The sequence below is a fragment of the Phocoena sinus genome, chromosome X (assembly GCF_008692025.1).
Source record: "Phocoena sinus isolate mPhoSin1 chromosome X, mPhoSin1.pri, whole genome shotgun sequence".
NCBI lineage: Eukaryota > Metazoa > Chordata > Mammalia > Artiodactyla > Phocoenidae > Phocoena > Phocoena sinus.
The window spans coordinates 107,802,355-107,874,443 of NC_045784.1; the positions used below are offsets into that span (position 1 = coordinate 107,802,355).

At 38.6% G+C, this 72,089-nt stretch overlaps 1 long non-coding RNA gene across 1 annotated transcript; it reads right to left on the reverse strand.

Annotated features, from left to right (window-relative positions):
* Positions 1-31,254: 31,254 nt before the first annotated feature.
* LOC116747894 lies at positions 31,255-49,588 on the reverse strand. The gene is made up of 2 exons (XR_004348133.1): positions 49,553-49,588; positions 31,255-31,371 (listed from the first exon to the last, which is right to left on the reverse strand). It is a non-coding gene; the product is annotated as an uncharacterized LOC116747894 (long non-coding RNA).
* Between the last annotated feature and the right edge of the window lie 22,501 nt (positions 49,589-72,089).

Genomic DNA, 72,089 nt, shown 5'->3' on the forward strand with positions numbered 1-72,089 from the left:
GGATTATAGCAATGCCTTACTGAAAAAGAAACCTCATTTCCTGTAAGATTACTTCTAAATTCCATAGCTTGGCATCTAAGGCCACTCGAAATCAAGTTTGAATATATCCTTGGAGCCATATCATCTACCAGAGGTCCCCAGACCACATGTATATTATACCACACTGGACTTCTCCTTGTTACTTGAACTCATATACAGTTTATACATGTGACTTCCTTTGTGTGAAATGACCATTTTCTGCTTCGTTACCTAGAAAAATCTTATATAACTTAAAAGAAAATTCAAGGATTAATTAATTGTTTGCATGTTAATTCCTTTGAATTCCAGAATTTTTCAATTCCAGTGCTCTCAAGTAGCTGCTTCAGTAACTGTTTCTAATGGCACTTCGTTGTGAAAATTGCCACACTGTATTGCAGTGATCTGTTTACATATCTGTCTCCTCTTCACTTAACCATGAGCTATAACAAACAAGTGAGGACCATGTTTTATTCATCTCTGCCTCCCTAATACCTATCAGAGTGCCTGACATACATTAGGTACTCAACAAATGTTTGATGAACCCACAAATACCTCCTATATCTGAATTCTTTTATGTCTGAAGTAGAAACCCACTTTCTACTTTCCTTCCTCTTGTATTCCTAAGTGGTGTACATGAGTCCTTTTTGAAATTCTGGTTTTATGTACCACAATCATACCATGTAACATCTACTAAAGGCTTCAACTCCCAAGTGTGTTCAACATTGAATTTTGCATATGCAATGATAAGTAGAAATCCACTGAAATGTCTAATTAAAAGCAAAGGTCTTGGGCTTCCCTGGTGGCGCAGTGGTTGAGAGTCCGCCTGCTGATGCAGAGGTCACGGGTTCGTGCCCCGGTCCAGGAAAATCCCACATGCCGCGGAGTGGCTGGGCCCGTGAGCCATGGCCGCTGAGCCTGCGCTTCCAGAGCCTGTGCTCCACAACGGGAGAGGCCACAGCAGTGAGAGGCCCGCGTACCGCAAAAAAAAAAAACCAACAAAAAACCCAAAGGTCTTTTCTGCAGATTCTTTGCAAATGATTTGCCTCCATAAGCATCTATCTAAAAATTGAGTTAAATGTAATATGTTCATGTCATTTTTTTTTAAGTGTGGAGAAATTCAGAGGTCTAGGGAAATTGTTTGCCAGGTTCTGGCACTTTTCGTAGCACTTCTCAAGAAGTGAGAATGTTCGGTTGGTCATTAAGATCTTATTTTCCCTCCTCAGATAATATTGAAGGGGGGAAACTAGGAGTTAGGAGCAATAGTGTCAAAGCATAGAAGTTCTACCAGACCAGATCTGAGTGTTTCTTTTGTCCCCAACCTTCTGCCAAGACTGCCAGCCTCAGGTAAGTAGATGCAACAAGACACCCAGACAAGGATAGGTACCGTGGAACAGCCTGAAAGCAACACATGTAGTAAAATTCTAGCCACATTTGGAAGCTATAAAGCACCATCTTAGACCTAGAAGTAAAACACAGAGTGAAGACCTCTGATGAGGCCCCAGGAAAATGAAACGGCCTACTTACTTGTTAATGGCCATGGGAGAAGCAACTAGTCATTTAGAGACTGAACAGCCCAGAAATTGTCAGCCTCCATAAAAGTCTATTAATTTGATAATTGATATATGTATCTATATACATTTTCTATTAATTAAAAATATTTCTATAACTTTATATTTTACCACTTATATTGGGGAAATGAAAAGTGTCACAGCCTTGCTTGTTTCAGGTAACCCATTACCTGTTCTCATGGGCAGGCATGAGGAAAAGCCAACAGAAAATAATATCGCATGAATCTAGTCGCCTAGGGAATTAATGGAAGAGTGTGCTGATGTGGCTGTTACCTGTCTCTTGTAACTTTTTGATGGATATTGAGTCAGCTATCTTCAGTGTCTCAATTTACCAGCCTTTTGGCAGTGGGATCAAGCACATTAAATTATCAACACTTTTCTCCTGATTGATTTAGTAATCGTTGAACGTTATGAAAGATTTACACAATGGTTGCCATCAGGTCTTACATCTTGCGATACACATGAAGGTCGATTATATAAAATCTCAAGAGGTCTCAAAAGACAGATTCAATATATTTTATGTAAAGAATTTTAAAGTATGCAGTAAAATAGAAGAAGAAAGGGAATATACACATGAAATAGACCTATGGTCTTTGCTAAATGATCTACAGGATTTGGAGTGGCCCTAAGTCTGCATTTTATTTTTTTAAACCAATTGCATCCACTTGATTACTTCTTCTGGGGTATACTAATGGCACAGGTTTTTCAGGGGAATCAGAGAGACACATCATGCAAAGCAACACATCATGAATATATGTGCTGAGACTGGTGGAAATGCATTAATATACAGCATCCATTGCAATTTGCACAACACATTGACCTAGGCATTGCTAATGAGAGACATCACATTGAATATACTATTTAATGTCATTTAATTTATCATATATTGTAATGTATTATCTATAAACTCTTTCTGTATTTCACTTATGTATCCAGACTTTATGGTGACTCTGTATACTTACGTATATAATGTTCATTACAAAAAATAAAAATTCAGGAACACAAGGCAAAATATGTTTCCTGAGGCTCCCAAATTTTTTCAACTGTAGTTTCAATAAACTGTATGCTTTTTAGTAGAATTTGTTTACATAAAGAGGTTTGTGACATCCATTTTGGTATGTGTTAAGTCTTTAAAAATTGTATCATAGTATTTCTTTTCAATTCATTTCATTTTTCTTACTACTCAAAAGTTTTAAAATAAAACAGAATATACTGAAATGTGTTAGAGAGATATATTTTATTGATACAGGCCAACATTGTAATAAATTGTTTACCTGGTATACATTTTCTCTCTCTCTGACTCTCTGTCTATACACACATACACACACACAGAGTTTCCTCCAGACATAATTATCCACCCCTAAGTTGTACCATTAATTAAACTTTCATGAATTAAATAAAATGAGAAGAATGCCTAGAATAATGCCTTTCACACAGTGCACATATAATACATGGGACTCCTTGCCTTAACTGAATGTGACTTCTTAGTGTGAGGGAGGAACCATTACTAAGAATAAAGAGCTGACTTCATTTCATCTTGAACCATACCTGGCAAATTGCCTCCCTCTGTTGAGTGGTAAGAGGATACCGACAATCTCCAAAGCATCTGTCCTCACTTTGACACAGCACGATACATATGCCTTGGTATGAACTGGGTGAAATATCTGAATTCATATGCAGTAAAGTTTTTAATCTCACTTATAAGACCTTCTCAATCAAAATGTATTTATTGGGTCCTAGGAAATTCCATAGCTACAAAGAATTTTAAGACATAACCCTTATCTTTTAGGAGCTTCTACTCTGTTTTTAAATAGAGATGCCAAATTGTTCAGTTTCATTTGAAATGCAGGTCTTTACTCTTTTATTCTCCCAAGATCCATGTTAAAATTCCTTTTAATACACCAAATATGTTTCAATTTCATATTTTTGAGAAGACAAAAGGATATGTGGATATCATTATCCATCATTATACATTCACAGAATTCGAACATGGGTAGCAGCATGATCTGAAAGTATGGACTAGCGGTAATAAAGTGCAATTACTGCTTATTGAACATTCACTAGTTTAATATTATACTAAATCAAGCTTACGATGGCCAGCTTACTTGGCCTTCATTGATTGACTCTGTGTTGCTAAAATTTCATTTTGAATGTACATGGAAACACACTTGCCTATAATAAGCCAAACTCTTCAGAGATATGTGCAATGATCTTCTTCTGGAATATCTTTGAAACATGATCAAACCTAAATCTATGCCAGATTATTTTCCAGTCAAAGGTAGAAAGAGCAGACACATGTTTAAATAAGATGGAATGAAATATTTATTTCTTGGAGAAAAACCAAAATAATGTCTTTGTTCAAGCTGTGAGCAGGTGTATGCCTTGTACAGAGTCCTTATAAAAAAATTACATAAAAATTGAGACCTGTAAACAGCTAAACCCTGCATCATCAACAAATGCAGAGTATAGCAATCAAATATAGTAGTAGTGATAGTTTCTGATGCAGTTTCTAAGTTATGGTTACATAGTTATCCAAAGAGTAACTGAGTCTATTTCCAGTGAATGCTTTGCATGTTTTCTAGGACACAAAAGGGACAATGGTATTTGTTCATGAAAAAAAATTATCCATGAGTAAGGAGTTTTCAATCTGTAATTTATCATAACAAAACCTTAAATGTTGACTTTTTTTCTAATTTTATCTGATGTAGCCTGTATTTGAATCAATCAGGGAGGAAAAAACATCCAACTTCCAATTTCCTGGCTTGTTTTTCACTTTCTAATGGCAGGTATAATTATAAAATAGAATGGCACAACTCATTGTTGGTACAGTTTAGACAAAAACAAAAATTAAAAAGAAGGAATAAGAAGCTCTGTTATGGGTATTATAATTCTCCAAATCAAAACAAAGTCTGTAAACAAATACCAGTAGGGAAATGATCTTAACTAGCAGATGTATGAAGAGTCTCAACCTTCAGTTCTTAAATTATAGCTGCTTCCAGATTAAAGTAACACCCCTGATGGAGCAGTGTGCTTTATATCCTCTGGCAACATCCTTTTTTATTGCACTAGAAACCAATGTTGAATTTCCTGAATAATTACATAAATAAACTATGCACTTTACTTATTTGTGTGCCCATATTTAATGATATATTGTGCATGTAACTTTCAAAAGTATGATTTATGACAGTTTATATTGCCACAGAGGGGTGTTTACTTGAAATATGTACTTGAAAAATATCATATAAAATGATGCTATTTGATATGAAATGATCTGATTTTTCAAGAAAATGCAAACTGAAAAACCTAGTCCCAATTAAATCATTCTGAGTGTTCTTAATTGAATTCTTAAGTTTAAATGATGTAAGAGACTAATGAACATAAACATATAAATTATATTTCTTTTATTCCATGTTAACAGTGCTAGGGATCAAAATTGTGCTATGGGTTGGCTGGTGCTACCTTCAAAAAGTATAAAGCAAATCCGTATCCCTGAAGTACAAAACTTTTAACATACGTGAAAGAAATTTTCAAGCAAATTTTGAAGGGCATCAACCATACATCTAACTCTATGCTTCTTCTTTTATAATTTATTTTAGTTTGATCTAAACTTAAAGAATTTCTTAAAGTCACATTCTCATGACCTCTCCTTAATTATACAAATGACAACTTCAGAAATACTATAAATCTTCCTGGACTATCAGGGACTAATTCAGAAAGGTACTACCTCATGTTTCTAAACGTAATTCAACTTAATCCTTAGCATATTACATAGAGAGAAAATTCAGTGTGATATGGAACTATCTTGAATCCTATGCACCAAATTAAATTATTGAAACACTAAAAAATCTGGTTATTGAATGGTGTAACCTAAGGTAGCTAGTAGCCATTTTAATTCACCTCAATACTACATTTTAGTTTCACTTGCCCCCCTGACTCTTTTATTTAGCACCTTATTCTGTGGTCCTCAAAGTCCCCATTTTGTTGCTGACAACCTTATTAAATATTTAGTGTCTTTCTTCAACCTTTTAAAACTCCCTTGACTTAATTAAAATCTGGCTCTACTGACAATGCCATTTTTTGGGCTACATATTCCAAAGAAGACTACTGCTTGTCCTAGGACAAACAGAAAGAAGTGGTGTTCTCCTTATTTCCATTGATACTTCTACACCATACCCCTGGACACTTCAAGCTCTCAAAATATGACTCCTGCCCTATTCTTCTGAAAGTTCTCCATGAAATGAGGGAGATGATGTTATTTAATGGATGCATCCTTGTCCATATCTTATTGATCTCTTCGCAGTACTTGGTACCATTAACTTCTCTCCCCTTGGACTATTTTTATTCCTTGGTTTCCATGAGAGTGCACCCATATGTATGCTTTGCCCTCCTTTGATTCTTCTTTGTCTCAGTCATGGATTTGTCCACACTCCTTCTCCCTAAAAATATCGTGATCTCCAAGATTCTGCCCTCCCTTTCTTTCTTAATGAGTTGACTCACTCCCAGCGCTATCACACAAATGAGTCATAAATGTACTCTAGATCTATATTTCAAACTGCCTGCTAAACCTTCCGTCTGGATATTCCAGAGAACCTCAAATTAAACCCACTTCAACCTAAGCTAAGTTATTTAAACCCTGTTTTGAATCTTACTCCTGATATGCATTTCTCAGTTGACAGCTTCTCCATCCTCCCAATAACTGGTTCAATATTAAGAATGCAACAAACCTCTCTGAAAGTACCTCAAGGATGAGCAACAAGAAAAGCATGAAGGAAAACAAACTTATCCTCTGTTATTAAAAATAATAATAATACATATTATGCTTCGCTCATTATGTCTGTGATCAGAGCTCTTATCAAAGTTTCTGCACTTATTTATTTAGATATCTTTCCCCACATCTTACCCTCAGTTCTTCAAGGCAGCAACTGAACCTTATTTCTTTCTGTAATCCAACAACCAGGTTCTCAGCTTTCTCATCTATTAAATGCAAATTAAATGCACCTCCCCTGCATAGCTACAGATGCCCATAAACAAAACACCCCAAACGATGTAAGTGATAGGAAGTCACCTTGAAAACTATAATGTATTTCACATATTAGATTCTAATTTTCACATATTAGATTCATTTGTCAACATATATGTTGTGACTACTGTGTAAAAGTTAGTAGGCCAGGAGATAAAGTAGCATGATAATTAGACATACAGTCTCTATGGCTAGAGTGCCTCAGTTCAAATCCTGCTTCTATTACTCAATGGCTGGGTTACATTGAGCAAGTTACTTAACCTCTCTCTTCTTCACCTTGTAAAATGGGCCTGGTAACTGCTTATTTCATAGGATCATTATGCAGATTAAGTAAGTCAGTATGTATATTAATAATTGTTATTATTGCCTGATGTTTTGTACTCCTCACTCTTAAAACTGAATTCTTACCTGAAGACAACAAGCCCATCAAATTCTTTCTTTTTTTTTGGCCATGGTGTGTAGCTTGTGGGATCTTAGTTTCCCGACCAGGGATTGAACCCAGGCCCTCGGCAGTGAAACCTCAGAGTCCTAAGCACTGGACCACCAGGGAATTCCCAACAAGCCCATCAAACTTAAGGCTCTTTACCATTATTCAGTCCAAGTGTGGCAAAAAAAAAGAGATTGACTTTCAGTGCAATAATTCTATTGATGCAGAAGTATGTACCTGTTTATTTCTGTTTTATTTGAGGAAAGACTGTACTGAATGTGTCCTTCTGATTAGACCAGACCAGGTATTGTCAATGCCCGATGAATGACTATTTCGTACTAATTGAACTGAATATAAGAATAGGGAAATAAACAAATCACTAATTTGTTCATTTATTTTTAGAACATTACAAAACCTGATCTTAAAGGCCTGACAGCCAATTTCTTTTTCCTTTAGGTGACTTTGCTTATCTCTGTCTGATCCATTAGGTGCTGATTTTGCAGTTTGCCTTTCCAAGGAAACTCTATCTACCTTATCTCCAAGTTTTTGAATGGCATCACATTGTAACCCCTAAATATAGAAACACCACCCAATTAGACTCCTTTTCAAAAGCATGGATTTATCCAGCAAATGAGGTAGGAGTCATTTTAATGCAATGGCTACGCAGTTTGGGACAGCTTTAATCCTGTTTTTCATAGAGATTCAAATAGTTTACACTTATTTTTCCTTACTTCTTTCCCCCCTGCCTCCACTGGAGTCTAAGGTCATGATAACATTGGAAGCACCAAGTTAAACTATGATGGGATCAGAGTGCAGGAACTGATCAAGTGTGTTTTGAAAAATTTTCTAAATGAATATTTGGCTCAAAACATATTAATCTGGATTCTATTACCTGTCTTCAAATGACTCCTATCAGGGAAACACAAGAAAAACAAATTCAAAACATTACACTTGTTCTCAAGTTGCTTATGACAATTTCTTTTATAGTGAAATAAAAATCATTTCCTATCTTTTAAAAGAAATCTCTCTTAATATTTAGGTTTGAACATCCCAAGTAGGTTCCCACAACACTTTAGTACCAGATACAACTGGTTTTAATTACTAACCTCACTTACTGTAAATTAGAATCGCAATAATCTGCAAATGCTAATTTAAACCTGGACTTGCTTCTGAGCAAGCTGCATGTAGTAATGAACAAGCAGCAGATTATCCTCAGAAGGGCAATATACAGTACTACAAATCACAAGTTGCATTTCCTCCTCTTTTTTTTTTTTGAGTGCAAAATGTGATTCCGAAAAGATGTTATTAAGCTATAACACCTTAGTCATTTTCAAGCTCTCGGCAACCTAAAGTGCTGAATTTTAGATTACTTTTTTATATTCTGCCTGTGCCTAGTTTCCTTACTGCGTGTAAAGTTATTAAAGCTGTCTGCTCCAATTTCTTCTCTACTTAGGAAGATATGACAAAAAGATGAAAGAGACTACCTTTAACCTCAAAAGTCTAAACTCAACACGGCAATGAAACAGTAGAATACATAAAGACAATAAGAGTACTTTTCCAAAGGTAGTTTAAGTTCATTGAGTGGTCAGTAAAAAAGCACTAAACTGGAAGTATGTGACGACATAATAGTCCTGAGGCTCAATTTCCTCTCTAGATAGTTGATATTGTTTTTTATTATGCTATGTAATTGAAATGCCACTTGCCATGTAACGATTTGCTTTACTTGGGGTGGGGAGTGAAGATATTTGTTCTGTAAATTGCATTAAGGAAAAAAACACATATTAAGGCATGAGTGGCAATTAGATTCAGCAATACATTTTCAAAAAGTACCCTCAATTCTTTCTCAAAACCAAAAGAGAATGTTGTGGTATTATTTTTTTCCATTATAAAAGTTAAAATAGAAATGGGCTCAGGGATCTAATGGAATGACCACCTTTCTAGGTTCCTTGACATTCTGATAGGGGGCATAGATTTTTGTTGATTTATGTTTTGTTGCATTTATAATTCTCAGGGTTTATATCTATTTATTAGATTTTATTAAAATCCTTTCTGAGATTTCTATAGCTAAAAGCATTCGAAGTCACATGGATCTGAGATCACAAGTTCTTACCCTGCGTTGAGGTTTTCATTATGTAATTCTGCTTTCTCTCAAGTTGAGAATTCTATTAATCTCTTCCCATTCCTCTCTAACTCATACTCTGCCCATTCACCCAAACTGGAAAAGTAGAATCAGCTTTGACTCTAAAATTCCTTTTTCCTGCATCTAATCAGTTATGAAGTCCTGTCAAAAATAATTGCTCTATTTGTCTCCTTTGCCACTGTGCAGGTGTTGGCTTTCATTATATTCCACCTGGATTATTGCAAATCCTTCTCACTGGTATCCTTGGCTCTCCATCTCCCTTTTCCAGTTATCACTGCAATCATCAGAGTCCTTTTTCAAAAATATGGATTCGATAATCTTATTCTATGGCCAGGGTAACCAAATCAGAGCTTGCAAGACAAATCCGACATAAACTCTTTTAAGGGCTGCCTATAACCTATTTTCTTAGCATAAAATACAAAATACTTTGTGATCAAACTCTTACGTACATTAACAGATTATGACCATCTAGTGTCCTGAACATCCTTGTATCTCAACATACAAACCATATGTTTCAACCATATTAAACTTCTATTTATGGTACACACACATACACACACACACACACACACATACACACACACGCACACACACACACACACAATGTTCTTTCATACTCCCTTGCTGTTCCTATTTGCCTGGAAAAATTCTCTATATTGTATAAGACTTGGTTAAAAAGTCATCTCCTCTGAGAAGATTTTTTTTGATTAACCTATGCTTTCCAACCTTTTCTTTAAGTGTATCCCTATGGCACTTTACAGATGCTTTTAGTAGTATTTATGGCATTATATTATTATTACTTAGATTGAGATGATTATTTTTTGTCTTCTGTCCTAACCTTTCTCCCAACTGTGAACTTCACAAAGATGGGAATTATACTTTATTCATTCTGTAGTCTCAGGATTTATCATAGGTTCTGGCATAATGCTGGCACATACTAGAATGCCAATAAGGGGACTTCCCTGGTGGCGCAGTGTTTAAGAATCTGCCTGCCAATGCAGGGGACACGGGTTCTATCCCTTGTCCAGGAAGATCCCACGTGCCACAGAGCAACTAAGCCCGTGTGCCACAACTACTGAGCCTGTGCTATAGAACCCACGAGCCACAACTACTGAGCTCGCACACCTAGAGCCCATGCTCCGCAACGAGAGAAGCCACCGCAATGAGAAGCCCAGGCACCGCAAGGAAGAGTAGCCCCCGCTCACCGCAACTAGAGAAAGCCTGCACGCAGCAATGAAGACTCAACGCAGCCGAAAATACAATAAATAAATTTAAAAAGAAGAATGCCAATAAATATTTGATAGACAAAAATCGAAGAAAGGAAAGAAGAAAGGAAGGAAGGAATGAATAATGAATCCAGAATGAAAATTAAAAAGAAGAGTAAATCTGACCAAATATAGTACAATATTCAATGTAATCACAAATCATACACATAATCAGAAGACATCTAAAATTGTTTCTTGTCACTAAATATTGTAAACTGCAAATTAATAAGCTATCTCTTAATATGGAAAAGAAGTTCTTGCCATCCTCATCACATTGAATGTTCCCACCATATTTCACAAATAGTAATGATTATGGTGTCATCATCATCATCATCATCAAGTGATTTCACTGTGCCAGGCACTTCTTAATGCATATTCTACATATTTTCTCATTTAATTCTCACAATAGCTCTATCATCTATCTAGTTCACGTTCATGGATTGAAAGACTCAATACTGTGTCAATTTTTCCCAACTCAATCTATACATTTAACAATATTTCAATCAAGATGCCACCAAACTGTTTTGTAGATATTGACAAACTGATTCTGCTTGTATGAAAAGGCAAAAGATCTAGAATAGCCAATGCAATACTGAAGCAAAACAAAATGGGAGGATTTACTACTTGATTTCAAGCCTGCATATAAAGCTATGGTCTTCCAGACACTGTAGTATTGGCCAAAGGGTAGAAGCATAGATCAATGGAACAGAATATATATCTCAGAAATAGATCCAAACAGATATAGTCAACTGATCTCTGATAAAGTAGCAAAGAAAATTCAATGAAGAAATTAGTCTTTTCAGCAAATGGTGCTGGAACAATTGGAGGTCCATATACAAAAATAAGAACCTATAAATAGACCTTACAGCTTTCACAAATATTAAACCAAAATGGATCTTAGACATAATGTAGACTGTAAAACTGTAAAACTTCTTAACCAAAGCATAGAGGAAAATTGATATGATCTTGGGTTCAGTGATGAGTCTTTACATAAAATGCACTATACATGAAAAAAATGATGTTGAATTTTATTAAAATTTAAAACTTCTGCTTTGTAGAAAATGGTGCCTTAAAAATGAAAAGATAAGGCACAGACTGGGAGAAAATATTTGAAAATACATGTCTGATAAAGGACTTGTATCCAAAATACACACAGAACCCTTAGGACTCAACAATAAGAAAACAAACAATCTGAACAGACACATTACCAAAGAAGATATACAGATGGCAAATAAGCATTGGGAAATATGCTCAGTATCATTCGTTATTAGGAAATTACAAATTAAAACAATAATGAGATACCACTAAAAACATATTAAATCCGCTAAAATCCAAGCCACTGATAATGCAATCTGCTGGCAAGGATGTGGAGCAAGAAATCTCATTCATTGCTGATGGTAATGTAAAATGGTACAGCCACCTTGGAAGACTGGCAATTCTTAGATCATTAAGCACAGTCTTACCACGCATTCCAACAATCACACTCCTGGGTATTTACCCAACTGATTTAAAAACTCATGTCCACAAAAAACCTTGCATGCAAATGTTTACAGCAGCTTTATTCATAATTGACAAAAACTGTTAAGAGGGCTTTCCTGGTGGCGCAGTGGTTGAGAGTCTGCCTCCCGATGCAAGGGACACAGGTTTGTGCCCTGGTCCGGGAAGATCCCACATGCCGTGGAGCGGCTGGGCCCGTGAGCCATGGCTACTGAGCCTGTGCGTCCGGAGCCTGTGCTCGGCAACAGGAGAGGCCATAACAGTGGGAGGCCCACGTACCGCAAAAAAACCCAAAAAACAAACAAACAAAAAACTGTTAACAACCCAGATATCCTTCAATAGCTGAGTGGATAAACAAACTGTATTCATCCATACATTGGAATATTATTCAGTGATAAAAAGAAATGAGCTACCAAGCCATGGAAAAATCAAATGCATATTGCTAAGTAAAAAAACCATTCTTAAAAAGCGACGTACTATATGATTCCAATGATATGACATTCTGGAAAGGCAAAACTACAGAGATGGTAAAAATATAAGTGATTTCTAAAGTTTTTTTGGGGGGGATGTTATTGAATAGGTAAAGCATAGGGTGTTTTTTTTTTAATGTGATGAAACTATTCTTTCTGTTGCTGTAACTGTGGATATTGTGGATATTCACATTACATAATCCTTGCATTCACAATTCCTTTGTTAAAACTCATTGAACTTTTTACAGCCCAAGGAGTTAAACTGAATATATGGTAAATTTTAAAATATCCATTTAGGAAGTTGGAGCAAATCCCAGGATGGAGTGCAGCATATGACAAAACAATCTAACTGTATGACAAATGTATGAAACAATCTCACTGAAAGGTGTGGGCAAATAAGGTCCTAACCTAAATAACTGTTGAAATGAGTAGAGTCTATAAAAATAAATACAAAATAAACTGTATATAAAAGCAATGTATTCTAGTTGATAACATTTTCCCCCACATGGTACAAGTCAATAATTCTAAAACCAATATATACTGGAATTTAACAATTAAGTAAATGGGTAATGGATGGAAAGAGCCATGTTGCTCACTGTTGGAGTGTGGGATTACAGATAAGCAAGGGGAGGGAGGCTAGTATGATCCATGTGGTAGTGATTTTGAGTAGGAGACATTAGTATGAATAGATAGTCAACTCAACTTACTAGAGATACAGATGATTACATACAGAAATATTTATATATATAGATCTTCCTTGACTTGTGATGGGATTATGTCCTGACGAACCCACCATTAATTGAAAATAAGTCAAAAATGCTTTTAATGCACCTAACCTATCAAACATAATAGCTTAGCCTAGCCTACCTTAAACGTGCTCAGAACACTTACATTAGCCTACAGTTGAGCAAAATCATCTAACAAAATTTTATTTTATAATAAAATGTTGAATATCTCATGTAATTGATTGAATACTGTACTGAAAGTGAAAAACAGAATGGTTGTGTGGGTACAGAGGGTTATAAGTGCATCGGTTGTTTACTCTTGTGATCACATGGCTGACAGGGAGCTGCAGCTCCCTAACTGCCCAGTATCAAAAGAGAGTATTGTACCACATATCATTAGCCCAGAAAAAGATCAAAATTCAAAGTACGGTTTCTACTGAATGTGTAACTCTTTCACGCCATCGTAAAGTTAAAAAATCATAAATTGAAAAGTTGTAAGTCAAACCATGTTAAGTGGGAGACTGTCAGTACATGTGTGCATATATGCATAGGTTTCTGTTGCTATTCTCCAGAGTTTCTTGGAAAAATGCCTGTTTTTAGGACTGGGGCAGAAAATACACATGGAGCATCTTTTAGTGCCAGAAAGTAAAAAAGTTCTAAAAAAAAAAAAAAAGGGAGTATATCAAAGGGGTCACAATGGCCAATTGAAAGCTCCCAATGTCCAAAGGTGGAATAATTTGAGCAACAAAATAGATAAATGGTACTGGATTTTAACCCAATGTATTTTTAAAAAGGCCATGAGTCCACAATGATATGAATAAATAATTGAATAAATAAACGAATGAAGGAAAATTGTCAAATCTCCCACATAGAAGAATTTCAAATACTTTACGTAGATAGTCTCCACTTAGGGAGGTTAAATACATCTTTCCCCTTCTTAATTGTTGGCTGTGCATAATGATTTCCTTCTAAAGATTACAAAATGGAAAAGGTACAAAAAAGAGTTAATGTACTGTGGAAAACCTGAAACACTACTTCAGTCAGGCAATCAAGATCAGTGTCAACAGCGATAAGTCGTATTGATAGTATGTCTTTTGATAAAATGTGATGAGAGTGACACTGTACCTCAGCAGTCTTTCTCCCCAAACCCATAACTTCAGTCTAATCATGAGAAAAACATCAGAGAAATTGAAATTGTGGGACATTCTATAAAGTACCTGACCAGTAATCCTCAAAACCATTAAGGTCATAAAAACACAGAATGTCTGAGAAACTGTACAGAGAATAGGAGCCTATTCTCTCCTAAATGTGTTAACGTGGTATACTGGATGGAACCCAGGAACAGAAAAAGACCACAGAGAAAAATTAAGGCAATCTGAAATATGAGCTTTATTTAACAATAATGTATCAATATTGTTTCATTAATTGTGAAAAATGTACCTTAATAATGTAAGCTTAATACTACTAATAAAGGAAACTTGATGTGGGATATATGGCATTCTCTATACTACTTCATAATAATTCTGTAAAGCTAAAATGGTTTTAAATATTTTTTAAGATATAATTTAAAATAAAAACTTAAAAAAACCCCGAGACACAGAGAGGTTAAGTAACTTTCCAAATACATCTGTTCAGGGCTATCTCTGGCCAAATTACTAAAAGATACCTTTTCTTTAGTGATGTCCTACTTTCCCCCCTTTCTCCCTGTTTTCCTCCACTCTGTTCCTCAGATCCCCATACCTATGTCTGTCTCTTTTTTTTCAGAAAATTAAAAGATCTGAAACGAATCTGCAGTATTTCAGAGATTTATGTATTATTGCCATTAACACCACCAATCTCAAAGTAGAAAACATCTTATGAAAGAAGAAGGGAAGGGGCTTCCCTGGTGGCACAGTGGTTAAGAATCCGCCTGCCAATGCAGAGGATGCAGGTTTGAGCCCTGGTCCGGGAAGATCTCACATGCCACAGAGCAACTAAGCCTGTGCACCACAGCTACTAAGCCTGTGCTCTAGAGCCTGCAAGCCACAACTACTGAAGCCTGCGCCCCTAGAGCCTATGTTCTGCAACAAGAGAAGCCTGCGCACCACAACAAAGAGTAGCCCCTGCTCTCCGCAACTGGAGAAAAACCCACGAAGCAAGGAAGACTCAACACAGCTAAAAATAAATAAATAAAAGAAATAAATTTATTAAAAAAAAAAGAAGAGGGGAAAAGTACAGGTGATTATTAAATGATAATTTAACATATGTAAAACAAGATTTAAGTTTACAAAAATATATTATACATATACATATCACAACATTTTTAACATTCTTTTAAGCTTTTTAAAAAATGTAGCACCAGATGTCTGACAAGTTAAATAACAACATATGCTGTGTTAACAATTAATTTTGTGGATAACATTTCTATACTTTACTATAAATCATTCACTAAAAAGAAAAAACAAGGTATTATGAGTTCACAATGTGTCATGTCTGTGTGATGTAAGGAGACACAAAAACAAAAGTCCCAGAGTCCACCCAGCAACAGCTCTCTTGGACGATTAGGAAGTGAACTTGCGTTTAAAAGTGAACTTGTATTTCCAACACATTGGGGAAACACTACTGTTTTGTAACTATTGAGAGTTCAAGTACTACACTTCTGATCAATGTTTTATCAACATATGTAGAGGATAGGTTCATTTTAATATTTTAAGAAATAAACAATGAGCATATTAGAAAACAATTTCTCATTTGGGCAGCTTTCTCAAATACCCTTTGAATCGGAGATAATGCTCAACTGTAGTGTAGTACTTCTTACAAAACCATAGAGTAAAATGTGAACTTTTCCTTATGTGCAGAATGGTAGCAAGGAGCAATGCTGGAAAAAAAATGAGAAATTAAGCTTCTAAATTCAAATATAGTTCTTAACAAGTAAGATTAAATTCCCAATTCTCCTAACATTTACATATTAAAAGAGCAATATACATTAAATATTTTTAAATAATATGAGGAGTATAATTAGACTTATTTTTCATTGACAAGGATTTTGGACTTTAAAAAAATTCCAAGGAAAGTATTGTTTTGGCAAATTCTATAAAAAATAAATGCTAATAAATTCAAATATTTTTATTTCATGCAAATATTTCCACAGTCCACGTACTTTATTTTTTCAAACATTGTAATTTACATGGAACATATATTGTATACCCTATTATGTCTTAATGAGCCATATTTGCTATACTATCGATATATTTGGAAAGGGGTTGAATTTATATAGTGACTCCAGAAGCATACATTATTCTACAGCAGCAGGAAGATCCTCAAAAAGATAGCACTTCCAGTTTGTTCAATCTCTTTTGCCACTCTTTTATTTATTTATTTATTTGTTTGTTTGTTTATTTATGGCTGTGTTGGGTCTTCATTTCTGTTTTTGTCACTCTTTTGAGAGAAGACATAATGGCATTATTTTGCCTTTGAATGTCACAGTTGGCAGTGTGCAAAAAGTATCTCATTATTTCAAGTGAGGAAAGAAGTAATGCTTCAACAAGCAAAATGACATAAGTATATCTACATTTATTACTCTTGAAGGAAATTAAAGAGATTGCATTTTTACATCAAAAGGTAGTTTAAACTGCATGATAGTCTGTGGCAAAGAAATCAAGTTATAAGTACCCTATGCAAATCTTACCTTCACAAGAAATAACTGAAGCCACATATACACAGACCATTCATCACCACATCAGCTCAAGAGAAAACCAAAACCTAATCTAATACCGTGGAAAAATGAAGTGCTCTAGAATCGAGATAAATCTAAATTAATCTAATATTCCTATTTATCTGTGAAGTAGTCGTTGCAAGTAATTGACATAAACCAAACAACTCAGACCAATTTTAATGTTTAAAGTGATACCGACATAGAAAATTCAATGTGGAACATATTGTCAGAACTATTTCTCGATTTATTATCCCCATCATCAATGTGATTCACAAAGTTTGGTATAACTGGTACTATAACAGTTTGCTTACTATTAGGGCTGCTTTTCTATTAAATCACTGCTCTAAAAAAACACCTAAATGTTTAAAAAAATAGTAGTTTCAAGCATGTTTTAAATATTTGAATGAAAGTCCATAATAGTATATTAATGAGAAGAACAGGAAGTTTCAAAAACACCTTTAAAATTAATGCACAGAAATCTCTTGCATTCCTATACACTAATGATGAAAAAACTGAAAGTGAAATTAAGAAAACACTCCCATTTACCATTGCAAAAAAAAGGATAAAATATCTAGGAAAAAACCTACCTAAGGAGACAAATGACCTGTATGCAGAAAATTATAAGACACTGATGAAAGAAATTAAAGATGATACAAATAGATGGAGAGGTGTACCATGTCCTTGGATTGGAAGAATCAACATTGTGAAAATGACTCTACTACCCAACGTAATCTACAGAGTCAATGCAATCCGTATCAAAGTACCACTGGTATTTTTCACAGAACTAGAACAAAAAAATTTCACAATTTGTATGGAAACACAAAAGACCCCAAATAGCCAAAGCAATTTTGAGAAAGAAAAACGGAGCTGGAGGAATCAAGCTCCCTGACTTCAGACTATACTACAAAGCTACAGTAATCAAGACAGTATGGTACAGGCACAAAAATGGAAATATAGATCAATGGAACAGGATAGAAAGCCCAGAGATAAACCCACGCACATATGGTCACCTCATCTTTGATAAAGGCAGCAGAAATGTACAGTGGAGAAAGGACAGCCTCTTTAATAAGTGGTGCTGGGAAAACTGGACAGCTACATTTAAAAGAATGAAATTAGAGCACTCTCTAACACCGTAGGAAAAATAAACTCAAAATGGATTAAAGACCTAAATGTAAGACCAGACACTATCAAACTCTTAGAGGAAAACATAGGCAGAACACTCTGTGACATAAATCACAGCAAGATCCTTTTTGACACACCTCCTAGAGAAATAAAAACAAAAATAAACAAATGGGACCTAATGAAACTTCAAAGCTTTTGCACAGCAAAGGAAACCATAAACAAGACGAAAAGACAACCTCAGAATGGGAGAAAATATCTGCAAATGAAGCAACTCACAAAGGATTAATCTCCACAATTTACAAGTAGCTCATGCAGCTCAATATCAAAAAAACAAACAACCCAATCCACAAATGGGCAGAAGACCTAAGTAGACATTTCTCCAAAGAAGATATACAGATTGCCAACAAACACATGAAAGAATGCTCAACATCATTAATCATTAGAGAAATGCAAATCAAAACTACAATGAGATATCATCTCACACCAGTCCGAATGGCTATCATCAAAAAATCTACAAACAATAAATGCTGGAGAGGGTGTGGAGAAAAGGGAACCCTCTTGCACTGTTGGTGGGAATTTAAATTGATACAGCCACCATGGAGAACAGTATGGAGGTTCCTTAAAAAGCTAAAAGAACTACCATATGACCCAGCAATCCCACTACTGGGCATATGCCCTGAGAAAACCGTAATTCAAAAAGAATCATGTACCACAATGTTCATTGCAGCTTTATTTACAATAGCCAGGACATGGAAGCAACCTAAGTGTCCATCGACAGAGGAATGGATAAAGAAGATGTGGCATATATGTACAGTGGATATTACTCAGCCATAAAAAGAAATGAAATTGAGCTATTTGTAGTGAGGTGGATGCACCTAGAGCCTGTCATACAGAGTGAAGTAAGTCAGAAAAATGAAAACAAATACAGTATGCTAACACATATATATGGAATCTAAAAAAAAAAAAAATTGTCATGAAGAACCTAGGGGCAAGACGGGAATAAAGATGCAGACCTACTAGAGAATCGACTTGAGGATATGGGGTGGGGGAAGGGTAAGCTGCGACAAAGTGAGAGAGTGGCATGGACATATATACACTGCCAAATGTAAAATAGATAGCTAGTGGGAAACAACCGCATAGCACAGGGAGATCAGCTCAGTACTTTGTGACCACCTAGAGGGGTGGAATAGGGAGGTTGGGAGGGAGGGAGATGCAAGAGGGAAGAAATATGGGGATATATGTATATGTATAACTGATTCACTTTGTTAGAAAGCAGAAACTAACACACCATTGTAAAACAATTATACTCCAATAAAGATGTTAAAAAAAAAAACACACATACCTTTGACTTTTCGAGCTTGACATTGTCTGCAGTAATTATGTTCTGTAAAAGAAAAAAGAAATAAAGCAAAACAAAAAAAAGCCCCTCCTGGAGGCCATTGTCCAGAGATGGAACACTGAACTAGGGAGATCACTGTCCTGGATCGTACATTTCTTTTAACAATATATACTTATTAAATACGAATTTAAAAATTAGGAAGGTCTTTGACTATGAACAAATCTGGGTATATGCCCTAAGGCTTTTACATATGGGGGGCGGACAATACAGTTTTCTACATGTTGATTAATCATCTATAAGAAGAAGACTCTCAGATCTTTAGCAAGGGTTTCACTTGCTAAATTCCCTAATAATGAAGCAATTTTCTAGGTCAATATAGCATTAAAAATGTCTTCACGAACTATGTCAAGTGTCATAGCTTTCCCCCACCAAGTAGTGGCTGACTCACTGCAGCAGGTGCTGTGGAATTCATGATTTCAACATATAAACATGAAGACATTTGCTGAGAATTTATGGAAATCAATCAGATCCATTATTATGTTTCTGTTCCAAAACAAGTGCCCACCTTAGGTATTAATTTCCTTTTAACCTGTACTTGAGTTAAAAATTACACTGCTGAAATCTGGTTTCTTTTTTCATTAACCTATCTGTCTTCAAGGTGACATAATTTATACCTCTCTGCTACTAATCTTCATATACCTCAAGTAATTAGAGAAAACCAGGTTTTGAAATCCCTTATCTGCCAAGGTTCCTCAATAAAGGAAAATTTGACTAATATGGTACCTGAAAAAATGCAGCAAATGTGTTCCCAGCACCACTGAAATTGTTCCAAGTGTCATGATTGTTCACTGCCATTGCTGAAAGTATTGTCATATTATCAGTACCTAGCCCAGACAACCTAAGTGGAAAAATAAATTAGATGGACTATATAGCATGGAAGAGCATTAAGGAAAAGGAAATAATCTAGCATTGGGAACTGAAAGGCACTTTCCTTTTTCCCCTCTTAATCTTGTAGTCCCTTCCTATTCTTGTAAATGGTTCTGAGACATTTATAATTATGTCATAGTTCAGAAAAGCATCTCTTCTTACATTGTACATAGACAGCCGATGAAATAGATACCAATATCTGGAACCTGGGTAGAGAATTGATAGAGAATGTAAATGTTTCCTGTGTAGACAATTGGAACTATTTTACTGTACATAAATATTGCTCACACATCTTTCTTCGGCTGATTCCCTTCCCTGGGAGATGTCATGAAAGTCATTGAAATCTCAGAATATTTTCTAGACATATAAAAAATTCAATATGAGATAATAATCATTCAGACTCTTTTTGAGTAATAACATCAGTATTTTTTTTTTTTTACCATTCTGGCTTTTCATCCACAGTAGTTTTCATCGGTATGCCTGGCTCTGCTACTCTCTATCACTCAGATGTGCCCCTTCTACTATGTGCATTTACTCTCTATTTCTATTGAACTTTTTCTCATGGGTTTCTGTTCTAATTGCTATTAATTGTTCTTATATATGATCTTACTAATACATAATGTATTCTTTGATATTACTAACATCAGCATTCAAAATTAATTCACCTTTTGCAGAATTTAAATAATTTGCCTTCCTGCTACTCCTTCTTATATTATCTTAATCTCTTTTCACTACTGTGATATGCAGGGAATAATGATGTGTACTCTTTTCTCACCTTTATTTTTATATTCAATTTTAAAAGATTCTCTTAAAATTAATCAGCTGAGATCCAGTTGTAGTAAATTTGGTGGCAAAATTACAAGTTCACATTTTTACTGTGGGAATACATTTTTATTCTGCTCACTCTCAACCTTTGCCAGGACTTCTTCTAAAAAAGAGAACTGGAAGTGAGCATTCTTTGCTATGTATTTCTCTTCACACACATTGCAAAGACAGTATGTGGTTAAGTTCTTTGATATATGTTTTCTGGGTTTCACGGAGGTCAGGTTGCCTAATTACTGGAGCATATTTTGGTGGTACCTGAAGGTGAACAAGCAGGAAAATTATTTTTGTTCCCACTCAATCCACTAATCTATATTTTTCCTGTCATATAAGTTCCAGCTCCCTTCAAGGCATAATTGCAAGTAGTACAAGGGACAGAAAGTTAGGTATATGAGTCAGGCTGCATAAACAAACACAATGCCTACCAGCCTATGAGAGATTGAAGGAAGAAATCACAAATTATCGGCAAGAGGCAGTTGGAACTAGGCTTGAGGTAAACAGACACACAAACAACATGTCAGCCATGATAAAGAGTGTAAATTTGAACAGATGTCACTTCTAGAGCAGCAGCAGGCAGATTAAACAAAATTGGCTTTGGATGAAATCCAAGGGAGAGGAAGAATATATGAAGCCTGTAGGAGCACAGTGTCCAGCAGCTCTTTCACAGTAATCGTACCTCAGCTGGGTAGAAAGAAACAAACACCTGTTGGTTAAAAAGAAAAAAAAAAATCAACAAAACCAATGCTGATCAAATGAACTAAAAGTGTGGCTTTTGAAAGAAGATCAGCTAGAGTCTGAAATCAATAGTCTAAATAAATAGAAAGATGTAGGTGAGATGCTTATTTATCAATCTTCTCCATATATCATTACACTGATTCTATTGTGTCACTAACCAGATGATGTTATGGGAAAGTCTTATAAATATTTATGCATCTCAGAAGAAAACTTAGAGATTTAGATTAGCTTAATAACCATTTATGTTATTTTGTCCAGTCTGGTTTTAGTTCTGGAGGCAACTCTGAAACAAAATGATTGTGTATGTATATATTAACCTGAAGCATGGTTATAAATCACAATATGATTTATAGGTTCAAGTATAGTACTTTTCAAGCTTCATCTTTTTGTACTCTTCCTTCTCAATCTATGGAAGTTCCCTGAACACACTATGTTCTCTCATATTCAGGTTTCCTATGTAAGCTGGATTGCCAATTTTTGGCTAAATTTTCTAATTTGTAAAATATGTATAATATGCCTAACTTAAGGAGCTTTGCAAGGATAGATTGTAATAGCACAAGCTAAAACACTTAGTAAGCTGTAAAGTATTACACAAATGGTAGTAATTTTGTTTCTAAGTGCAAACACGAGAAACATCAGGAATTCAAGTGCCTAGTATGTGTACTATGAGCAAGACCATAGCAGTTACTTTTGGGTTTTTTTTGAGCAATTAAAATGTGCCAGGGGTTTTGCTAAATTCTTTGCATACATTATCTCATTTAATTTTTACAACTGTTCAATGAGGTAGGTATTCTTACTATCTCATTTTACAAATGAGAAAACTGAGGCTCAGAATGGTTAAGTAACTTTTTCAAAGGCAAATAGCTAGAGTAGGATGTGTTCAAGGCCTGTATGAATCCAAAGCCCATGCCACCCACCCTTGTCTCCAAGCAAATGGTTGATACCAAGGTAGAATGTAAGGAGCTCTTTTCAGGAAACCGCTCTCAGGAGGAAAACCTTTTTCTCTTGTCTCTGTAGAAAAGCTATACTGTAACTAACCTTAAACCAGGCACCCCTGTGCTCTATTCATCTCTGGCCCTAGAATACCTTTCAAGACTTTTGATCACACAATACCTTGCCTTACCTGTTGGTTCTTTCCGTAGATCAAAGAAATGAAGAATAAGTAATTAACAGATGACCAGATCTCCTCCCTAGTTTCCCCTTCAGTAATCTTAAGAACAAACTGTGTGAACAAGGTAACATCTAAAGAAAGATCACAAGATGTCAAGAAGTCAACAAGCCTGCGTGCAGTGGGGGAAGGTGAAGACTCTGACCCCCTATCTCAATGATTAACTGAGATTACTTCCCTTTAAAAACTTTCATGGCAGAGCAGAATCTTCAAAGCTGGTTTTGTGGGGGGACATGAGTAGTCTGTCTTCTCCCCAGATTGCCGGTGTTCTGATTAAAAGCAACTTTTCTTTCTACCAACAACTGCCTCTTGGGTATTGATTTTCAAGCAGCAAGCACAGTCCCTATTCCTCAGATACTTCCAGTGCTGTTAAGGAAACTACAGACAACCATAACTGAAATTCTTTACTCTTTCCCTTGTGTGAACTATCAAAATAAAAAGTTATTTAATTTTGTCTTCTTATAAAATGGTTAGTAAGTTTTGAAGCTTTTTACTATTTATATTTAGAGTATCTAAACAGTTGCTCTTTCTTAACCAGGGGTGCATATCAGTATTGCCTGGGTTACATTTTAAAAACACTTGGGACTTCCCTGGCAGTCCAGAGGTTAAGACTCCATGCTCCTAATGCAGGGGGCATGGGTTCAATCTTTGGTCGGGGAACTAAGATCCTGCATGCTGCATGGCGTGGCCAAGTAAATCAAATTAATAACTTTAAAAAAAAAATAAATAAAAACACTCACATTTGGAAATCACCACCAGAAGTTCTGATTTAGTATTCTTGGCTGAGAACCAGTGTCCTATAAGTAATCAGTACCATATACACTAAGCAAATTAAGACAAAAAATCAGGGATGGGGGCTTCCCTGGTGGCTCAGTGGTTGAGAGTCCGCCTGCCGATGCAGGGGACACCGGTTTGTGCCCCGGTCCGGGAGGATCCCACGTGCCACAGAGCGGCTGGGCCCGTGAGCCATGGCTGTTGAGCCTGCACGTCCGGAGCCTGTGCTCCGCAACGAGAGAGGCCACAGTAGTTAGAGGCCAGCGTACCACAAAAAAAAAAAAAAAAAAAAAAAAAAAATCAGGGATGGTGAAATGGTTTTAACTGACATCTGAAAGTAAACCAATAAGTGAACAGAATAAGTATGATCTCCTATAACTGAAGGATGTTACATCAGAATGTTAGGCTTTTTGAGCAAGAGTATGTGATAACCGTTTTTATTTGGAGAAAGAAGAGCATAAGACAATCAGGTGAGCTTATGGGAGTGGAGAAGAGAGAGATGATTTTTAGCTAGAAGTAAATGAAAGATAAATATACAGAGGGTCTCTTTGTAATGGGAGAGACAAGCATGTTTATAGGCTAAAGATAAGGGGATAGAGTGAAAGGTTGAAGAAAAGGTCAAGAATAGTTCAAGGAAAAGTACAGTGATAAAAATAAGGATAAAGGAGAGATTGAATGCCATCAACTCATTATGGTACTAATCCACAGAGATTCCTTTCAACTTTCAACTATTCAGGTGTAACAATGACTATGGCAGAAGTTTCGATTAATCCAGGGTTGGAGATTTTGAGGGACAGATGCAAAATCAGGACAGGTGGTCAAGAGAATTAAGGGTGATAGTAAGAAAATGAAATGGTAAGTCATGGAGGAACACATTGGCTGGAAAAGGAAATAAATTCATGAGGGTCTAATAAAGTGAGAAAATGAAGTACTAAGGGACTGGCATATTCAATGAGATCAGGCCATATGTAGTTGGGAGGAGAGAGAGAGAGAATGGGAATCAAAAGAAGTCATTATAAAGTAGGTTATTTGAATTAATTATTTCACAAATAGAAGAATTGTGAGTGATGGCAAGATTCATGATGTGGGAGTAAGTGACTGAAGTGGCATGAAAAAAAATTGTAGCTACTTACTGTACATATAAACAGAATTCACCATGCATTGATGGCAGGGATTGGGATACAGAAGAAAATTGTGAGTAGGCACCAATACCTTTAATGGATATTAAATAATCACCAAAAGTTTTTTTAAAAGTCACAGACAAGGAGGAATAAGATAGATACACAAACTTGGGGTACATATACCAAACAGGTTTTACAGGTGCGTTTTTTTTTTTTTTTTTTTTTTGCTGTACGCGGGCCTCTCACTGTTGTGGCCTCTTCCGTTGCGGAGCACAGGCTCCGGACGCGCAGGCTCAGCGGCCATGGCTCACGGGCCCGGCCGCTCCGCGGCATGTGGGATTTTCCCTGACCAGGGCACAAACCCGTGTCCCCTGCATCGGCAGGCGGACTCTCAACCACTGCGCCACCAGGGAAGTCCATACAGGTGCATTTTAAAAACTTCTTGACTGCAGCATAAACTTGGAAAGTAAAAGAACTGAGGCAACTTTGGAGATTTAGGGAGTAGGATATAATGAGCAGCCTCATCAAGAAATCATTGTTGAGATGAATGAACACCAACCACGTTTGGCCTTTGTGTTACTCCACTCTCAATATTCAAATCCAGGAAGAAAGGATCTGATTGGCCTAATCTGTGTCATATATACGAGTTTGTCAGTTTAGGATGACCCTGTTCATTTGTGATGCACCTATATTTGCTTGAAACCCTATCCCACAGAGAGTGAAGAAATTTTCATCCTTCCAAATATCTTTGTCGTGATGTACTCTTGGTCATTTTTCCCTTATTTTTCTGTTTTTGTAGAATGTTTAAATTCTACCTAAATGGGTTCTTGCGGCTGTTTCCATTTTGCCACTTTGCTTAAACCCAAATGTGAAACATAGTCTCCCTTCCTTGATTTTATGTATTTACCCATAGCCATTGTATGTAATAGTATTATAGAATGGAAGATTTAAGGATAACGGAACAGCAGAGGGGAGTGTAGGAGGCTTTTACATATCAGCAACAAGCAGAAGAAAATCTGAAAATGAATAATATATGTCTTTTCTTAAAATTCTCTCTCTCTCCCCCCTCCCTCTTTCTTCCTCTCTCCCTCTCTTTGTTCTCATTTCCTCCTTCCATCTAACCACTAGCTCCTTCACCTCTGACTCTAGCATTCAACTTCAGTTTTTATGCAGAACAGCTGAACTATCTTCCACTCAATCCAAGCCTAATTAGGGGTGCAACTGAGAGCAGTTTAGCTAAAGAGTGAAAATGACCGAATCAGGCTCCTTTGCTAAACTAAGGAAGTTGGAGTCTATACATAATTTCTATTCACATTTTTTAATATATAATCATATCTTTTGTTTGTTTGTTTAATGGTATATTCTTTTTGCCATTGCTTGAGAGCTGTTTCCCTACTATGAGATTAAAAAGTTAGTCTCCCTCTTTTCATCTTTTAGTTTAGGTCTTTAATCTACTTATGCTTATGTTTGGATATGTATAAATAGCTTTATTTTTCTTCATATAGCAAGCTAATTTTTCTAAAACCATTTATGAAACAATGTATTTACTACAAATTTGTAGTACCACATCAAATGCATTTTTCTGACCTTTCTTTTTTCATTGTATTTTATTTTACAGTAGTTTTTTCTGTATACTTGTAATTAATTTCTAATCCTCAGAGACCAGCACCATGGGGAAACGTTTTGCCTCTTAGATTTGTATCTGAATCCTAAGATAGTTTCAAAAATTTAGGGTGACTTGCTCCCATTTTTCGAGGAGCCTTAGAGCTGAATGAAGGAGGTAATTTTGTTGTCATTGAAATGCTGACATATAATGAGGGCTGATAATCAGGCTACTTGGTGAATGTACTCTTACTCTCATTCGGTGTTTGGGTTACATGTTGTGCTTTTATTAAGGCATGGCTTGATCAAAAGGTGGAGAAGAAGAGGCCAAGATCTATTTCTACCTCCATTCCAGGAACTTGGCTTCAAAATAAGTGTTCTTTTGGAGTCAAGTTTTGATAACATGTCAGCTAATGGTGGATTATGAAAGATATATGTATAAGAATGTACAGTAGATTTGATTTTGGACATTTATTTTAGCTCTGTTATTGATTTTTTTACAGACAATTTCTGGGAAACAATAAGATGACATCTCTGATATTTCTGCTTTTCTATTTTTCTCAGAAGCTGAAATTCACATTGAAGATCATATATAAAGTCTTTAGAATAAAAACACTCATTAATTGTTCATTATAATGATATTCTTCAAATACCTGGTGACCTGCTAATTGCAGTAGAACCACTAGTGAAGAAAAAATATATATATATATAGGTTGTTGAACCTCAGCCCTGAAAACTGAGATTTAATAGATTTAGTATGTAGCCTCTAAAATCACTCATTTAAAAAAATCTCTGAGAAAATTTTCATATGTGCACAGATTTAGGAAAACCTGCATTACAGTAAACAAATCTGTAACATGAAAGATATGAAAATCTTGAATAAAAGCAAATATTACCATCTAACTAATGCTGTAACAGGGGAGAGCCAAATCTGACTACATGTTGGATCTGTTTCTTTTACTTTAACCTTTGCTTCCCGTTGCTTTTGCTCACTAAAAGGACACTGTCTATACATAATGGCCTGCCTCGAGGAACACTGCCCCTCTGCCTGAATGTTAAACCAAAGTGCCTTTGTTCAGCGAAACATTCGGACCCTGTCCACCTGTGGATGACTGCAAGAAAGAAGAAATTAACACATCCCCTCCCCAAGGTTGGCCGTTCCAGGGGATGTTTGCAAAACCTATGGCCTTTTTACTTTACTTCCTCATCTCCTCCCGCCTCTCTGTGCTATAAAAGAAGCTGGCATCTAAACCCCGATAAGATGGTTATTTAGAGACACTAGTCTGCCATCTTCTCGGTCTGCCGGCTTTCCGAATAAAGTCGTACTCGTGCCTCCACACCTCGTCTCCGATTTTTTGGCCTGTAGTGGGGCGAGCAGAGCGAGCTTGGACTCGGTAACAATATTAGTTTTTGCTATGTTTAGTTACCCTTTTTTTGGTTGTAATTAATGAATTTTATTCATGCCTAATACACATATTAAGAAAATCTAGGCTTTAGAAGCTGGAAAAAATACTGTGTGAGGGCAACAGATATCTCTAATTTTTATTTACCAACTTTGAAATTTATCTTATCATTTAACCGATCCATATGCATTCTTTTGTGTGGTCTTCATCAAATAATTCTGAGTATATTTCATGGAGCGTTGACTCAATTTCATGGAGAGTTTTCATGGAGAGTACAAAATTGAATGACAAGTTTTAATTTTTCAGTGGTAATTAATACTAACTTTCCTAGTTAATCTAAAGCTCCATGTGGAAGCTGCAAAAATAGCTTGCTTCATTTAATATGCATAACAGATGCCATTATATTTCTACACATCAAGTAGTGTTTTCATATTGTTAAGAACTGAGTGTGGTATTTCAATGTGAATTGTTGCAGGTTTTTTTCAAGTCAATAATACAAGCCTACAAAATTAAAATGCACTACTTGTGTCAAACATAACAAAATCATTGTTTGTTTATTTTTTAAGGTGCTAATAAAAAAGATTAATGATACTGCTGGATAATGAAACAATCTGCCAGGAGGCGAGCCCCAGAATATAGAGTGGCACAGTAGCAAGGAGAGCTCAGGAAAAAAATTACTTTCCCCCTTGAATACATTCAACAAAATTCTTTTTACCACCCAGCTGACATTTGGGGTTTAAAAGAGTTGGCTTTCTTTTTATGTGTTGCTCAACTGTCTGAGATTATTTACCTCCAGACAGGAAGCATTTGCATTTGAAGAGACTTTTGTCAAACAATCAATAAGGGTATTTGACCTCCATAAAAACTCTATTTCCTAAACAAAGACACCCACACTTAAACATATTACACACAGTAACACCTCATTAATGCAGACCTCAGTAACTCAAATTGATGACAGTTTAAACCAGTTACCTTCTGAAGATAAAGAAAGGTTCTACCAAACAAATTGATAGTTTATTAAACTTAATGGGGGAAAGAGGGCTGGCTAAACTTTTTACTTTAACTAGGAAACCATTTCAAGTACTTTCAGTGGCACAGAATTACAAGTACTTTTATGCCGACAGAATCATTCTTTCCATGTATTAAATAGAGTCCCAAAGGAACCCTACTAGGATATACTTGATTTGTTAGACCCAAGCGGTCTACGAGGGATTCCAACTCGCCCAAGAACCGCCAAGAGTCGAGAGCCGTTGCAACACGCAAGAGGTTTATTAGGAGCCGATGCACCGGGGTTCCCTGAACCTCACGCAGGAGGCCGATGGGGAACCCCTAAAAGCGGAATCACATACTTTTTATAGGTTTATTTACTCATAGGGCGGGTATATTCTCACAATGATTGGGTAAATGTGGTGACTTTTGAATTCATTGGCTTAGGAACTTTTGTCCCACCTTCTGGCCGTTATAGTTGTCTGTTCATTGTGGCGGTTAGGGCGTATACCTGTTACGGGCAACTGGAAAATTACCCGCTGTCTGGCAAGTCCCCGTCAACTGAAAAACTCCAAGAATTGGTTTCGATAGGGAGAAGGAGTGGCGCACGATAGGGAGAAGAATTGGTTTCGATAGGGAGAAGGAGTGGCGCACGATAGGGAGAAGAATTGGTTTACGGGAACAAGTGAGGGGGTGGAAAGTCCCTAAAGGCCCCACATTCCCCCCCCTTTTTTTTTTGTAACTAATTTCAATCATGGAATTTCAATTTCTTTTTGCGAGTTTTGGTATTGTTGCCTTAGCATTAAAACTTGTACCGTACTAATGCGTTCTCTAATAAAGGCTATCAGGCGATTCAGAATGCATGGTCCAAAAGTTAAAAGCAACAATAAAATAATGAGGGGCCCTAACAAGGTGGAAACTAAAGTAGTAAGCCAGGGAGATTTATCAAACCATGATTGAAACCATCCTTTTTGATTTTCCCTTTCCTGTTGTCTTTTGTCCAGGCGCTCCCTAAGTTTGTCCATAGTTTTGGTAATAGCCCCAGAATGATCAATATAAAAACAGCATTCTTCTTTTAGTGCAGCACATAGTCCGCCCTCCTTAAGGAACAGCAGATCTAATCCCCTCCTGTTTTGCATTACCACCTCTGAAAGCGAGGTGAGGGATTCTTTTAACTGAGTTATGGAACTTTCTAACGCCCGGAGGTCAACATCTACAGCTTGTCTTAAGGCATCATAATAGTGGGGTTGTTGGATGAGGGCTGTTGTACCCGTTCCTACCCCGGCTGCCATTCCTAGTCCTAGGAGTACAGCCAGGGTGAGTGTTATGGGTTCCCTCTTAAACCTTCCTCTGCCCTCATATTCATCTAGAAAGGATGAATCTGAATGATAAATGAGTCTGGGGACCAGCTGAACTAACACACAAAAATCGGTTGAAGCTTTAAGGACCTCTAAAGAAATGCAGGGGGTCAATCCTGTGTTACATGCCCACCATCCATCCGGAGGAGGGAGGAGATACCCTGAGCCCTGTGGGAGGCTTAAATTGGCACAAAGATGTCGGTGGGACGAGGGGGGCGTTCCTACACATGTACCGTTTCCTAATACTGAGGCCAGGGTCAGTTTACTATTTCCTTCTTGTTTCCATCGACATTGATCTGGAGTGTTAACATTATTATAATTAGAATTATATCCTATAGCATCATAATAAGGGGGAGGAGCAGCATAGCAAAGCCAACATGATTTGGTAGCCTCCGGGTTTGTGGCATTTAAAACCTCAAAAGCCGCCTGGACCAATGAAAGCATTCGGTCCCGGGGGGTCTTGGGCTTGATTGTCATTCCTTTTGGCTCAAAAGTTTGGTTTCTTATCTCTGGTAACGCTGTGGGAGGGGCCAAAGGTAGCAAAGAGTGCCCTATCTCAGGGTTGGGGCCTATAGGAACTGGAGTAGGGGTTTCAATTTTTAGTTTGATGGTCATTAGTAATCCATCATCATATCCTTCTTTATAAAACCTGATTCCCCATGAATGGCCATTTATCCAATTTTTATCTTTTTTTCCTGGTTCACTAAAAGAAATTCTAAGGGGATGGCACCATTTAGTACATTCAGGCCTATAAGTTAAGGGGTTGGTTGGGTGTGTATAATTGGCTGTCACCTTAATAAAGTCCCAGCCAGAGGTGGGCTTCCAATAGGTGTCTCCTGTGGTTTCATATCCCCAGCTTTTGCAATAAAAGTTTTCAGTTCCTCCACATTTATAATTAAGGGACCTGTGGCGATGGAACCCGGGGCATATGTAGAAAGCAGGAGCTCTGAGCCCAGTCCTCCGAATCCCGTTTTTGCAACCCTTTCCGGAGGAATCAGCTCTAGTTGTTAAAGTTTTTGGAACATTATGTTGATCATAATAGTCTTCTAAATCCCAACCGGGAGCCCTAGGCACTAGGCACTCTCAACTTTTTATTATTACAGTACTGAGCCTAACCACTGCCTACGTCGTGATCTAATATTTTCATATGACTAGCTTGCATAATGGCTTTTCTAGTAAAAATACCTCTCTATGGCCAGTTTACAAACATCAGGAAAAAGGTTTGGCCACCAGGTCCATGGGGGAGCGATATTGCTAACAGACCATATTACATCTCCAGTCTGGGAAATTACCTGCCAGGTTAAACGCTGGGGCAGGTGAGGACTAAAATTACTCACAGTCAGTAGGGGTAACAAAGTTAAAGTTATAAATCTGATGATCGCAGAAGCTTGAGCTTGAGCGGGTTGCTGGTCTTTTGGGTTCGCCATTCCGATGTTGCAGATGCTGGTGCGGCCTTCACGTGTGAAGCGTGGATCCACGCAGCGATGCCGTCTACCTTTATAGCCGTGGGGGTGGTGAGCAGGACGATGTATGGTCCTTTCCACCGAGGCTCTAGAGTCTGGGTTCGGTGCCGACGGACGTACACGGAATCTCCGACTTGGAAGGGATGAGCCTCTGCTGGTGTTCCTGGTCAGTAAGCCTCTGCCAGCTGGGACCACACCTCCTTTTGGACCAACTGGAGTCCCAACAGCCTTCCTCTAGGAAACTGCTTCCGTCAGTAAACCAGGTAACGTCGGCGTTGGGGAGGGGCTGATCCATCAAGTCTGGTCTGCTACGGTGTGCTGCAGCCAGTACTTCCTGACAATCATGGATGACGGTAGTGCTTTCCAGGTCAGGGTCGGGTAGCAAGGTGGCCGGGTTGAGTCCTGTGGCTGAGTTAAACTTAATACGATCTGAGTTTAACAGCAGGGCTTGGTAAGGAGTCATCCTGGCATTTGTTAGCCATCTGTCGGGTGGCTGGCGAATTACACTTTCTAATGCATGGGGGGCTGTTATCGTTAGGTTCTGCCCCAAAGTCAGTTTGTCAGCATCTTTGACCAAAGCGGCCACCGCGGCGATTATTTTTAAACAGGCGGGCCATCCTGCTGCCACAGGATCCAATTTCTTTGATAGGTACGCAACCGGGCGATTCCAGGGGCCCAGTTTCTGAGTTAGTACTCCCTTTGCGATGCCTTTATTCTCGGCCACGTACAGATGAAAAGGCTTAGTAACATCTGGTAGCCCCAGAGCCGGGGCTGATAGTAGGGCTCGTTTAATTCGGTCAAAAGCCCGTTGTTCTTTATCACCCCAAGCAAAAGGGATGCCATTTTTGGTCAGGGGATATAAAGGGGCTGCTAATTCAGCAAACCCCGGAATCCATAGCCTACAAAATCCGGCCGTCCCCAAAAATTCCCTAACTTGTTTGGGACTCTTGGGGGCCGGTATCCGGGCAACAGTGTCTTTCCTGCTTTCCGAAAGCCATCTCTGTCCTCCTTTTAACAAGTACCCCAGGTAACTAACCTGTCGTTGACATATTTGTGCTTTCTTTGCTGAAGCCCAATATCCCAATGTTCCCAGTTCTGTTAACAGCCTCTCGGTTCCCTTGATGCAGTCCTCTTGGGTTTCAGCAGCTAAAAGAATATCATCGACATATTGAAGTAGAGTTACCTGAGGATTGGATTCTCTATAAGATGCCAAATCCTGGTGGAGAGCCTCATCAAAAATGGTGGGGGAGTTCTTGAATCCTTGTGGCAGGCGAGTCCATGTCAGCTGGCCTGACATCCCAGAGGCTGGATCCTTCCACTCGAAGGCAAAGTAAGGCTGACTGAGAGAAGAAAGTCTCAGGCAGAAGAAAGCATCTTTAAGATCCAAAACAGTGTACCAAGTGTGCTGAGGTGGAAGAGTACTTAAGAGATTGTAGGGGTTGGGTACCGTGGGGTGGAGGTCCATCACCCGCTTATTTACCTCTCGTAGGTCTTGTACCGGTCGGTAATTATTAGTTCCTGGCTTTTTAACTGGCAAAAGAGGGGTATTCCATGCAGATTGGCACCTTACCAGGATCCCTAATTCCAGTAACCTTTGTATTTGAGGACGGATGCCATCTCGGGCTTCTTTACTCATGGGGTATTGGCGGACCGTCACTGGGGTGGCGGTTGTTTTAAGTTCTACCACCACAGGGGGCCGATATTTTGCCATTCCCATACCGGCAGTTTCTGCCCAAGCCTGTGGAAACCTAGTCATCCAATCCTGCATGTCAGCTTGTGGAGGCGAGGGTGTTTCATATATCCTGTGTTCATCTTCCAGTTTCATGGTCAAGATTTGGAGTAATCTCCCTTGGTTGTCAGTTATGGTGGGCCCTTCTGGTTGAAAGTGGATTTGGGCCCCCACCTTAGAGAGTAAGTCTCTACCTAGCAGAGGGTATGGGCACTCAGGTATGACCAAGAATGAGTGGGTTACTCGTCCCACCCCAAGATCTACTGTCCTTCGGGTGGTCCATGAGTACTGCTTATTTCCAGTGGCCCCCTGGACCCATGACCTTTTAGTTGAAAGGGGGCCCTTTGAATGGAGGAGGACTGAGTGCTGGGCTCCGGTGTCCACCAAGAACTGGACGGGTTCCCCCTCCACTTTAAGAGTTACCCTGGGCTCGGGGAGAGGGTCCGAGCCCTGACTTCCCTAATCTTCCTCTTCCAATGTTAAGATTTTATCTCTGGTTGGCCTTCCCCCGTTCCTTTTTTAGGGCATTCTCTTGCCCAATGACCTTTTTCTTTACAGTAGGCACATTGGTCCTTGTCTAATGGCCGCCTTCTATCCGTTGTTCGCCCTTCCTGTCTATTTCTGTCTCTACTGTTTCCTCCTCTGACTACAGTGGCCAGTATCTTACTCAAATGTCTTTCTTGCCTCTTATCTCGTCTTACCTCACGAGCCTCTTGTTCCTTCTGCTTTCTTTTTTCCCTTTCTTCCTCTGTCTCCCTCTTATTATATACCTTATCTGCCTCTTTTACTAAGTCCTGAAGGGAGAAACCTTGTAGGCCATCCAGCCTTTGTAACTTCTTTCTAATATCAGGGGCCGCCTGGTCAATAAAGGCCATTGCTATGGTGGCCTTATGTTCCTCAGAGGTTGGATCATAAGGAGTGAATCGTCTAAAAGCCTCCATTAAGCGTTCTAGGAACACGGTTGGCGATTCCTGGGGCCCCTGAGTTACCTCTCTTACCTTAGCCAAATTCGTGGGGCGCCTGGCCGCTCCATGGAGACCCGCCACCAGAGCCTGGCGATACATTTTCAGGTGCTCCTTACCTTCCAGGGTATTAAAGTCCCAATTCGGCCTGACGAGTGGAAAACCGGCATCAATCTCATTAGGCAACTGGGTAGGTTGTCCATTGGCGCCTAACACATTCTTTCTAGCCTCCAGGAGAACCAGTTGCCTCTCCTCAGTTGTGAGGAGAGTCTGGAGGAGCTGTTGACAATCATCCCAGGTGGGTTGGTGGGAGAAGACAAGAGACTCTATTAGAGCAGTAAGAGCCTGTGGGTTTTCAGAGAAAGTAGGGTTATGCATCTTCCAATTATAAAGATCTGCAGAGGAAAAGGGCCAGTATTGAAGGGGCCTATTCCCGTGGTTATCGGGGGGGCCATATTCTCTAAGGGGTAAAGCAGTAGAATCCGGGGAAACAGCCCTCCGGCTTCTGGTGCCCGCCGAGGGACCCCCCCTTTCCGCCATAACAGGTGGCCCTACTGGTGCGGAGGGTTGTGAAGCTGGGGGTCCTAGGGGCGACATGGGATTTAGGGCCGGAGGATAAGGAGGTGGGGAATCTAGAAGAAGCAAATCAGACTGCAGGTCAGGATATATCGCCTTTGGCGGGTCCGGGGCAGCAGATGACTTTTCCGTGTCTGGGGTTTTCTTCAGGGCCAATATCTCCGATTGTGCTGGAGCGCATGCAGACGTGCCTGTTGAGGAAACAAAGGGCCGGACCCACGGAGGCGGGGAGAGAACTAGATCTTCCCAGACCAAGATATATGGTATCTGGTCTGGGTGTCCATGGGGTCCTGTGTTAAAGACCCTAGACTTGACTAGCCCAACCTTATCTAACAAAAAAGATCCTTCGGGTGGCCACCCTGTCTGAAATGTAGGCCACTCAGAGGTACACAGCGTTTGCCATTTTCCTTTCCTTACTTCTACCGAAAGGTTGTGGGCCCTAGCCCTAACTTCGGTCCAGTGGCTTAGGGTAAGAGAAAGAGGAGTCGTCATAGTTTGTCCCATTGTCGTCCGTCAAAAGAAAGATAATAGTACAGAAAAACAATAAAATTTCAAAAGACACACATTGATATTGCCGCCGCGAACTTAAACCCGAAACCAACTCAAATTCAGATGGCAGCTTATATAACCTGCCAGAACCAGATGAAGGGGAGACAAAATTTGTTTCTCCTTCCAGATGGACCACCAGGGCGTCCCCCGGGGCCCGTGGACACCAGCTTTCGGCACGTCTGCCTAGCCAGGAGTCCAATACAGATTCCACAGCAAGCCGGTTCGCACGGCTTTTTCCTAATGGCGGCTGGCAACAAACAAACGACAAACAAACAGACAATTGGGCTCGAGCCTACCTGATACCTCCGACTCCCGATGTTCTTGTGACCCGGGGGCGAGTGGGGATCCCAGACGAGCCCCCAAATGTTAGACCCAAACGGTCTACGAGGGATTCCAACTCGCCCAAGAACCGCCAAGAGTCGAGAGCCGTTGCAACACGCAAGAGGTTTATTAGGAGCCGATGCACCGGGGTTCCCTGAACCTCACGCAGGAGGCCGATGGGGAACCCCTAAAAGCGGAATCACATACTTTTTATAGGTTTATTTACTCATAGGGCGGGTATATTCTCACAATGATTGGGTAAATGTGGTGACTTTTGAATTCATTGGCTTAGGAACTTTTGTCCCACCTTCTGGCCGTTATAGTTGTCTGTTCATTGTGGCGGTTAGGGCGTATACCTGTTACGGGCAACTGGAAAATTACCCGCTGTCTGGCAAGTCCCCGTCAACTGAAAAACTCCAAGAATTGGTTTCGATAGGGAGAAGGAGTGGCGCACGATAGGGAGAAGAATTGGTTTACGGGAACAAGTGAGGGGGTGGAAAGTCCCTAAAGGCCCCACAGATTAACTTAGTTATCTGTGTCTGGTGAATCTGAATGCTTAGGGAATCAATATGATAATGATAAAAAAATATAATGATGGTAACCATGTATTCTTAGACACCAGGCATACAGCTTGTTGGGGAAAAAAATGTTTCTTCTACCCTCTGAAGGTTCTTTCAGCTGGGTGTGATAATCAAATCAACATGAGACATTAACAGGAAAAAACAAATTTAATTTCTTACATATGGGAACCCCACATACCTGAGGGGTTCAAAGACAGAAAAGTAAGGAGAGGTTTACATGTCACGCTGAGCTAAGGAGTGGGAGAGGGACCCTGGGGCTTCAAAGGGGAGGAGGACAATTCACAGGACAATAAGAAGAGCATATGTTTGGTAATTAGATCTTTGCCCTGCCATGCAGATGAGTCACTCAGATAAAATTTATCTCTGGTAATAACTCTCATCCTGGAAAAGACCCCCCGATTTAAATTATTCTAGGTTAATGTAAAGGGAGGAGCAAAAGTTCCTTTTGAGCCTGCAGGGTCTCAATTGCCTTTAGCTCAAAATAATCCACACGCCATAGTGACACATCTTGGGGAAGTTTGTACTGAACTTCTTCAAGCTCTTTACATATATTGCTTTGTGCACTAAGTCCATATAAGGTACATATTATTATTTTACAGATAAAAAACTAAGACTCAAAGATTAATGCACCACACGGTTCACAGTTTTCAGTGGCAGATAACTTGGCTTTAAAGGCTTAGATCTAAAACAATAGGGTTCAAAGTGTGGTCCCTGATCCAGTAGCATTAGCTGCTGATCCAAATGCTTGGGTCCCACTCTAGACCAGCTGAATCAGAAACTCTGGGGGTAGAGCCCAACCACCTGCTTTTAAAAAGTCCTCCAGGTGATTCTGACACATGCCAAAGTTTGAGAACAACTGATCTAAATAGTAAATATCATAGATAATAAATAATATCTATATATAGCACTATATAATATTACTGTACTATATTAACCATTTGACTTGTGAAATAAAATTCATATTTCATGGCAAGACAAGGAAAGCTGAAACATAAAAGTTTTCTCTGCCCTTTGGCCTCCTCTGTCTCCTGTACTGTGCATTGTGTATCTGCATGATGCATCTACCAAATCTCCCCCATCAGCAAAAATACCTACTCAACCATAAAGAGCAACATTCTCCTAGCATCAATAAGACAACGCCTTAAAAGATAATGATCTCGGGGACCTCAGCCTGCAGCGGCTTGAAGCACGATTTCGGTTCCTAGACAGAAACTGAAGTCAGGCCTCAGCAGCGAGAGCGCTGAATCCTAGCCACCAGACCACGATGACCAGTGGCCAGGGACAAGGCCCTTGCCCATCGGCTTTGTAGAAATAAATTTCCATAAAAAGACGGAAAGTAGTGAAACAAGTAATGTGTTTGTTAGGAGGAGTACGGGTGGATAGACACATGGGCGGACTCAGAGAGGGAGTCGAGCCCTCATGGTAGTTTGAATCACTTATGTGGGGTGTTTCCCCCCGGTTTCCTCTGGCAGATCATCTTGCTTTGCCTGGCTCTGAGTCCATATTCGGTTTACCTCAGGGTCCTCCCATGTGTGTGCACGTGCATCCCTTAGCCAAGATGGATTCTAGAGAAGAGGCCCAATGGGTAGGGTAGTTTGACATCACTCCCTTTTGGACCTCCAAGGAGCCCTTTTGCACCTGTGGAGTCGGGAAGGCCTCCTTGACCTCAAGAATGAAAAATATTTGGTCTCTTATCTGGGCAGGGCTCAGCTCCTCTTCCTCTTCATCTTGGAGTATTTGTCCCCAGCTGCTCAGCCTGGGGCACATCTAGCTCCTGTATCGATAATATTCCTTCTTCATCATTTAAGGAGCCACAGTGACGCTTAGATCTGGATTGTGTGAACTGTCCTCTGTCCCAAGAATCTTATATAGCTGTGCCTTAACTTCTAAGGGGAGGAACAGCTTTCTGAGATGCTGCTCCTGGGTTATAATTCTCAAATTTGGCTTGAATAAAATTCATTTCTTTCATAGATTGACTGATTAATTTTTCATCTACAAACTAATACAGAGGTTACTAGGTTAAGAATTTCATTTCTTGGGACTTCCCTGGTGGCACAGTGATTAAGAATCCGCCTGCCAATGCAGGGGACACGGGTTCGAGCCCTGGTCCAGGAAGATCCCACATGCCGTGGAGCAACTAAGCCTGTGCGCCACAACTACTGAGCCTGCGCTCTAGAGCCTGCGAGCCACAGCTACTGAGCCTGAGTGTTGCAACTACTGAAGCCTGTGAGCCTAGAGCCCGAGCTCCACAACAAGAGAAGCCACCGTAGTAAGCAGCCCGTGCACCGCAACGAAGAGTAGCCCCCACTCGCTGCAACCAGAGAAAGCCCATGCTCAGCAATGAAGACCCAACGCAGTCAAAAATAAAATAAATAAATAAATTTATTTAAAAAAAAACAACAAAGAATTTCATTTCTTGGGAGATTAGTTTCCTCCATCTCCAAAAACTATACTTAAATCTTGTGTATTGTGCAAAAACAATGCATTGGGAATCAAAAAGATTGATTTCTGATCTTATAAATATGAACTAAAATCTGTGGGCCTCAGTTTCTTCATCTATAGAGTGAAGTAGTTGGATTTAGATGGTCTCTAAACTCACTTTTAGCCCTAGTATTTTAGTTGCCTTGAAAGTGTCAACTGTTAATTACAGGAATGTTGGTTGATCTGTGCCCTTGCTCTACAACTGTAAGTAAGGGAGGCATCATTCAGGTTACATTCTATATAAGTAGTAGTTGTGCCTCAAGGCTGCACTATTGTTTCTTTCTTTCTTTTTTTTTTTTTTTCTGTACGCGGGCCTCTCACTGTTGTGGACTCTCCTGTTGCGGAGCACAGGCTCTGGACGCGCAGGCTCAGCGGCCATGGCTCACGGGCCCAGCCGCTCCGCGGCATGTGGGATCTTCCTGGACCGGGGCACGAACCCGTGTGCCCTGCATCGGCAGGCGGACTCTCAACCACTGCGCCACCAGGGAAGCCCCTGCACTATTGCTTCTTGACTGCTCCTCCTTTGTTTTGCATTCCCTCCCTTCCCTGATTAGCAACAATTTGAATCTGCCCTTTGGAACTCAGGGAAGGTCAAGGAGGTTGAATGAACCCTACAGACAAGAAACAGGGGACACAGAAATGATTTGTACCCAGGAGGGCTCCACAAGGTCCTGCTCCATTTCAGCATGTACAATCAGCAGAGCAGCTTGCAGTTTATTCATCATTAATTTAAAGAAGAAAAGAAAAGAAAAAGAAAAAATAATCCTTAACTGTAAATGCTCTACTGTCAAAGAACAGCTAGGGCGTTATTTTCAGAGACAGCTCACACAATGAAGAAGACAAGGAATTTGGAATGAAACAAATGACTCTAGACCTGGTTCTTCCATGATTTGGCTTTGAGAACTCCAGGAAGTTATTAGCCTCTCTGAGACAGTGAGTTTATAGGAAAAAAAGATAGAGATGCATATTATAAGACCTAATTTATAGAAGAGTAAGAACAATTAAATAATATTTATATGAAAGCATTTTTCAAATTTGACTACTAATTGTATATATTAAAGTCTTATAACCTTGAAAGTTTAAAAACTATTCCTCTTAAAATATCTCATAATTCATAATTTTGGCAATTCAGATGGGTCTTCTTCCAACTACAAAAGAATGAAAATTTACTATACATGAAAGTAATTATTTGCCTGCTATTACTATACTTAAAAGTTAAGCACATCAGGTAAAAACTTGGCACGTTTTGTAGAGTATGATCTTGGTTCTCCATAAACTTCAAGTATTATGACTTGTTGAACATGAAGGAAACAGAATATGCTACCCCAGAATATTACTCTTTGTCATAGGATTATCATGAACTGATTATTTTAAAAAAAGAAAAGAAAAGAAAAGAAAAATAGCAATAACAGGAGAATCTCTGACAACCAAGTAGAAGTTACCCTTTTGTAAGGAACATTTACATTTATAACGAAACTCTCCATTTGTAAGGTTGTCTCCCTCTCCGTAGCGGGAAGAGAAGGATGACTCTAAATCTTTAGAAACTATTATCAATGGAGAAGGCAAAGACTTAAATCTGCATAACAATATTACCCCTGTTTACTTTGCTTTTCCTGGTAACCTCCCATAAGAGGCCTCTGCACCCCCAGCCTCCAATCTTTCTTTTTTCTTTAGCTGGAGATGGTATTTAAGGTGATGGCTTGGGCCATTTCAGGGAGTTACTCAGTTTTCCTGGGTATCTCCCATGTATACAGGAGGTATGCGTGTTATTAAACTTCTGTTTGATTTTCTCCTATTGATCTGTCTTTTATTATAGAGGGGTCTCAGTCAAAATCCTAGAAGGATAGAGGAAAAATTATTTTTCTCCATTACAAATACAAATGCGTACTGAAATTTTGCATTTTTTAATTTGTCAACTTTCACAATGACTGCTTCTCCCACCTCAAATTCTATGCTCCACCAAACTCTGGGACCCAAAGCCTCCCACACTCTCTCAGGCTTTCAGATCTTTGGACATGCTCCTCTCCCTGCCTGGAATACTCTATCCTTCTCTTCCTATTCCCCTGTAACTTTGCCTATCTGACTCCTATTCCTCCTTTAGGGCTCAGTTTAGTCATCATCATCTCTTGAATGACTTTCCGGTCCTCCAGGTCTGCATAGGGAAACCCTCCTCTATGTTTTTACCAGATGCTGTGCTAGGCTTTTTTACATACAAGAGCTAGATGGACCAATTCAGGTGTTGTGGGAGTAACTTTCATTACTTTTATTACTCATTTGAATAGGCCCTTATTATTTGTCAATAAGATGGCCATGTTCTGCACCATATAACATGGCCTTTTTGACTAAAGCTTACCGGAAGGACACCTCATGAAGCATGGCAAAGCTATAGTTGTCAAGGAGGTCTCAAGATAGCTTAGTGACCCGCTCTTTCCAAACAGTATGGAAATTAATAAAATCAAGTTGACTGTGATATAGAAGGAGCTTTTATTGGCTAGTGGCCGGTGCCAAAGCAAAAACGACTCCAAGGTGAAGGTACTATGCAAATAGCATGAAGTGGCAGAAGCTATGAGTGAAAAAAGGCTTGGAGACTGAGCAGGTAACAGTAGGAGTGGTAAATGTGGGGGGGGAAAGAAAAGCTAATCAACTATTATTGTAGAAGAGTCATCAATTCTTGCTTAGAAGGTGTTGACCTAAAACAAATAGACTGCCAGTTATTTCTCCAGCAAAGATGGGTTTATGGAGGGTTAGCAGAGAATTGAAATTTGAGGTTTGAAACCATGACAAGCCACAGAGAAATGCTCTTATAGAGGGGAAAAGGAAGTTGGGAGGGCTACAGTAAACAAAGAGTCCTTAGCTTTTCTTTGGCTGAGTTCTTGGCCTGAAGGAGACCCTTCTCTGGGTTGGGCTTTGCTCTCATCCCAGGGTGTAAGAGCTCCCCCTTCTGGTGTCCCAACTCTATTTAATTGAAGTTTCTGTTTATTATCTGTTTTTGTACATTTCCTCCCATTGATCGAGGTCTTTCTCTGAAAGCATCACAGATCAAGGGTCAGGTTTTCTGGTTTCGGCTGCTTTTTTCCCCTCAGCACCAGGAAGGACCTTTCCTGAGTGTAGTGTCTCACGTCAGAGGAAAAGTGCACAGACTGGAAAACTATTGAGGTCACATTCTAGTAACAAAGACAGGTAGAAGGGAAAACTCTCAGGTACTTTTATCTAAAGTTCATATGTTATCAAGATCATAGACATTGGAGATCATCTGAAGTGTTATGTCATCATCGAAGGTTTGGTGACAAACTTCCAACAGGCCTGGTCCAGATATTTGGAAAAATTGTCTCATTAAATGTCATCTGCTTCAATTCCAGAAAATCTTTACTTTCAGGTCACCAGGCAATGTGCAGGTCCAGTCACAGTTCGGTGTTTTCTTTACATGTGTCACTTGAATCCAAGAGTCTATTCCTTGGAATTCAGTGGCACAAGGGTCACTCAGCAGTATCTGATATGGGCCTTTCCAGTGCGGTTGAAGAGAGTTCTTCTGGAGGTGTCTTTTTCAAGAGAAGAAATCTCCAATTTGTAAGGTTCGATGCTCAAAGTCTTCATCTTCCAAGGGCACACTGTGAAAAGATTGGTCTCCCAAAACATGGTTATTTTTAAGGGAAGAAATTAGGAGTTTGCAATATTGGAGTATCTCTCCTTTTTATCAGTTGTGGGTTAAAAGAAACAGGAGCCAGGTGCATTGGGCAATCTGTGACTATCTTAAAAGGTGACAGTTTATGAGTCCTGAAAGGGATGGACCTGAGATTTAGAAGGACAAATGGAAATGCTTCTGGCCAAGGTATTTGGAGAACCCCTACAAATTTTGCCAGTTGGGTCTTAACGATGCCATTAGTGTGTTTGATTAAGCCAGAGGATTGAGGGTGGTAAACCAGTGAAAGAGTGGTAAAAGTGACCAAACAGCACAGACTCGTCAAAGTACCTGACCAGTAAAATGGGTTCCTCAGTTATTATGAAGTTTGAAATGAGTTCCCAAAGTAGTGATAATCTTTTCCAAAAGGGCTTTGTCCACAGAACAGGTAGTAGCCTGTCTGCAAGGGAAGGCTACCAGTGTGAAAACATAGACCATGAGTAAAACATATTTATATCCATGAGATGAAGGAAGTTGTATGAAATGCATTTGCCAGACCTTGAATGGTCCATTAGGCAGTTTAAAATGTCCAGGAGCAATATGAACAGCCTTCCCTGGGTTGTACTTCAGACAAGTGGGACAAGTGAGGTAGATGCTTTTTGTGTCCTTGCTAATGTTTCCCCACCAGTTCACGGAGGCTATTGTCTTTTGATTCACGGAGGCTGTTGTCTTTCTGGTAGATCAACGGTTTAATGCAAGAACAGTGGTAAAGAGTGGAACTTTTAGAGTCTCCAGGAGGACTGGGTTGTTATTTGGTCTGAACCACAGCTTTGTTTTTTATCAAACAAATAATTGTTGAATTTCTAATCTTGTTTTACCTTTTCTGAAGATAACTTTTGGGCTTCTCTAGCCATTTTTTGTAAAGTATCATTTCAGAAAATATCCCTTTGGGCCATGACTGAGGTTTGGCTGTTGCTGGTTCCTTTAAGGGCAACATTCCTTGCAGAAATGTCAGCCAGGTGATTTCTCTTAGCTTACAGAGAGTCAAGTTTAGAATGCCCCCTAATCTTAATAATAGCTAAAGTTGTAGGTAAAAGTATTACATCCAATAATTCCTAAACATAGAGGTCATTTTAAATATTATTTCTGCTGGAAGCAAGGAAGCCACGTTGTTTTCATAACATTCCAAAATCATGAGCTACTCTGAAAGCATATCTGCTTTCAGTGTAAATACTGGCAGTTTTGTCCTTGACTAAAATGCAAGGCTATGTAAGAGCTTATAATTCAGCCTGTTGCACTTAAGTAGCCATAGGTAAAAATACTGCCTCAGTAACATCTAGAGGAGTTGCAGTAGTGTAGTCAGGAGGTGGTCCATCATCATTATGCAGTCATAATGGATTTCATTGGTGATGGAGGAGAGAAGAGTATCAGTGTTAAGGTTATAACAATGTAAAAGAGTTATGTGCGGAGCAGGTAACAAAAGGATTTCATAGGAGATGAGGCAGCTGAGAAATGTTGAGTGTGTTGCTGTGAAAATAGAAATGAGAACTTTTCTGATAAACAAGGAAAATAAGGATACAATGAACAGGCTAGGGAAACAACATAAAGAGGCCTGAAAGAGTTAGACAATCTTGGTTATTCTTTAGTTGTTACTACTAACAAACACTTGTAGCTAGACTTGTCCTTCACAAAGCTGATTACTCTCTGACTCCATACAAATTACCCTTTGCACCTGGCATTTCTTCTCCTCCTACACTCCCTTGTAGCACTCTTTATTTCAGAAAGAAGGTGATAGGCCGATAACTTCAGGGACACCAGAACCTGTTGTTGAGGTGCCTGATGCCAGCTTTGGCCATGAATTTGCAGAAAAAACAAATGCAAGACCGTCACTACTTTTGATCCTTATCATATACCCCGGACTGTGAGCCCCACGTATAAAATCTTCTCTGATTCCCCAAGAAGGGGGGCACAGTTCTTGAGGCACTAGCCTGCTGCGTTTTCCCTTTGTCTGGCAAAGAAAACAAAAAGCCTCTCTATTTCTTATCTTCCAGTTCTCTGTCTCCTTATTTCTATTTGGCATCGGTGCACAGGGAGCCAGATTTGGCAACAAGTGTGACAAGAATTCAGGAGGGCTTCTACTGGGTGAAGTGCAAAAATGGTTAAAGAGAACTCCATAATTATTCTCTCAATGGCCTTTACTAAAAAGGCAGTGGCCATAATGGCTCTAAGAGAAGGGGAGTATCCCCATGCCACAGGGTCCAGTTGCTAACTGTATTATATCATGGGTCAATGGTGGTCCCTGTGTTTTGGGGCAAGTGCCCATATATATATATATATATATATATATATATATCCAGTTTTCCCCATAAAATTGGGTTGGGGTTGTTATTCTTTAGTAAAATTTACAGAGGTTTGGCAATAGAGAGAAATTTGGAATCCAATTTTGACAGCAAACTAGTCCGAGAAAACCTCACAGTTGGCTCTTAGTTTTGTGTTTTGGGAAACTTAGGAAACAGTGAAGCCTATCTGGGTCTAGTTGTACTCCTTGTTCTGGTATCAGACGCCCTAAACATCAAATGTGGGTTTAGACACACTGCAATTTTTCTTTCATAACCTTATGTCCCTTGAAGGCTGAAAGCTTTAGCAAGTGATCCTCTCTTCCTCTGAGGAGCCTTGAGAAGGAGAGCAAAGAAGAAAATCATCTACATATTGCAACAAGGTAGAACCTCTAGGGAACTTTATATCATCCCTATGAGCCTTCAGGATTTGTGAGAAATAAGGACTCTCAGTAAAACCCTGAGGCATTACTATCCAGGTAAATTGGTTTTCTTCCCAAGTGGAGGTCAAAAGGTATTGGCTAGTTTCACCAACTGGAATACTGAAGAATGAATACCTGCATAAATCAATTGCAGTAAAGAATTTACTTCTGGTGGGAATGGAAGTTAGAAACCTATGAGGGTTAAAAACAGCACTGTTGAGGGAATAACAATGTTGTTTATTTGTTTGTAGGTCCTGGACAAACCTCCACCCTTGGCCTTTAGGTTTTCTCACCAGTTAAATGGGGGTGTTACAGGGGCTAGTACAAGGGAGAATGAAATCTTGAGCCTGTAATCTTCTGCTGTGGGCCTTATGCCTTGAAGGACTTCTTTACTTATAGGGTATTAATTCTGGGAAGTGATTTTGAGGTGTCTATTTGAAACTTGATGGGAGGTGCACTGGGAATTTTGCCAATATCTGTTGGAGATTTTGCTAAGGAAAGTGGTACCTGACTTAATAGGGACAAATGATTAGTGGTTCCATAATCGGCCCTAGTACCATCAGAAACAGAACAAACGAAAGATGTCAAAGGGTCATTTAATTCACCTGGTTGGTTACTTTGATGACTACTGTCAATCCAGAATTATTTCCCCCTTTTGGAAGAAAGAAATTTCAATATGATACTCCTCTGAGAAGTCTTGGCCTGTAGGGATGGAAGAGCTAAGGAGAAAAGGGTGGGTACCCTTAGTGGGCTTAAACAAAACAGAATGGGTTCGGAGACAGGAACCTCCTGAGGTTCATTAGAGATCCCCACTATTTGAACTGTTTTACTACTTCAAGGCAGGGGCTGCTTTATAGTAGTGGGTTTGAACACTGAGAGTGTGGCTCATGTGTCAGTTGGACTGGAAAAGATTCATCCCTAATATGGAGACATATTTTTCCAAGCCAATTAAGAAGGAGGATTGGGAAGAGCCCACGTATTTCCTTGGAAGCCCATCATTGAGAATTGGGAGAATGTCGGAAAGGCTGATTAGAAGGCTGAAGGCACCTGAAGTGCTTAAATTTGTAACAATCTCTTTGCCAATGTCCTGGCTCTTTTCAATAATAGCAGAAACTAGGAGAGTTTTGGTTTTATTTAGGGGCCTTCAACTACTGGAGTTGAAGATTAAGAATTTTGGTGATCTTTCTTTTAGGTGACTCATCTACAGTGGGAGAAAGCTGGTTTGCCAGATTAACTAAATCTGGAGTGGACGTAGTTTCCCACTTCATTCTTGTCCTTTTTACTAGAAGGATCCAGTTCAACCCATTAGTAAACATACAGTTAAAAGCTGCTGCAGTGTTATCAACATCAGAAGGAAGACCAGAATTTTCTTTATAAACAGGCTGAAGTTGATTGTAACAGTCATAAACATATTCATCATACCTTTGTGTGCAAGCCTGAATTTTGTTCCAATCAACAGGGTTTGGACAAGTCTTAGGAATTGCTTGAAGTTGCCTATCAATTGCATGAGCCTGATCATGTAATAAGTTAGCAGGCTGGTCTCCCGCTTGTAATTCTGGAGACCTGTCAGGATTTTCCAAATTAGTGGTTTTCATCCAATGCTGGGCCTGGCCTTCACAGACAAGCATATGGACTAACTTATGTTAAGTCAGAGACACCAGGTTGATAAGTTTGAATGACTGTATTAAATTCTTCAGCGAAGCTGTGAGGATCTTCAGATACTTTGGGGAAAATCTTTGACTATGGCTGGCGGTTAAGGTTTAGTCTAGGGAATATAAGAAATTAAGGGTTTAACCTCTAGGTCCTCAGAAGACTTAATTTTAAATGAACAGGTTCTGACAAGTTCAAAGGATAGGAAAGGGATTGGGGAGAAATGTCAGAGAAAAAACAAGTTTGGGAAAATAATTAGCATGGGGGAACTGACGGTATAGAGGAGGAGCAAGCAGCATGGAAGGGAAGGAAAATGGGACCAGTGGTGGAGTCTGACCGCTAGGCACTGAGCGGGAGAGACAAGATGGCGCTGGAGGTGGAGTCTGAGACAAAGAAGCCAGGGAAGTGGAGCATGAGGCTTCAGGAGCATTTTATCTTTCTGCAGTCTTTTAATGCTTCAGTTAATCTTAAAATCTTTTTTTCCAGAGGCAATTTTAAGCTTCTGATTGCATTTGGAAGCCTCAAATTACCAATTGAAATTGGCATACCATTCAGTTCTGGAAAATTTTGAGCTACTGTATTCCAATTCTCTGTTAAGAAAGTTAAGTTTAGGGATTTCAAAAGTTCCCCATAATGGCCACTGATATTCTAAATTTCCTTTGTTTAGGTCTCTCCACTTAGTTAGAAACGTGCATGAGGAGGGACCTGATTTTTTAAACATAAAATTGGGCAGAGCCCCTTGTGAGGGGGCACCTTCAAAATGCTTAGATAACTGGGATCCCATTTCTCAGAGGTTTTTTCTCTAGAGTAAAAGAACAATTTTTCAAACAGTTCAATTCAAACAGCTTGCAACCCAAACAGTTCAAACAACCCACAGGTTTAATACCAGCCAGTTCTAAGCGAACAACTTGGTCCTGAAGTATCCAGGCTGAAGGCTTCTCAGTCAGTTCACGTAGAACAGCTCCTATTCCAAAGGAATGGGCGGATAGCTGAACTGGCACAGTTTCAGTGAAACAGCCCTTGTACCCAAAGGAGTAGGCTGAAGGATTCTCAACTGGTTTCTGTTGCAACAGTCTGATTTCAAAATCAGACTGAAGTGTCAAACAAGTACTTGAATACAGAACTAGGCTCTAACCAGAAAGAAAGAAACCATAAAGTTGATCCAAATAAAGCCTGGACAGCTTCAAACACAAAGAGGGCAGAGGCTTGGATCCAAGAGCAAGACATATCTTCAATTTCTGGGGTTGGTGAGAAAAGCATTGAGCTCAGTGGTCTCAATTGTAGGTACTGCACCTGTTTGCTCACCAGCCCCGGAGCCATCCTGGATCTTCTCTGGTCTTCACACAGACCACCAAAATGCTAACATAAAACAAAAAGACTGCCAGTTATTCCTCCAGCAAAGACAGGCTTATTTGGAATCAGCAGAGAATTGCAATTCGGGGTCTGAAACGATGGCAAGCCATGTGCAAGTCCCCCACGTGGCAAGGGAAGGAGAAGGCTTCTCTAGAGAGGAAAGGGAAGTTGGCAGGGCTAGAGTAAACCAGGAGTCCATGGCTTTTCACTGACTGAGTCCTTGCCAGGAAAGAAGAGTCATTCTTCCTCCTGTTGGGCTCTGCGATCTTCACAGAGCACGAGAGCTCCCCCTTCTGGTTTCCCAATTCTACTTAATTGAGGTTTTTGTTTATTAATTATTTACAAAGGTAAGAAATAAGTGAGTCTTTGGAGTTGGTTGGGACTCTTCTAATTCTTCAACTCTCTTTAAGTTCTTATGACATTTTCATTGCATGGATATTCTGATGAGGCCTGACCACCTGCCTAACACCACAATGAAACCCTTACTAGTTAAAGGGAGTGAAATCTTGTTCCTTGCCTTCAAGAGTCTAATTTATAATGACTCTGGGGACTTCCCTAGTGGTCCAGTGGCAAAGAATCCACCTTCCAATACAGGGGACGCATGTTTGATCCCTGGTTGGGGAATTAAGATCCCACATGCTGCGGGGCAGGTAAGCCCACACGCCACAACTACTGAGCCTGTGTGCCACAAACACAGAGCCCACATGTCCTGGAGCCCGAGTGCCACAACCAGAGAGAGAAAACCCTCACACCACACCTAGAGAGAAGACTGCGTGCCGCAAGGAAGATCCCGTGTGCCACAACTAAGACCCGACACAACCAAAAAAAAAAAAAAGCTCTGCAAGGTAGGGGTTATTATCACTAAAAAGTAACTGAGGAGTAAGTAAAATGGTTAATTGACTTTTCCAAGGTCAAATAGCTAGCAAGTGACAGAGATTGGATTTGAACATTGTTCTGATTCTGATTCCAAAACATATTTTCATAGTCTGACTTACTTTTAATTATTATTTTTTTTAATTTTTATGATGATGTTGTTCAAAATATCAATAGAAGGGACAATAATACCCATGTACTCAGCACCCATTTTTACAGACATTAACATACTGCCATATTTGCTTCATATCTTTTTCTTTAAAAATATTACAGCTACAGCTGAAGCCCAATCCCCATTAATTTCTCCTTCCTTCATTCTAAAGATTGCTTTATATTGAGGGCAGTGTGTTTTATTTCCTTGCATTTATATATACTCTTACTATGTGGTTATGTATACAGAACAAACAAAGCCCAGAAAGCTGAAGTGACGTATCTAATATTAGTGGTTCTCAGACTTCTGGACTTCATGGAGGAGAAACATGTATAAATAAATGGATTTGTAGATAAACCATAAATAGGGGCTGCCACTGGTGTGTGTGTGTGTGTGTGTGCCAAGTAAAAATCTTTAAAATGCCATCTACTATCATACCTACTACACCAATTACCATCTGCTATCACCCATTTTAATGCAACAATTAGAAAATACTCTCAGTAACAAGATAGTTATTAAAATTACATATATTTAAATATTGGAAAGCCCTCTACATTGTCCTTACTTTTTTTTTTTTTTTTTTTATTGTCCTTACTTTTAACCAGTAACAACTTTACCAGAAGCTGCTAATCACTCTATTCAGACCAGCTGTGGGGAGACAGCTGCTGAATGGTAGAGCTGGGAATAGAACTTGGGGTTCCTGACTCTCTGGTGCAGTGTTCTTTTCACTCTTTTCATATAGTTGACCCAGGACGCAAAAAGGTCTACTTCATAAGCCTAAGAATAGTTTTCCATAACCAAATCCTTGAATTAGAACATTTGAAGTCCCCCTTTAAAAGGTCAATGTGCTATCTGGATGTGATAACCAATAAATCATTCTCATTCACTTAACATTAATTTGTCAGATTTTTAGATTAGTCACTGGTCATTTTAGGCCATGAAGTATATGACCAAGGGCTGGGGACCTTTGAAAACCAGAGGGATTAAAGGAAAGAAGGAATCATGCTTTAATAACTGCAAAGGGAATGTCTAATAACTTCATATAATGAAGTTCAATAACAAAAACAATTTTTTAGCAGTAAAATGCATGGAAGAAGGAGAATTTTCTTTGCAGGCTTTCTTTTCTCCCTAACTTCGTAAAGTTGGAGAGCTCCAAGGTTCATTTATTACATCTTTTTTTTTTTGTTCTATCTAAACTAACTTTTTGGTGATCACATCCAGTTTCAAAAGTCTTTAAATATCAAATGTTATCTCCAGTCTAGGTATTTTTCCTCAAAGCTAGACTTTTATATCCATTTGCCTACTCAGTATCTCCATGTTGATGTCTAGTAAGCATCTCAAACTTAATATGTTCAAATCCAAACTCTTGATCTCCTTCTCCAAATCTATTCCAACTGCAGTTTTTCTGTGTCCATTAATGGTAACTCAAGCCAAAAACTTTGGAGTGATTTTCGATGTTTTCTTTTTCTCATGCTCCACATCATTCAATTTGTCATGAAATCCTACTGGTTCTATCTTCGAAATAAATCCAGAGTCTGACCACTTCCCATCATACCCACCACTACCAAACTGACCCAAGCCAGCATCATTTCTCATATGAGTTAGTGTAATAGCCTTAAATCTGGTCTCTCTGCTTCCATTATTGTCCTTACATTCCATTCAAAACAGAGCAGACTGGGTAATCTTTCAAGTGGAAATTAGACAATTTAAACTTTGATCAACACTTTCCCATAGTTCCCTACCTCAAAGTAAAAGACAAAAGCCTTAAAATCACACACCATGGCCTATATGATAAGTTCTGATACTCTCCAATAGAAATATATGTGAGCAACTTATACAATTTTAGATTTTCTAATAGCCACATTAAAAAAGAGGCAAAATTAATTTTAATAAATTCTACCCAATATATATAAAATATTATGAGTTTACCATGTAGCCAATATAAAATATTATTAATGAAATGTTTTACATTCTTTTTTTTTTTTTTTTTTTTTTTTTTACATTCTCTTTTTTATACTAAGTGTCCAAAAACTGGTGACATCACATTTCAGTTTAAACTATTCACATTTCAAGGGCTCAATAACCACATGTGGTCAGTAGCTATTGTATTGGACAGTGCAGATCTAGCCCTTCATTATTTCTTTGACCTCATCTCCTAATACTTCCCATCCTGCTCATTTACCTCTAGCACTTGCTTACTCAGACACTCTGGGAAGACACTACATGTGCTGTTCCTTCTGCCCAGAATGTTCCTTTCCCAGTTACCCAACTGATTTACTCCCTCGCCTCCTATAGGTTTTTAGTCAAATGTTATCTTCTCAGTGAAGCCTTCCTCGACTATGCTATGGAAAATTGCAGTGCCCCTGGGCTGTCTAGCCTTTTTCCAGGCTTTATTCATATGCATGGAACTTATCAATAAATTAATATTGAATATCATTTACTTTTTGAAGATTGTTTCGCTCCATAGACTAGAATGTAAGTTCCAGAGGGCAGGGGTTTGTTTTGGTTTGTTTGGTTTATTACTGTTGCATCTTCAGTGCTTAGAAAAGTACCAGATACCTAGTAAATAATGACAAATTATTGAATCAAATAATTTTCATGGATGCTGCCAAACAAAGTCCTTATCTAAAATAATAGTCTTTGACTTATCACACTCGCAGTCCTATACCAGACGTTTCAAAACCACTACTATGGAAGTTCACATTGGCCACTGTGACTCCATTTAAACTACTTAACATAGCTGAACGTAACTTAAATCCTACATGTTTCGCAGAAGATGAGTAGGAATCAGAACACAAAAGAGATCACATCATAACACTATTGTGTTCTATATATTTGCGAAATGTTATGATTGGGAGGTACTGAGGTAGAAGGTACTCAGGCACTCATTATTTCTTACAATTGTGTATGGATCTGCAGTTATCTCAAAATGAAAAATAAAAGTGCTGGATGCTATGAAAGCACAGAATAGATCTGGTGAATCAAGAGGGCTTTCTTGAGGGGGAGACATTTGGCCTCAAATAGGAATATGAATAGGAGATAACTGGTTGCGGGGGAGGGAGGAACATTCCAAGCAGTAATATTATTCTGTTGAACTGTGCAGGATAGATTAGAAAAGGAACAGTGGTTGATGCAGGAAAATGGATGGCTGTTATAGTAGTCTAGGCAAGAAATAACTGTAGCTTGTTCTTAGTTGATATCAATCGTGAGGATAGTTAAATGGACTCAAGAGCTTTCCAGTATGTGAAATAAAGTGACAGAAAAGTATTAAAGATGGATGAAAATAAGTTATTTTGATTTATTTAATAAAAATATCTCACATATTTCAGTAGTACTGCAAATCATTAGGTCATCGTAATTCTGAAAATGTTGTAAACAACTAGTTCGGAATAATACATACCTTTCAGAAGTTACTTTGATTTGCAACACATGATATTTGCACAAAACTCTAATGGATGCCAATTCATCTGTCATACAAGCAAAGAAAATAATTGTTACATGTAAATCTCTTCTTCCTAACAAGTACTCAATAAACACCACCAGAGAAAAATGAAACTCTCTCAAAATCGTCTGTGTGTCCCCTTTCACTCATGCATCTGTTCAACATATTGAACAGTAACTATATTCAGACATTAAACATACAGAGATAAAAAGACTTGGGTCTTATCAAAGCTTAGTCCCTGGAGGCCTTCAGACCTGAGTTTGAATTTTGGGGGTGTGCTTAATATCAGCATTATGTTAGGTAAATTACCTGTATTCTTGTCATCAGTTTCTTCATCTTTAAAATGGAAACAACAGTATTAGCTAATTTATAGGACTTCCGTGTTGCTGCATACAAGTACTCAGTTGCTATCAGCCTGGTCATCTCTGTCAATTGAGAGTAGACCACTTCCTTGTTCTTAACACACCATGCTTCACTAACTTCTGGGAAACAACTATACCTGGGTTCTCCCAATAACTCTGACAGTTATTTCTCCTGCTTCTTTGTGGATCTATTTCCTTTACCTATTCCATAGAAATTAATTTGTCTGTGGCTTTGCCCTCAAAACACTGACTGCCTCACTCTATGCATTCTTCCCAGGACTCTCATAAAAGCACGTGGTTTCATCAAAGCCATATAAGCTCTGAACATCAAGTCTCTATCTCTAACCCCATTGCTGCACTGATACTATATTTGGGCATATTTATTAAATGTTTGTTGGAATTCTCTTCCTAGATTTTCCAAGGCTTGTCAAATCAAACACCAGCAAAACAAAATTCATCCTCTTACCTCCAGAACATGCTCTATTCTATTTATTCTCTATCTTGCCTAATGTCACAAGCACACCATCCGTTCATCCTAGATAGAACGTGGCAACGTTCTTGAATTGCCTTCCCCTCAAAAATTAATGTTGTGAAATAATTTAGATACACATAAAAGCTTAAAGTATAACATAAAAACCACTCATGTGTCTATCAACCAGCTTGTCAAGACTTAAGTTTTTGCAGTATCTGTTTTAGATCCTTGTTTTAAATAACCAAATCCTTGGAGATATATATGTAGGTAAATACTTCCAAAGTACCATTTTCCTCCCTCCCTCTCTAGAAGTGACCAATATTTTTTTTTTTTTTTTTTTTTTTTTTTTTTTTTTTTTTTTTTTTTTGCGGTACGCGGGCCTCTCACCGCTGTGGCTTCTCCCGCCGCGGAGCACAGGCTCCGGACGCGCAGGCTCAGCGGCCATGGCCCACGGGCCCAGCCACTCCGCGGCATGCAGGATCCTCCCGGACCGGGGCACGAACACGTGTCCCCTGCATCGGCAGGCGGACTCCCAACCACTGCGCCACCAGGGAAGCCCAAGAAGTGACCAATATTTTGAACTTAGTATTCATGAGTTTTTGAACTTAGTATTCAAAAACATCCAAGAATGTTTTTGTACTTTCATTACAAAGTATCCACAAACATATGTATCCATACACATATTCTGAATATATACATGATTTAAACTTTAATAAATAGAATGATCCTGCACATATACATCTACAATTTGATGTTTTTGTTCAGCCTTATAATTGTGATATAGGTCCATGTGCTTTGAATCATTTTTTATTGCTTTATAATAATCCATTGTAGAAGCGTACCATGATCCACCTTCTTGATTGAATTTGTTTTCTGTTTTTCTTTTACTACTAGCGCTACAATTTTATTCTTTAAAAAATGTCTCCATGTGTACATGTATAGGAACTTTTCTAAGGAATAACTTGGAGTGCAATTTCTTGGTATGCTCATCTTTATCATTATTATCTATTTCTCCTTCTTCTCCAAAGTGGTTGTACCCACTTGTGCACTTACCAGCAGCATGTAAGAGTCTCATTGTTTCACAACTCCACAAACACCTGATATTGTTGGATGTTACTTTTTTTAATCTAATATGTATGAAAAGCTGTCTCATTTATTTTAATGTGCATTTTCCTGATTTTCATATATGCATTAGCCATCAAGGTTACTTCTTTTATAAATTACCTGTGTTCATTCTTTGGTCTTTCATTTTTATATTTTTCTTAGTCTTTTGTGATATATATATTGTATAAACATAATCTTTTGTCAGATGCATTGCAAAGAATTCTTCCAATTTGAGAGGTGTTTTTCTAATTTTGTTTGTACTTCTTTTTTTGTACACAAGTGCCTAATTTTAATATAGCTAAATGTGTTAGTCTTTTTTTTTTAAGATTTAAGGATTTTTTTTTGTGTTTTATATACAAAATCTATTCTTACTCTGAAATCACATATATTTTCTCATCTTTTCTTTGTAAAATTTTGGAGTTCTTTTTTTTCATGTTTAAGTCTGCATTCAATCTGAAATTTGTGTTTGTAGTTTAAAATATGAAATAAATATAAATATTTTCTTAAGTATAACTAATTGTCCCAGTACCATTTATTTAAAAATCTATATTTTTCTATACTTATTTGTAGTACCCCTTTCTTTTACATATCAGATCCTTATATTTGAATGGGCTCATGTGTCCCCTGGGGAAGGTCTATCCTTGTAATAATGTATTCCTTACCAAGTATTTATAATATCTTGATATATTGTAGTGCACGTACCCCCTTGATTTTCAAAATTATATTGTCTATTCTTGATATCTTGTTTATCTATATACGTTTTCAGATCTATATGTCAATTTTCATGACAAAAAAATCTTTTTTAGAATTTTCAGGGGAATTGCATTGAATTTATAAATTAATTAAGTGATTACTGTCATTTATGCTGTTTTGTCTTCCTTTCTGAGACTACAATATACACTCCATATAATTAATTTTATTTTATAATTTTCACACATATTTATGATTTATGCAAAAATATTTTGCCTAATTTTATTAGTTTTATTCCTAGGCACTGTATTTTTTGGTTGCCCTTATAAATAAGACCTTAAAAGTTAAATTTTTTATTGTTTATTCTTGGTGCAGAAGGGGATCAGAGTATGCCACCCCAAAACATGCCTCTTTGGCATAAGGATTACTTTCAGCTGATTATTTTTTTAATTAATTAATTAATTTGGGCAGCGTTGGGTCTCCGTTGCTGCACACGGGCTTTCTCTAGTTGTGGTGAGCAGGAGCTACTCTTTGTTGTGGTGCACGGGCTTCTCGTTGTGGTGGCTTCTCTTTGCTGTGGAGCACGGGCTCTAGGTGCACAGGCTTCAGTAGTTGTGGCACGTGGGTTCCGTAGTTGTGGCTTGCAGGCTCTAGAGCACAGGCTCAATAGTTGTGATGTACGGGCTTAGTTGCTCCGTGTCATGTGGGATATTCCCGGACCAGGGCTCGAACCCACGTCCCCTGCATTGGCAGGCAGATTCTTAACCACTGCACCACTAGGGAACACCTGGTGTTTTTAAGGAATAGCAGCCACAGGAGAAGCTCTGAAAATGGAGTAGACATTACCTTTCTGTAAGAGATATTTATTTACATTTATGATAGAAATCTCCATCTGTAAATGTGTCTATCCCTCTGTGTACCAGGAAGAGGAGGATGACTAAAACTCTAGAAGCTCTTAATAACGGAGAAGGCAATGGCTTAAATCTGCATAACTGCCTTACTCTTGTTTACTGTGCTTTTCTTGATAAGCTCCCATAACTGGCCTCCCTCCCCCCACCCCCGCCATCATCTTTTGTCTTTAGCTGGAGATGATATTTAAGGTGGTGGCTTGGGCCATTTGGGAGAATTATTCAGTTTCCTGGGTCTCTCCCATGAAGTATGCATATTATTAACCTTCTGTTTGTTTTTCTCCTGTTAGCCTGTCTTCTTACTACAGGGGGTTCTCAGCCACGAAACTAGACAGGTAGAAGGAAAATGATTTTTCTTTCCCTACGGTGCACAGGAATGCAGATGAGTTTTTGGTATTGATCTTTGTATTCCTCAGGTTGTTATTGTAGGGGAAGAAAAATGATATATTCAAACAATGGAACATTTTTCAGCCATTAAAAGAAATGGAGTACTAATGCATGCTACAACATGGATAAACCTTGAAAACATTTTCTTAAGTGAGGGAAGTCGTCACAAAAAGCAACATATTGTTTGATTCCATTCACAGGAAATGTCCAGAGCAGGCAAATCCATAGAGACTGAAAAAATATTAGTGGCTGATGAGAGCTGAGGGTAGGAGAGTAAGGAGATGGACTGGTAATAGCTGTTGGGTTTCTTTTAGGGTAATAAAATATTCTGGAATTAAATATAGGTGATGGTTGCACAACTCTGTGAGTATACCAATAAACAGAATTCCATATTTTAAAAGGGTAGATTTTGTGGTATGTGAATTATATCACAAAAACGGAAAAATGTGTAATATGGGTTTCAGATCTTGACTATGAAACTATCTGGGACTAGTGTGTGTGTATGTTTCTGTGTGCCCATGGGTTCCTTAGATTGTAAACTACTGATTCAGGTTCTTCTTATTTTAAATTAATTTTTAATTTTTATTTTTTGGCCATGCCACGTGGCATGTGAGATCTTTGTTCCCTAACCAGGGATCAAACCCGTGTCCCCTGCAGTGGAAGGGTGGAGTCTTAACCACTGGACAGCCAGGGAAGTCCCCAGGTTCTTTACTGATTAGAATTCTACTCACTTTTCCATTTTATATTGTATCAGTTTTGAAAAGTTATTTTTAAAGAAATAATCTATTTCATATAATTTATTGACATAAAATCATTCATTGTATTCTCTTATAATGCATTTTCTTATTATACTTTATATTTTGTTTAGCCTTTCTTTATATTTATAGTAGTAGGTTTTTCCCATTATCTGGTCCGCTTTGTTGCCAGAAGTGGATGGCCATGCCCAATTGATAAACTCAATTATCCATGTGTCTTGACAACATTTTATCAAAACTTTCTTGAAGCCATCTCCTCCTCTATACCCATGATAATATTGGAATAGTTTCAGCCTTCGTGATCTTGTTTGTAATTATTATATGCCCACTAAGATGAATATAAAATGAAAATTGCTTTGCCTAAAACCTTTGCTTAACCTTTCCAAACCTAGCAACAGCGTAAAAGATTATATTATGTGCCTTTCATGATTTAGCCTGTTTAGTTTTCCAGCCTCATTTCCTACCACTCCCTACTTCATGCTTCATCAATACCAAACTACTTATAGTCCTTTGTCCATACCATACTACTACTCATTTCTATGCTTCTGTTCATGTTTCTTTGCCTAGTTTGCCCTATGCCTTCAGCCCATATGTCTATTTACTGAACTAAGTCCTACTTATCTTTAAAGACTTCACCCAAAGTTACTTCCTCCAAAAGCCCTTTCTTGAAGCACTTCCTTATCCACAGACCATGTTTTATTTCATTATCTTCTGTACTTTCCTAATATTCTGCATACCTCTCACTGGTTGCACTTCCACATTGTTTAGTAATTATGTGATTCTATGTCTCTTTGTCCCTGTAGAACTTAGAGTCCTTGAGCGCCAGATAACTGTCTTATATATTCTATTCCAAATACCTACCATGGTACTTGATATATTGAAAGATTTTAATGCATATTTGTTGAATAAGTGAATAAATAACTGCTTGGAGAATAAACTTAATTGAATTTGAAGTAGATTTATTAAGGAAAATAAGCTTGAAAGTTAGTTTGGTGCCAAATTTTACAGGGCTTTGAATGTAAGTTGAGTATGGTGTCAATTTAATATGAAATTTAGGAAATCGGGGATTACTCAATTCTCTGGTTTCCACAACCCTAAACTATTTCCTCTTTGTTCAATGATGTATTTTAAGAAAACATTTAATTATCATGAATTTTCAATATGTATTCATCAGTTATTACTTTACATATATGCACATACAACTTTTATGGGTATTTAGCCCATGAAGTATCTATAAATAAATATAAACCTTTTAAAATTTATCATTGTGATATAAATGGTGTCAAGGAGGGGGAAATTTCTCCCAACCCCCCAATCCTTCTTGAGTTCTTGTGGCTGAACTAATAATAAAATTGACACAAGACAAATTAATAGGAGAAAAAGAAATTTTAAGTCTTGGGCACAGAGGTCTCATAGAAATGTCACCTAAGAAGTGGCCAAAGCAGGCAGCTTTTATACTTTTTAGACAAAGAACCAGTAAATTTGTGAGGAATTGACAGGACAAAGAAACTTAGGTTTGGGGTATGAAACCAAGCCCCTCTCTGTCCCCCATTTTTTGTTTGTAGATAAAACCTTTAGTCTCCTCGGCCTTCCCTGAGTTCCAAAGAGCAGACTCAAGCAGTTACTAATTAGGGAAGTGAGGAAATGCAGAAGCAAAAGAAAAGTAGTTAAGACACAATAGTTCAGAGATAAAACATAGTCTTAGTTCCTCCCCAAGGGATATACATAATAATAATCTGATGCATACCTTTGAGTTGTTCTGCGGGAGCTAAGACACCCACTCCCCCACCCAGGTGGAGGATAGTGACTACTTGCAGAGCACAAGCAGGGAGACCTCAGACTGGTTGGAACCAGAAGGTTGATGATTAGGATTCCTGAAACATCACCCTGTTACCTCACCAAAAACAACCAATCAGAAGAAAGCCCATGAGCTGATCACATACCCTGCAAACCCCAGCCCTGATGTTGCCTTAAAAACCCTTCCCTGAAAACTATCTGGGAGTTTCAGTCTTTTGACCATGAGCCATCCTTTCCTCTTGCTTCGTGCCTGCAGTAAACTCTGTACTTTCCTTACTACAACCTAGTGTCGGTAAATTGGCTTTGCAGCATGGTGGGAGAGTAAATCCAAGTTCTCTTTGGTAACAGGTGCTTGGTTAGAGAAGAATCTAAGCAGAGTTTGGGCTTGAGGTAGCAAATTAAAGTAACAAGGTTTGTTTAAACAGGCTTCTCAGTCCAAATTCCCTATCAGTGGCCATAAGTGTGCTCGTCTGTCTCCTGATGCAGGGAGCGCACTTTGTACATGAGCGATATGTTTCCTGCTTTCAGGGAGACAAGAGAGAAGAGTCAGAGTGTTACTCTTGTGTTGGCCATTTCTTAAGTAACTTTAATTTGAAATAATCAATATGCCATTGTGGCAAATGTGGGGGTGGCCCGCCCTGAGCCCCAACAGTGACAAATGGCATAAAGGAGAATTTTATAAGACATTTTAAGTTCTTTAAATCTAAATAACCTATAAAAACTTTTCATTAAATTGTTACTGAATGCAAGTTCTTGTGCCTGACACACAGTGAGGCCAAACGAACCGAAACGTAGGAGTTTGGAGCAAAGAAAAGTTTATGGCAGGGCCAAGCAAGGAGAATGGATGGCTCATGCCCAAAAACCCCAAGCTCCCCAATGGTTTTCAGGGAGTTTCTATAGGCAAAGTTTGGGGTGAGGGCTGCAGGGTGTTTGACTTCCTTTTGATTGGTTGGTGGTGAGGTAACAGGGCGGTGCTCCAGGAATCCTGTGCTCAGCCTGAAGTTACCATCCTCCACCTGGATGCGGACCTTAGTTCCTGCAGAAAAATTCAAAGGTGTTATGTATATTCCTGTGGAGGAACCAGGAAGCTGCCCCAAGGCTGCACTATTGTTTCTTGACTGCTCCTTCTTTGTTTCTGCATTCCCTCCCTTCCCTGATTAGCAACCATTTGAATCTGCCCTTTGGAACCCAGGGAAGTTCATGGAAGCTGAATGAAGGCTTTTTCTTATGAACAAGAAACAGGGAAATGGATCTGTACCTGGGAGTCCCATTAGGGTCCTGCTCCATTTCAATCTGTGCTATTGTGATTTATAAGAAATATATATTTGGTCATTCAAGTGACTAAAATATATTTCTTATATATGTTTGGTCTTCCTCACAGTACCTGGCTCACAGCTCCTAAAACCTTTGGATTTTCCTGAGCAATAAGAGCAATGGGAGCATCTTTTGTCATATTTGGTCTATTGTCCTCAGTTCCTGAAATAGCTTTAGAGCAGTAAAGGTGACATGGGTGTTTTGTTATTCATAACGAGCCGCTTTCCACAGCTAGGTTTACAGTTCCTGGGGTGACTTTTAGAAATCACCTAAGAATGGGGGCTGGTTGCCAGGGGAACCAACCAAGAATAGAGCATTGGAACTTTCAGTCCCACCCTCGACATTCCTGGAGAAAAGAGGGGTCGGAGGTTGGATCAATCACCAATGGCCTATGATTTAATCATTCACACCTATGTAATGAGGCCTCCATCAAACCTCAAAAGGGCTGGGTTCAGAGAGCTTCTCAGTTGTTGAACATGTGGAGGTTCAGGGAATGTGGTGCACCTGGAGAGAGCACAGAAGCTCCATGCCTTTTTCCTATATCTTGTCTTATGCAGCTTTTCCATCTAGCTGTTCCTGAGTAACATTCTTTTATAATAAGCCAGTAATACGTAAGTAAAATGTTTCTCTGAGTTCTGTGCGTTGCTCTAGCAAATTAATTGAACCCAAAGATGGGGTCATGGGAAACTCCAATTTGTAGCAGGTGAGTCAGTAACAACCTGGGCTTGTGATTGGCACTGAAGTGGGGGGCAGTCTTGTGGGACTGGGCCCTTAACCTGTGGAATCTGATGCTATCTCTTGGTAGATAGTGTCAGAATTGAGTTGAATTGTAGAACCCCTGCTGATGTTAGAGACTTGTTTTATGGTGTGGGGAAATCTCCACACATGCACATTGGAATTGGTTCCAGAACATTTATTATCATAATATTATTTCAATGTTAACTATAAATATACAATAAATATATTTCATAATATTATTAAAATATTGTGTTGCCTTTTTAAATGGATGGATATAAAGCTTCTTATTTATACTGTATTTTCTTATAGAGCAGTATGATTTTTATCTGAACTCTCATTTAATTCATCATTAATTTTCATAATGTTCTAAGGGATTCCATTTAATTCAAAGATACTTTTGATAAGCATTGTATTAGAAGACAATAAGGAAAATATTCCCCTTAGCAAAGCTGCCCTATCATTTAGTTCTCCACCCTGAAAGCTAATTTCTTTTCTTTATGGATTGATGACTGCAAAACAAAGATCGTGTAGTTATAGTAAAACTCAGTGAGTATCAGTAGACCTAAATTTTCTATAAACTCTTGATTATCTGAAGGCCAATTAACAAGTTTTCAGCTCTAAGTGGCTATAGCTTGTCTCAGGTCTCTGGCTGCTTACCCTTAGGGCTCAGAGCTACTTCTCAGCACCTCACAAAGTAGGCAGGAGGGAAGAAAAATAAGGCAATTTGGCTCCTTGACAATAGCTTTGGAGTAATTGGATTTGGGGAGGAAGATTCAAAACAGAGCATGGCGAGCTACAAACACATAGCTCCCATTTGTTGTGAATACAGGTTCGTGCTCTGCTTGATTTCAGAGACTAGGTCAGTGGGTTGTGCAGAATAGACAGATGGTTCTAGAGTTGGAGTTATTCTACATTGAAATTCTAAATTTTAAACATAATTCAAAATCATCTCTACCTCATATTCGTCCATATGCACTAGCCAGTAATTATTGATAAGAATTATTATAACAGTTATAGTTACAAGCGAACATATATGATTTTTAAACGTGTCTTGGCTTATCTATTAAACAAAAAAAAACCTTCTGCAGAGCCAAATAGTAATTATCGGTCCCATTTTTCAGTTGAGAAAACTGAAGCAAGGGCAAATAAAGAGGTTTCTTCCCTAGACACGTTACCACAACTTTTGCTCTGAAACAGCATTTGTCAGATTGAGGCAAAAAAAAGGATTAAATTGTGATCAGGGAATTAGGGAAAGGTTCATAAAATTCAGCCTAAACATAAAGTACAGTGTGGAAAGGGAATGTTGCCTGCCATTCCAGTAAACAAAGAATGTTGCCAGCCATAAAGCCATTAGCTACTGCAGCGCTGCCCCCCCGCACCTCCCCCTTATTATTCTAAGGAGTAATTTCAATGAGCCCTTACTCTTGCTTCTTCTCATACATAGAAAAGCACTAAAATCATTAATTTCAGATGTCTGTTTTTTGAATTAACAGTAATCTTTTGATGTTCAACTACTTTTCTTTTAAGCAAAAACCTCTATATATCCTGGCTCCTCCTCCTTTATCTCTTTGGAGCAGTCCCTCAGAGCTGAAAGGCTGTCTCCCCAGCTATAGTTCTCAGTAAGGTCCTTGAATAAAGCTTAACTCAAAATTTTTGGTTGTGTGTTTTTCTTCAGTCAACAACAGGCATATGTCAGTGATATTGCAGGTGTGGTTCCAGACCACCACTATAAAGCAGATATCATAATAAAGCAGGTCACAAAATTTTTTTGTTTCCTAGTGGGTATAAAAGTTATATTTACACTCTACTATAGTCTCTTAAGTGTGCCATAGCATTATGTCTAAAAACAATGTACATACCTTAATTAAAAAATACTTTTTGATAAAAAATGCTAACCATCATCTGAGCCTTCTGCAAATCATAATATTTCTGCAATAGTAACATCAAAATCATCAATCACAGATCACCCTAACAAATATAATAATAATGAAGAATTTGAAATATTGCGAGAATTACTAAAATGTGACACCCAGAGGAACGAAGTGAGCAAATACTGTTGGAAAAATAGCATCAATAGACTTGTTGGAGGCTGGGTTGCAACAAAACTTCAATTTATAAAAAACACAATATCTGCGAAGCACAATAAGACAAGGTGTGCCTGTACTCACTTCAGTTAAAACTTCAAGAGTACTCATTAGCTGAGGAAAAGGGTTTACTTTGTTGAGGGTTCATTCCTTGCAATGCTGTCGGAGGCCAGTGTGAAACGGAATGCAGCGTAATCAAAAGTCTAGGAAGTAGAGAACGAGCCCTGTCAGCTGTTTCACGTTTTTCTCCCATCAGAATTATGAGCCCTAGAGGTCAAACATTAAAATAGTACTTGGAAGTGACTTTAGTTATGGTTAACTAAATATTGAGACATTTTCCAAAATTCTTCTTTGAGAGCCTAGCTTTTCAGGCTAAACTACTACTATGGAGTATAGGAACACCAGTGTTTGAATAAAGAAGATTCCAGAAGTAGTGCCTTCAAAGCTAAGATATGGAGCAAGGGAATCACAGCCCATGTGTGTAACCATTTAACACCCTGTATTTATCTTGTGCGTTAAAAATAATATAAGAAAAGTTCTTGGAGGAAATAAATTTAAGTTCTTTAAAACTGTATACACACACACACACACATATATATATATATTAGTATGGGGTATAGCACACATATACAAAGTACTTCCCTGTATATACGATTTAAAAAAATATTCACCCTGAATACAGAGTTAGCATATGACAGTTACTAAGCCCTTAATTCCAGTTTATATCTCTTCCTTTGCATGCCTAATAGATTTGTTCACAAAAGGCTAACTCATCAAAAGACCCAGGGAGCAAAGTTCATTCATGTACAGTATCCCTCTTCTCCTCCTCTCCCCTGAATAAAGATTGGCATGAATCCCACTTTTCCAAGCACAGTAGTTCACACTGAGCTGCTGAGATCCTTGTAATTCCCACACCTTTCTTACCCAGACCAGTGTCAGTACTTCTTCAAAGGTACAGGAGTGTCACAAACCCTACAGGCCTGTTATTCCCTTGGGGACCATAGTTTATCTTCTTGGTAGAATATTATCTCCTTCATTTCCATGTGAGTGTGTCTACATGTAGGCTATTTGTTTGGAGGATGCTAATTAGTAAGCTATTGCTTCAGAAGCTTAAAGGTAGTAGTATTCCCTTTGATCTTCCTCTCTGGCCCCTAGGATAATCTCCTGACTTTGAAACAACCAGTTACTCCTTCATAGAAGGAAACTATGTTCATTGTTCATCATAATTTTGTACTTGCCAAGTGCTACATCTGCAAAATATTCAAAAGAGCATGACTTTAACCTCTCCTGGTCTTTAGTAGGATGATTATATATGATCATTAAAAGCTTAAAGGAAAAAAAAACCTAATTGATAATGGAAAAGCTCACTTTGAAGCTTACTTTGTTTTACTGCTCAATTAAGGGGTTGTTAGTATACTCACCCTCTATCTTAGGCATCTAACCCATTCTTCACACTGCTACCAGGATAATAGTCTTGAAGCAGAGTTATAATGCCACACCTCTGTTAAAACACTTTCATGACTCACAATGGCATGTGAAGTAAAGTTGATTCATCTTAGAGTCAATTATTGAGAGCTTCCTCTGAGTGAGACACCACGGGAATACAAAGAAAACAGTCAAAGTTACTGCCTTCAAGGAACTCACAATGCGTGGGGAAAGAAGACATTGATGAAAAAGTAATGTGCTATGCTATGTGCCACAATGGAAGTATACTTGGGATACTATGTGACCACAGAGGAGAGAGTATTTAATAGAATCCAGGGCTAGGGATGGGAGGAATAGGAGTCAAGGATAGGATAGATATTTACAGACTTGATAATGGTAAAGCTGAGTCGTATTAACTCAATAAGTATTCTTAAGACAAATTGGAGAGTTCATTTATTACAGACAATGTTACCACCCTGTGCAACAACAAGGCTTACTTATAGAAAAGGCTTGAGACACTTGAAGAATGCAGTTGGTTCTGTTGTCTCAAAGGAAATGGAATGCAATTCATAGGTGACGTGATAAATCTGGGAAAGTATGTAAGCTCTAAAGGATTTAAGTATGATGCCAAGGGTTTAAGCAGGGTACTTACCTGCATAGATGTTTTTTAAACTGATAAATCTTATAATGTAAAGGACGGACTAGAAGAGAATGAAGGCAGGAAAACCAACTAGGAAGCTATTGTAGTGGTTCAGTCAAGAAGCAATAAAGTCCTGAAGTTTGGTAGCAGTGGTATGAATGGAGAGGAAGAGGTAGATTCATTAGAGATTTGAGAAGTAGAAATGAAATGACCTGGGGACTGATTGACGGCAGGATGTAATAACCAAAGAAGTGTCTAAGATCATCTTCATATATCTGATGTTGATAACTCTAACCGGGTAAAGACAGAGAATGCAGGAGAAGGAATGCACTGGAGGGAAAGAGGACTAATTAGAGTTTGGACATACGGAGTTTGGAGATGGTCTTTTATTGATGTATATAAGGCCTTCCATGATCTGGCTCCTACTCTCCTTTCTAGTCTCATCTCCTATCACATCTTTTCCCAAATGCTGTGCTGGCCATATGAATTGTTCCCTGAAAAATCCATGTTCACGCTCTTCTCTATGCATTTGCTCAGAAATAGTAGTTTGGCTTATGAACAGTGCCCTCTAATTTATTTATTAATTCAGGCATTTATTAGAAATACTTTTTGAGCATCTACTATGTGCAAGGTCCTGTTTGAGATGTTGGAGATATATCAGGGAACAAAACCATCAAAACCCTGTTGTCCAATTGCTCTAAATGTACCTGTAGCTCTCAAAGTATCTTCCATAAACATTTCTTATTTTATATCAGTTAGATTCACTCAGTATTCCTCTATATAGCATTTTGCTCATCCATAATATAATGGATCCCTCTATCATCAGCATCCATCATAGTTTATTGTGTGCATACTCTCTAGACCAATACTGTCCAGTATAATGCTCTATGATGATGGAAATATTCTATAATGCACTGTCCAATACAGTAGCCATTAACCATATGTGGCTATTGAATACTTGAAATGAATCTAGTATGAGCAGCTTAATTTTAAATTTTATTTAATTTTTAAAAAATATATGTAGAATCTGATCCATTCTTTTCTTTTTAAATTTTTTATTTTACTTTATTTTTATTTATTTATTTATTTTTGGTTGCATTGGGTTTTCGTTGCTGCATGTGGGCCCTCTCCAGTTGCAGCGAGTGGGGGGCTACTCTTCGCCATGGTCCGCAGGACTTCCATTGCGGTGGCCTCTCCTGTTGCGGAGCACGGGCTCCAGGTGCGTAGGCCTCGGCAGCTGTGGCACTCGGGCCCAGTTGCTCCGTGGCATGTGGGATCCTTCCTGACCAGGGATTGAACCCCTGTCCCCTGCTTTGGCAGGCAGATTTCCAACCACCGCGCCACCAGGGAAGTCTCTATTTAACTTAACAGAAATTTAGTTATCCATAGATGGCTAGTGGCTACTGTATTCAACAGCACGTTGGACCACCAACTCCTGGTGGGCAAGGAAAATGATTTTTTCATGTGAGTCAACATATCAGTTAATTATTTGAGCTTTGGGATCATACACAGCTGGATTTGAATTATGATTTTACCATTTGTTAGTTGGTAGCTTTAGGCAGTTTGGGTAACTTCTATGGGCCTCAATTTTTTTAAGGGAATATAAAATAGGAATAATGATAGGATCAAACTTTGAGCATTGCTGTAAAGTTAAAATAACACTATTGGACAAGTTCCACTTCCAAGAAGATAGAGTAGACATACTTTCCCCTATTTTTCCTGCTAAGTATAACTAAAAACTGTGGAGATGACATGATATATGAAACAAAGGCAAGAAGACTCTGAGAGACGAATAGAAGGCAGATCAGCTGCTAAACTGTGAACCCAAAGAGTGACATAGCAGTGAGTTCCCTTGGCTTTATTTTTATTTCACCTCTTCTAGACTGGGTCCTGAAGAAACCAGCAACCTAGAAACATCGACAAGCACAGACATTAAAAAAATACCCTGCTTTCTCTAGTCAAAAGACCAGGAAAGGGGTAGCCTAGTAAGACAGATAACTTTTGGACTGTAACCAGAAACACCACAGAAAAAACTGTGCACCCACTCCCACCAGCAAAGACAAAAGGAGGAGCCTAGACTTGCACTCTTTCTAGGCTGTCAAAAGATGCCCCACTCCTCCCTGCCCCCTTTGCGGTAGTGTCAAAAAAGGCTGAGTTAAGGTGCTGAGACTTTTATCCCCAGCTGGTGGTAACAAGTAAGTGTCCTGTCCAGTGGTGTCGGTGTAGACTGTGTGGAGTACTGAGGTGTCCTTCCCCCACCTCCCCAACGGAGGCGTCAGTGGAGGCCTAGTGAAGAGTCAGGACTTTCACCACCTTGCAGTGGTAATAAGGCGACCACCCTTAGTGACAGTGGAGGCCTTATTAGGAACAATAAGGAGGTACTTCTATGCTTCTAAGCTTGTGAGGCATCAGAGAAGGCATAATGGGTAAATAGAACACTCACTCTGCTCAGTAGTGACAAGGATAAGTTATGTATATTATGTAACACCAAGAGCAACCACTAAAAATATACAGAAACAGACATACTCAAAAACACTATTGATAAATGAAAATTAAATTTTTAAAAATGTTTAAGTAAACCACAGAAAGGCAGGAAAAAGCAACCAGAGAAATGAAAAACAGAAAATAAATGGCAGACTTAAGCTAGAAGATATCAAAAATTACCTTAAAAATATGTGATCTAAATATACCAATTAAAATCCAACTATATACTACATATGTGAGACTCACTATAAATGTAACAGTATAGGCAGGTTGAAAGCAAGAGGATGGAAGAAGATTTATAATGCAAACAATCAAAACAAAGCAAGAGTAGGTGTATTAATATTAGATAAAGTAAACTAAAGAGCAAAGAAAATTACCAGATACAGGAAGGGTCATTATATATTGTAAAATTGTCAATTCAAAAAAAAAAAAAAAGATATAGCAATCTAGATGTGTACGCATCAAACAACAAAACAGCAAAATATGTTAAGCAAAAACTAATAGAACTGAAAGAAGATATATGCAAATCCACGATTATAATTGGAGACTTCAATACCCCCTCTCAACAACTTACAGAGCAACTAGAAAGAAAATCCACAAGAGTATAGAACTCAACAATAACATCAAACAAGCTGATCTAATTGATCTTCATAGAGCACTTTATCATCACCTCAAAGCAGAAAACACATTCTTTTCAGGTTCCCATGGAAGATATACCAAGATAGACCATATCTTGGGCCATAAAACAAACCTCAAAATTTTTAAAGTAATTGAAATCATACAGAGTGTGTTCTCTGACCACAATGGAATCACAGTAGGAATCAATAACAAGAAGATAATAGGAAAATCCCAGAACACTTGGGAAACAGACATACTTCTAGATAATCCATGGGTCAAAGAGGAAGTATTAAAGGAAATAAAAATATATTAAACTGAATGAAAAGGAAAATACAACATATTAAAATTTGTGGCACACCACTAAAGCAGTGCTGAGAGGGAAATTTATAGCACTTAGGCATACATTACAAAAGAGGAAACATTTCAAAGCAATAAGCTAGTCTCTTATCTGAAGAACCTAGAAAAAAAGAAGAGCAAGATAAATCCAAAGCAAGCTGAAGGAAGAAAATAATAAAGATAAGAGCTGAAATCAATGAAATTATAAACAGAAAAACAATACAGAAAATAAATGAAAGAAAGAGCTGATTCTTTTAAAAGACCAATAACTTCTACAAATTTCTAGCAAGACTGACAGAAAAAAGAGATAAGATACAAATTATCAATATCAGGAATTAAACAGGATATCACTAAAGACCCTGCAGACATGAGAAAGGTAGTAAGGGAAAAATATAAACAACTATTCAAAAATAAATTTGACAACTTACATGAAATGGATCACTTCCTTGAAAAACACAAATTATCACAATTTATTCAATAGGAAATATTTAATTTGAATAGCCACACAAATATTAAGGAAATTGAATTCATAAGTTAAAAATGCCCCCAAAGAAGTCTTCAGGACGAGAATTCTGTAGAATTCTACCATGTATTTAAAGAAGGATTAACACCAATTCCATAAAATTTCTTCCAAAAAATTTAAGTAGCGAACAGTTGCTAACTCATTTTATGAAGCTACTGTTAACTTTGATACTAAAACTAGACAAAGGTAATGTAAAAAAGAAAACTATATACCAGTATCTCTTATGAATATAGATGTAAAAATCGTCAACGAAGTATTAGCAAATTAAATCCAGCAGCATATTAAAAGGATTACACACCATACCCAAGTGGGATTTATCACAGTAATTGCAAGAGTGGTTCAACACAAGAGTGTCAATGTGTTTTGTATATGTATGCTATTCTCCATACATACATATGTTTTTAGCTTTATAGAAATTAAAACAGTATCCTCTAAGAACTTTTGGTAAAACTTGATAAACTGAAATTCATAGAATTAAAATTTTTAGCTCTGTGAAAAATCCCCTGAAAGGACGAAGGTGTAAATTATAGACTGAGAGAAATTATTTGCAAATCATATATTTAACAAAGGACTCATATCTAGCATATGTAAAGAACTCTCAAAACTCAACAGTTTAAAGAAACCCAAAATGGGCAAAAGACATTGAGACAAGTCACAAAAGAAGACGTACAGATGGTAGGTAAGCACACGAAAAAATATTCAAAACATTAGCCGTTAGTGAGTGCAAATGAAAACTAGAATGAGATTTTACCACACACCTATCAGAACGGTTAAATAGACACTATATAAAATATATACACTATAGAAATAGTAATAACACCAAATGCTTGCAAGGATGCAGAGAATCCAGATTGCTCATACAACTGACAGTGAAATGTGAAACAGTAGAGCAACTCTGCAAAAGTTTGTCAGTTAAAAACAAACAAGCAAAAAACAACCCCCCCCAACTTGTGACTAGCATACAACCCAGCAATTGTACTCCTAGACATTTATCTCAGAAAAATGAAAAATTATGTTCAAACAAAAACTTGTACATGAATATTTATAGCAGATTTATTTGTAATAGCTCCAAACTGAAAATAACCCAAATGATGTTCAGTGGATGAATGGTTAAACAAACTGTGGTACATACATACCTTGGAATACTACTTGGAGATAAAAAGGAATGGAACATTGATACAAGTAACAACCTGAATGAATCTCCAGAGAATTATACTTAGTGAAAAATAGCTGATACTAAAACCTTACGTATTATACAATTCAGTTTATGCAACGTTCTTGAACTTGCAAAACTATAGACGCAGCAAACTGATCAATAATGACCAGAGGTCAGGGACAGGGCAGAGGGTTTGGGAGGATGTGTTGGGTGTGGCTATAAAAGGGCAAAATGAGGGATCCCTGTGGTGCTGGAAATGTTCTGTATCTTGACCATATTAATGTCAATATCTTGGTTGTGATTTTGTACCATAGTTTGGGTAGGTATCCCCATTGGGGGAAATGTGTAAAGGGTACACACAGGAGCTCTCTTTATTATTCGTTACAACTGCATATAAATCTACAATCATCTCCAAATAAAAGTTAATTTAAACATGAATGCATATAAAATGATGCGTGCAATTAGGAACAATATGTAAGTATTAAATAAAAGGCTTGGCACAGTAACCAACTCAGTGGCTGCATATAGAAAATAGTCAGTATTTAATATTGACTTGAATTGTTTTTTTTAATTGTTGCAGTTGTTTTTGCTTTGTTGTTGATGTTTTCAGCAAAAAGCTTTGTTTCCTTTCGGTTTACGGCTTGGGCGAGGGCTCCAGGGTGGTTAAAAAGCAGCCTGGGGGCTGGAGGGAGAGGCTCGGGCAGGAGCCCCTGACAGCAGGGGGATGCAGAGGGGCTCCAGAGGATTGAGAGTGAGACTTTCGGAGAGCTACTGGCTCAGCATCCCCACCCCCCTCAGGTGGGGTCAGTCAGCTGGTCGCTATCTTCTTGATGAGTTTCAGCTGCTCCTCCAGGAAGCGGCTCTCCCGGAAGTCAGAGGGAGGGGCGCTCTGCACGGCCAGAATACAGGGCACGCAGGTCCTCAAGGGCCAGACTCAGGTTCTTCTCCAGGGCCGTGGCAGCTTCCTTAGCGTCCAGGGTTTTACCCCATTCATCTTGGGACGGCTTTTGCACGTCCTGAAAGAGAGCACAGCCACTGTCCCGGTTTTGCGTCTTCAAAAGAGGCTCGGCGCCCTTCACAGCTTCATCCTCGCCGTGGAAATAGAAGCCCAGAGAGAGGTAGGTGTAGGGGGACCCACATGCATGTTGACTCCGTGGTTGACGGCGGCCTCCACCTCAGTGGAATGATTCTGACAAATCTGGGGGCCCATGGTTGGTCAGCAATAAGGAGTTAAGCAAAAAAATGGCGTTCGCTTGTCCGGGAGGCCGAGGAGGGATACAGAAGATGGTCCCGGAGTTTGCAACTGGAAAGGAGGCTGGAGGGTGGTCAGAGGCTGGAAGAAGGGGCGTCCGCGAGTCTGTTCGGTACAAATAATGTTGAACCAAGAGACCCACGGACCACTGGGCACACTGTGAGTAGTTTTAAATTTAAAGCCAGTCACTTCTTTAGGACAGACGAAAATTAGAAGTTCTAAGTATTGCCCTGTGGATACTGACAGGCTAAATTATTTGATAGGTACTGAGAAAGAAGGCCTGAAATAGGAAAGGGCTACCCTGGAGAAGGAGGGAAGGAAAGAAGGAAGGGAAAGCTTTTGAGGAGAAGGATA